Genomic DNA, 66,257 nt, shown 5'->3' with positions numbered 1-66,257 from the left:
GGCGGAGGGGCGGGGCGGGGCAGCTGAGGGCGGCCCCCGGCTTCGGGGAGGGGCACGATGGAGAAGCAGGAGGCTGTGGGGGCCACAGGAGGGGGTGGTGGCCTGCACGTGACGGCGCCCGACACTCAGGAGGGGCCTGCCGCTAGCCTGCATTTGTCCGAATCCAGCTTGCACTCCGGGGAGCTCAGCCCATGTTCAGTCTCCAGCTCCACTGATGAGCGGCCCCGGGGCATCCTGAAGAACACCAGCACCATTATGGTGCAGAGAGTCCCCATTGGGGAGAAGTAAGGGGGCAGACGGGAGGAGCGGAGAGATGGGGAAGAGAAAGGGATAAAAAGAGGTTGGGATGAGATGGGAGAGGAGGGATTCCTTAAGAACTGTGCGTGCCACGTGGGAGAGGGAATAGGCAGAGAGGGAAGAGGGTGACTCCCTGAGGACTCCTGGAAGATGAGGTCCAAAAAAGGAGTGAGGGAAATTGAAGGATCAAGGGATTTGAAGCTGAAGGGAATGGACCAACTTCAGTTGAGAAAGCTGAGATAAAAGAGTTTAACTTGCCCAGGTTGTCTGTTTTGGACTTGGAATCCTTCATACTAGAAACCAACTCCCAGCTTAGTGTTCTCAAGATCTCTTGGGCTGGGGGCTGACAAGAGAAAGGAAGCACTAGAGTTCTGGAGGGGAACTCAGGACACTCCTCTCCATGATTCTCCCAATCCAGGAAGAAGTCCCAACACTGGGATGAGATGAATATCTTGGCCACATACCACCCATTGGGCAAGGACTACGGACTCATGAAGGTGGATGAGCCCAGCACACCCTACCGCAGGTCACATGCCAAACACAGGTCCCCATTCACCAAGTACATGGAAAACGGGACACAGACCTTGGCTGTGACAAGCCTCATACTACTCTTCTCCCCAGGGTCCCATCCTGCCCCTAGGGCTTCAGACTTAAGATCTTAGCTAGTCACCAGAAGTTGGGGGGGGAGGGGATCAGTCTGGATGGATAGATGCTTGTTTTTTTCCCAAGGCACTCACCTTTCTTCCCTGCCACACCCCACATTCTTAGGCTGGAAGACAGTGAAGAGGATCTGAGAGCAGGGACCTCACAGGCAGTGTCACCTGAAGCGCTTGCTGAGAGGTGGGGGCTCCTTGGCCTCAGCTCTCCTTGATGAAGGACCCAGGCGAGTCTGGCCAGCACCCAACCCTTGGGTCCATTGGGACTCCCTTCAGGGACCCATGTAATGGAAGAAACTACAGCTCCCATTAGGCTCTGATATAAAGGCGCAGTTGGTGGTAGAGTCATCTGCCCTTGAGAGATATTGGGAGTTGTAGCTTTCTCTCCCCATTGGGAGGCCCTCTGCCACCACTACCCCCATCCCCACTTCCCTCTCTCCAGGGCCTACCCCCATCCCCACTTCCCTCTCTCCAGGGCCCTCAGTGCTCTCTTCCCCCCACTCCCCTTCCCCCAGGCTTGCATCATTGGACAGTTTTTACCCCAAAGTTCTTCAGTTTGGAGATAACAACACAGGTTCCAAGGACAAGTTAACATCTAAAAAAAGTGAGACTTTCAGCCAAGGGGTAGGGCAGGGGTGGTGAGGCTCAACTACTGGTCCCAAGGGCTTAGTTCTCTCCCATCCCACAGTGCAAAATGATTTTGAGCGGCATCGTAAGGCTCACTATGATGAGGGGAAGTTCCTCAAAGCTCAGAAATTAGCTGTACAGGATGATGAAGAGGAGCCCCCAGGTGAGTTAGTTCTCTCTAGGTTTCCCAAGAAAATATCTGGCTCATTTAACCTCTATGGAAGGGTCCCAGATCCCAACTGGATTTCCCAACTAGAGAAGGAAGGAAAGACAGAAAGTGGTGGTGGTCCCAGATCCCAACTGGATTTCCCAACTAGAGAAGGAAGGAAAGACAGAAAGTGGTGGTTAAGAGTAGGGGGACAGGAGGGAAAGGGATGGACGAAAGAGATTGATTAAGAACTGCATTAGTAGCAGTCTTAGAGGCTAGTCAGCCTTGCTATTAGTATCAGGGACTCATGGGAATTATGAATTCATCATTCCTCTTTTTGTCTTACTTCCTGATGACCTCCCGAATTCCACCCCAGGAGAAAAGACAAAGCAGGATCTTTATTTAAGGCACAAATTCTAGGGTTGGCTGATATACTACAAGTCCTGAGTCTAAGCCCCAGTCTCTAATTGGAGGGTGGGGTAGGGAAGAATGAGAACATCCCAAATGAGATAGAGGAAATGAGGGTGGGAAGTGAGGAAGGCAGAGAGTTGGAATATGCATGGGATGAAGCTATAGGATCCATTCTTAAGGATACTCCAACCCCTTGCTACATTGGAATTGATTGAGCATATATGTATTGAGCATCATGGTTCTTCCCCCTTCTTCCCACTCCCCCTCTCACAGAGATTAGATTCTCCTATAAAGCTCTGTGGGGAAGAGATTCTGGGCAGAGAAGGGGGCCTAATGTTCCTGATCCCCTTTAGAGTAGAGGATCCAAGAGTGAGAGGGAATAAAGACCTCAGAGGGTACTTCCCAATGAAGAGGGACAGTTAATTAAGGTGTTGGTGTAAACATAAAAAATTAGAGAAGCAAATGAGACTAGACAAGGGATTTTAAGTTAAATGCCTTAAGACTTAGGACCTGCCAAGGTAGAAAAAGGGTAGGGAGTAGAATGTATCTGACAAAGGAAGAGATGTTCAGGAGATCCTGGTTAATCTAAGAATCATCAGATACCTCTGAATGGGGGTTGGAGAGAGACACCTTGCCCCAGCCCCTACCAGAGCAGGACTATTACAGCAAAGGGACATACCTGAAGTTGGCAAAACCCACAGATCTAGAAAAGGATACAAGAAGCTGAGAGATGGTGAGGCAGCCCTAAATTGTGAGAGAAGCAGTGGATTAGGAGTCAGGAAGACCAAGAATTTTTAGTACCAGCTCTGGCACTGACTTGCTTTGTGTGTGACCTTCAAGAGTCTATTCTGTAATCTGGGCTGATTTATTTTGTCATGAGTTAAATAAAGGAGTTAGACTTAATGTGACTTAAGGTCTCTTCTAGCTGTAATACTTTATAGTGTTAGGGCTCAGGGTGGGAGCTGGGGTCCTTTCACTAAATGTATAGATGGGGGAAGTAGATTTGCAGACCAGGTAATGACTAACTGGAGTGGAAGGTGGAGATATTGGCTTAGGGGGTCAGATGCCTGCCTTCCAATATCTGAACCCCAGGGTCCTTACAGGCACCTCTGGATTGACCTGGGTAATAGAGAAGCCCCTGACCTCCCAGGGAGTCCACCTGCTTGGTCTTACTGGACAGGCATCCAATGGAGAACAGAAGGCTACAGAGAAGCCTCTGACTATCACTATAGCACAGTCTCAGCCTGGTGAGGGGCCCATGACACTACCCTTCCCTAGAAGATCCTTAAGTGACTCCCTATGTTCTCCAAACCCCTCCACTTTCCCAGCTTTCCCCAGATATACCCATCACTGCTTTCCACCCCAGTCCTCTTCCTGGTAGGTTCCTTCCTGATATCCATTTAAGGAATGTTTCCCATTAACTCCTCCCACACTCACATACATATACATGCATTTATAGGTGGTACAGTGAGTGGACAGAGAAGTGCCTGGAATCAGAAATACCTGATGTAAAATTTAGTGTCAGTCAGGAGCTGTGTGACCATGGACTCTCTTTTCTCAACTGTAAAATTGGAACAATAGCTTTCAGGGTTGTTGAGAGGATCGAATGAGATAATATGTGAAAGAGACACAGCACAGTTTCTGGCACTTAGTAGGTATTAATGCTTATTCCTTTTCCCCTTGTCAAGATTCATCAATGCCCTTAGTGAGTGTATTTGGGAGGCTTTGAGTCTTCCCTTTAACACAAATATTTAGTGATGCAAAATAAGTATCTAAGGAACAGTAGACTGGTGTTTCCTGCCATTAAAAATGTAGACATTTATAAAAAAAAATTTTTAATGCCCCTTGTTGCACATCCCCCACCCCTATTTCCCCACAGAGATATGTATTGGGTTTTTTTTTTTGTTTGTTTGTTTTAAAGACTTTTCCATTATTTAAAGCCATAATGTTGTTTAGTCATTTCAGGCATGTCAGACTCTTTGTGATCTCATTTGGAATTTTCTTGGCAAAGATACCAGAGTGATTTGCCATTCCCTTCTCCAGCTCATTTTATAGATGAAGAAACCCAGACAAACAGGACTAAGTGATTTGCCCAGGATCACATAGCTAATAAATGTTAGAGGCTGCATTTGAACTCAGGTCTTCCTGACTCCAGGTCCATGCACTTTATCCATTGTGCCAACTAGCAGCTCATTTAAACCCAACAGAAATATTAATGATAAATGGAAGCATAAATATCAGTTGTGTTTTAATCCTAAAAAATGGAAATCACATGATGCATTCCATTCCCTACTCCATTCTTCATGCTATAGGCAGTTGTTGGCTGATTATTTTGCCTACTTCTAGTTCCAACTCTATCCCTTCTACTTTTTTCCCACCCAACCAAGAACCCCTTCTCAAACTTTCCCCCAATTACCCTATTCTAGATCCCCCTAGGGTCTGCCTCCTCTTTTCCTTCTGACAGCCCAGAGAACTCATGGTCTGATTCCTACCCTCCCCACCCAACTTCCCAGGCACAGCCCTACCCCAGAAGCGCAGTGGGTCCCCTGTGATGTCTGGCTGGTGTCACTGGCTGATAACCAAGGAACTGAGCTGGAAGAGCTCGGGGATTCCAGACAGAGATGCTGGGGAAAGTCAGAGGGCCTCGGGAGGGCCCGAACGAAGGCGTGAGTCACAGAGCAGGGTTGGACCTGAGATATGCTGGGAGGGAGAAGGGGAACTAATGCTGCAATTGCAAGGTCACAGTTAAACTGGGTTGGGGGGCAGCAATGACTTCCTTTCTCATTGCATGAGAGAACTTCTGCCACCCCAATGTTTATATCATGTGCAAATCAGCCTTATAAAACAGTAAACAGAAGAAAGGTTTTCTTTACTGTAAATATTACTATGGGTTGGTGGAAAGAACCCTGGACTTGGAGATAGAAAAACCCAAGTTCAAATCCCAGGATGGTCTCTTCCTAGTTTTGGATCTTGGATAAGTTCCTTTACCTCTCTGGGCCTCAATTTTTCTGTGACCAAAACAGATAATATATGTAAAAGTGCCTTAAGAGTGTAATGGGGCTTTCTAAAAGTAACATCATTAAGAATAACAATAGTAAGAGATGAAGATGGGAGCCTCCTTTTCATTCTTTGGGAGTTATTCTGTTCAGTAATAAATGAACTCCCATTCCCTTGCATTCTACGCCCCTGCCCCATCCCCAATAACTCTCCCTAACCCTAACCCCCCATAAATTCCCCCCATCACCCAGATGAGACACTTCGTCTACGCTGGAGTCAGGAGGAGGACGCTGTTCAGTGGAAGATGTAGCCGACTTAGGAAACTGGGGAAGAGAGGGAGGGGGAGACACTACAGATACCCCCACTTCTCCAGTCTGTGACCACCCAGAGATGGACAATAAAGGACAACAAAAAAAAGGAGTCGAGTCCAGGTGCATGGGATTCAATGGATGGATGGGTCCTAGGCAATAAGGAAATGAGTAGGAAAAGAGAGAAGTAGGGGAAGGGAAAGCATGGGTTGATACAAAAGAATCCAGGAAGTGAAATAATAAGGCACATTCATATTCTACTGGATGTGAATCTGGGATGTAAAGTAAGAACATGAAGTTGGAAATTCTGGAAACAAAACAGACTCGTAGGAGAAATTATGGGAGTAGTAGAAAACAAGGGATGGGAATGAAGGACATAGAGGCCTAGGGACTTGAGGAAGGAAGCATCATGATGGGGCAGACACCCAAGAAGGGGAGGGATCATTACTCTGATCTCAGACCTCCTCCACCAGTCTCAGGCCCCACCTTCTGCCACTCCCAGTCAGTCCTGACAACGGAGGGTGTCTTTCATTTGCCACCCCTTTCCCCTGGGGTGAGAAGACCTCCCGTAGAAATAAACGCTTTTTCTCCTTAAACTCTTATATCATCCCCTTCCTCCTCTCTGGGGGTGAGCCTTCTTTACATTTCCACTTCCACCCCAGAGAGAATTAGCTCTCTTCTCCACAGCACCCAAGATGACTGTCAAACTTGACTTTGAGGAGTGTCTAAAGGATTCCCCCCGATTCCGGTAAGTGCATATGGTTGTAGGGTGGTGCTTAGGGTGAAGAGGATGCTGGAAGTTGGGGGCAAAAATAGCAAGTGATCTCCTGCATCCTTTTCTGGACATCTTAGTTCATGTAAACAGGGCTGAAAACGGAAGAGGATGGAGGTCAAAATGGGGGCTTCCTCAACTCTGACAGTACACCCAATGGGCCCCATGTGTCTGTCCCTGCCTACCCAATCTCCATAACAGTCATTCTTCTTTCTTCTCTCTGACTCCCCCTCCCCCTATCACCTGCTTTCCGGGGAGGTTATGAATTTCCTGTCCTTACCACATCCACCACCCTCTTGATCCTTCCGGCTAATAGCCTTACCCACTGTCTGCTAAAACACCAGAGGTTTCTCTTTAGCCTTCTTCAGACTCTACTACAGAGTACAAAAACTTCTTCCAGATCACTAAGCCCATAATTCCAATTTTTACAAAGAGGGAAAGTGATTCACTTAAAAGTCACACAGAGAGGAAATAGCAGAGATCTCAAGTTATAGGATGTCAAATCTAGGCCTCTTTCCTTGTCCATCCTTTCTTAACTCCCCATAGCACATCTGTGATGGTTGGTAGAATGTGAAGCCAGGCCTTAAATTTCACGACCTCTTCCTTCCTAGGGCTTCCGTTGAGTCTGTGGAATCTGCTGTATCAGAATTGGAAAATCGTCTGGAGAAGGTGATCTCGGAGTCAGAAGATAGGAAATTGAGACATAGGAAGCAGAATAGAAGATAGAGGGAGGGAAGATCTAGGGAAGAAGGGAAGGCAGTGCAACAAGTGTTTACTGAGCACTTTGTACTTAGTGCCAAGCTAAGACAGGGATCTCCCCCTCCCCCAAAGCTCACATTTCTGAAACTCTTTAAAATTTATAAAATGCTTCCCTTTTCAACACTGTGAAATAGTCTGGCATAATTGTTATCCTTGTTTTACAAATGGGGAAAACGAGGTCTAAAGAGGTTAAGCCATTTGCTAAGTAATCCAGAGACTAGAAACCCTTGGCTTCCAACTCTTTTTTTTTTTTTAAACCCTTACTTGTTGTCTTAGTATCAATTAGTATCAATTCTAAGATAGAGGAATAGCAAGAGCTAGGCAATTGGGGGTAAGTGGCTTGCCCAGGGTCACACAGCTAGGAAATATTTGAGGCCAAATTTGGGTTTCTAACTCATATATCCAGTGTTCTTCAATTAAAAAAAAATAGTCAGTGCAGCTAGGGGATAAAACTCCAGACCTGGAGTCAAGAAGACCCAAGTTCAAATATGGCTTCAGATACTTCTTAACTGTGTGACACTTGGCAAGTCATAACCATAACCTTCCATCTTGGAGTTGTTATTAAGACAGAAAATAAGGGTTTTGGTTTGTTTGTTTTTGAGTCTCTGCTTTCTGAGAAACTTATTGCTTTTTTTAGGGAGATATGAGATCTTAATCATGAAACTTAGAAAATAATAAGATAGTATCAGTGCTCTCTAGAAGTTCAGAGGAGAGAGATCCTTGTAGACCAAGAGTAGGCTGGGAAGGCTTCTTGTTGGGAATCAAAGCTGTGCTTTGAAAAGAAGATAGAATTTTGGTGAGGGAAGACAGAATGGGAAGAAAGTTGAAAATGATGTAAACAAAAGCCAAGCTCTCAGTGAATATGCAAAGTTAAAATATGCAAGGAGCTTGGCCTAGTTGCCAAATCATGGGATAAATAAGAGTGAGTGGTGGTGAGATCTGAGGGAAAATGGGGAGGTGAAGAAGCATAGCCTAAAGGTGTCTCTTAAGTTAGAAAACAGATTTGGGGGGCCCTGAGTTATGACCCATTTTTCCCTTGTTCCCCAGCTCCTCAAGCTCAGTTCTAGCCTACTGGAAAGCGGTCGACATTATCTTACTTCTTTTCGAGCCTTCATCAGTGGCATCCAGGAACTCTCAAACCTGGGTCCCCCAGAGCCTATGATGACTGTAAGTCCCACAGGCTAGGCATTAGAAGGGAAGGAGAAATGGAAAGCCTAGAACTCTAGCTCACATTTTCTTTTCAGAGAACAGTTTTCATGGGAGCAAAAGAGGTGGGGAAGGGGAAGGAAAAGCCAAAGAAGTGGGCAGTAGAGGCTTTTGAAAATGGGAGGAAAGGAAGAACAGTCAAGGAGTAGTTAAAGGAGGAAGACTTAGAAAAGGAGAGAAGTCAGAGAGAAGAGGGTTTTAATCAATGCAGAGTTTATTTAAGGAATGAGGTTTTAGGAAATGATGAACACAGTGAACATAATCCCAGAATTGTAAATATTGTTGAAAGACACCTCAGAGATCTAGGACAAAGTTTTCTATATTAACTTGAACACACATCACTTTGGAATTTAGAAGTATACTATAAATGGTAGATAACCTTACCTTGGAGTCAAATGGAAATTTGGGGCCAAAATAGAAAAAAAATTGCCAGTCATATTTGTTTCAAATTTTTCATATTTAGCAATTTTAATGAGAGATATTGCTAGGAATAGCACTTCCTTAAGGAGGAACTCTAGTGTTCTGCAGAACTCAATTTTAAAAATGCTAATCTAATTCTAGGGCATCTAAGTGGTGCATTGGATAGAGCACCAGGCCTTGAGTCAGGAAGATTTGAATTTAAATCTTCACTCAGATACTAGCTATATGACTCTGGGCAAGTCATTTAATACTGTTTGCCTCAGTTTCCTCATCTGAAAAATGAGCTAGAAGTGGCAATGGCAAGCCACACTAATATCTTTGCCAAGAAAACTCCAAACTGGGATCATAAAGAGTTGGACATGACTGAACAAATCTAATTCTATTCCTCCCCTGTTTAAATACAAATTTATTAGATTTGGAAAGGAAGGGCAAGGGGCAGGGGCAGAGTGGTATGGTGACAAGTACTAGGGATGTACCTCACTGGGGTCTCATTTTATTCCCTTTTAGGAGTGCCTGGACAAATTTACTGAGAGCCTGAGTCACAAAATCAACTGCCATGAAGTGAGTCGGATTGATGAAGGTGGAATGGGGGATCTTTTTTCTTTTTAAAATAGCATTTCAGGTCCTAATCATCTGCTCTCTACCAGGATCTCTTGAATGCCACCCAACAGACCCTAAAACAACAGATCCAGAGTTTTGTGAAGGAGTAAGGTTTTTTGTTTTTTTGTTGTTTTTTTTGTTTTGTTTTTTAAACATCTAAGTCTTCTCTTTCCTTTATCTCCTTTTCCCCCAACTCCTCAGGGAAGTCTTCTACTCTTTGAAAGGAAGATCAAGAACACCCCCAAATTCAAGGAAGTGGGGCATAGTCTCATATTCTCTCCATTCTTTAGCCTCCAAAGCTAGATATCATTTATCTCATAGCCTCCACACCCAGCCCCAAATTTTGAAGGAGAGATAAGGCTTCCATCTCTCATTCACATCCCAGAAGTCTCAGGTTTGGAATCTTATTGTATAAGTTTGGGAGTGTATGAAGAAGGCTCTTCTAACCTTAATTACACTATGATTTCTTTTGAGAGGATATGGTAAGAATTTTAGATCCCTCATTTCTCTCTTAGGAGTCTCCGTGGTTTCTGGGAAGCCCGAAGAGAATTTTGGAAAGGAGCAGAATACCTGGAAGCAGCTCTCAACCACAATGCTGAAGTCCCTCGTCGACGGGCACACGAGGCAGAAGAAGCAATGGCTGCACTGAAGATAGCCAGAGCAGGCTACCAAGGGCGGGCACTGGACTATGTGCTGCAGGTGACACCCCTTCCTCCCACCAGTCTGATTTTGGGGATCAGCAATGCTGCAGTCCTTCCCAATATTCTAGAGCAGGAGCTTGAGAATGTGAGAGGCATGAAAGATATTGAAGATATGAGGACTAAGGGGAAATCCTGGGAGAGTCACACAGTCTTCAGTAGCTAGGTGGGGTGACTCTTGGTCAAGCCATATCCCATCTATGGGCCTCAGTTTCTTCAATTGAGGAGAAGGTTGAATTTTCCAAAGCCATTCTGGCCATGACACTCTATGATTCTGTGTTTGTGGGATGGTTCTGGGGATTAGAAAATCTACAATCTTCCCCTCCTCCCCACCCCCTGACCAAATACTCTTGAGTTGTCAGGAGGATTGGCCTTGTCTTCCTTAGATCAATGTGATCCAGGACAAGAGGAAGTTTGACATCATGGAGTTTGTAAGTTCGGGCAATAGGGCTTTGGGAGTATGGTAGTGGGAGAGATAGGGAACAGATAGGTGAAAGATGGAGGAAAACTCTTTGTGTGAGAACAAACATCCTCCTGATAGAGAATAGCAACAGAACAATAAAAAAAAAACAGACAGAAGAAAAGCAAAGAGCTGTCAACTCATACCAAGCTCTTCTCTCCTGGCCCCCTTGCATCCCTGTATCAGGGACCTAGTGATACAAATATCTTTTGCTGATCTTGTGATTCAGAGTTCTCATTGCCCAGACCTTCAGTCTTCTTTCTCTGACATCTTGGGCAACTTCCCCCCCCAAAAAAAAAACCAACAAACCAAAATGTTCCCAGAGGCAGGGAATACCCATCCAAGTAAATAAAATCCACAAAGCTATACTGTTCCATTAAAAGTTTCTCTTTAGCTCTCTAGCTCTTCTCAATCTGCTTAGGGAACATCAACTCAAGATGTTTTGACTCCATATTTTATTTTATTTTATTTTATTTTTTAAAAACCTTTACCTTCCTTCTTATTGGTTCCAGTGGTAAGGGCTAGGCAATGGGGGTCAAGTGACTTGCCCAGGAAGCAAGCTAGGAAGTATCTGAGGCCAGATTTGAACCTAGTACCTCCCGCTCTAAACCTGGCTCTCAATCCACTGAGCCTCCCAGCTGCCCCCTGACTCCATGTTTTATAAGCCATCCACCAACAACATCAGGATAGGAAAAAGGATAGTGTCTTGATTAGGGCTATTGGTAGGAAGCCATTGCCATGATTCCTTAATTGTGCATTTTTTCCTCTTCCCCGCCCCCCCCACTCCCCACCCCCAAGGTACTTCGATTGGTAGAAGCTCAGGCAATATACTTCCAGCTGGGTCATGAAGAACTGAGTGGGCTAGGAGTCTACCACAAAGAGCTGGGGGCCCAGGTGAGGAATACCTGGGGTGGTGGGTAAGGTAGGGTTAAAAAGATGAGGGTAGGGGCAGCTGGATGACTCCATGATAGAGAGCCAGGCCTGGAGATGGGAGGTCCTGGGTTCAAGTTTTACCTCAGACACTTCCTATCTGTGTGGCCCTAGACAAGTCACTTAACCCCATTTGCTTAGTTTTTACCTCTCTTTTGCCTTAGTGTTGATTTGAAGACAGAAGGCATGGGTTTAAAAAAAAAAAGATTATGGTAGAGGAAAGTTTCTTTTTTGGGGAGGTGTAGAGGAGAAGTTTCAAGAGTGAATATAAGAGACTTGGATGTAACTGGGGCAGGGGGACATGTACAAAAGTAACTGAAACTAGAGAAATGTGTGTTAGATATTTTTATGGGGCTGCAATGGCAAAAGTCCTCTTTCCAACCTTTCTTCCCTCTCCATCCTCATTTTTACCCCCCATCCCCAGGGATGATGGGAATTGGTGGCTCTAACTGTGATACTTCTCTCCCCCACTACTTACAGTTGCACAAGCTTGTCCTGGAGTCTGCACGGGAAAAAAGAGACATGGAGCAGAGACACGTGTTGCTGAAGGAGCAAGTGAGTCCCTAAGGGAAACGAGCAAGAATCAAGTTGGAGATCCAGGTGGAATGGGGTGGGGAATGTTTCTAGTCCTGGCCAGACATCCTGTTTTATGTTTGGTTTCTCCAGGAGCTAAGTGGAGAAGAACCAGAACCAGGCCTAAGGGAAGGACCAGGGGGGTTGGTGATGGAAGGACACCTCTTTAAAAGGGCCAGTAATGCCTTCAAGACATGGAGCAGGTAAGGTCACAGCTACCACTTTCCTTCCCCCAATTCCCATCCTTTTACACATGCATTGAACTCCCCAAATTCTTTTCCCACTGACTCCTGGTCCCTCTTTAGCCCTCCCCCTAGAATAAGGAATATTGGTGATCTTTAAAGGCCTCTCCAATTCTGACTTTCAATGATTCTTTGATATTAACTTTGTCAGAGTGATTTTACCCATGCCATGCTTAATTCTTCCCCTTATACAGGTAAGTGGGTTGTCTCCAGCCCCTCTTCTCCTGCTTCCAGTATTTCCCCATTGTTCAGGTGTATTAAATTGAAAAAAAAAACAAGCTTATATTTTTCCACTTCTTAGTCCTCCCCCAGTTTTCTCCTCACCCTTCCCATTTTTCTCCATCATATACTCACCCCAGCTCACTCAAAGTTCCCCATCCTAGGCGCTGGTTCACCATTCAGAAGAACCAGCTGGTTTATCAAAAGAGATACAAAGTGAGTAGTGGTGATTGGGGACCTAAAATACACAGGGGTTCCTGAAAGGGAGGGGTAGAGATGTGAAGGGTAGGGATTGGCTTGATTCATGTGTCCTTGGTGTCAGGATGAGTAGAAGGGGTGCTAAAGTTGGCTGGCAGGCCAAATACCTACCTCTACATCCCTTAGGACCCCATGACTGTGGTTGTGGATGACCTTCGTCTGTGTACAGTGAAACTCTGCCCTGACTCTGAGAGAAGATTCTGCTTTGAAGTTGTCTCTCCCACCAAGTAAAGGGGATAGGGAATATGGGGTGTGTGTGTGTGTGTGTGTGTGTGTGTATAGGGTGTGGAGGAAAACTTAAGGAAGAGGGTTTGTCCTGAAGTGTCCCCCCCCTTCAGACTCCCAGGTCTCTTAAATACACCCACTCATCAGGGTTACTTGTGTACCTGCCCTGTCCCAACCTTCCCTCCCCATTAGCCTGAGTTTGGGCTCTTACTAGTGATGTCACCTTACTCAGCTTCCTTTAAAGGAAAAAGGAGATAATATTTGTATTGTTCAATTCACTGAAATATCACGTGGAGAGGCCTTTGTAAACTAAATATGAGGTGGCATGCTCATGAGCAGCTAGGTGGTGCAGTGGATAAAACACTGGACTTAGAATCAGGAAGACTCATCTTCCCAAGTTCAGAGCTGGCCTCGGAGACTTTTATTAGCTGGGTGATCCTGGGCAAGTCATTTAACTCTGTTTGCTCTCTCAGTTTCTTCATCTTCAAAATAAGCTGGAGAAAATGGCAAACTTCCAGTATCTTTGCTCCAAAAAATCCTAATTGGGGTCCGGAAGAGTCAGACATGACTGAATGACAATCATCCCCAGTTCTGTTTCTACTTCTACATACTGCCTCTGTAATCTTTTTCTTTGTTCACTCCCCAACCCCCCAGGTCCTGCTTCCTCCAGGCTGACTCAGAGCAGCTTCTACAGCTTTGGGTTAGTGCTGTTCAAAGCAGCATCGCCACTGCCTTCAGCCAGGCACAGGAGGAAAGAGACTCTCTGGGCCAGGTAGGTAGCCAGGGGCATGACAGTGAGGAGAAACATGATATTATGCATTAGAAAAAAACTCTGGATTCCAAGTTAAAGGATCTAGGTTTGAATCCTTGCTCATTTCACTTAATAGCTGTGTGACATTCAGCAAGTTAATTCCTCTTCTATCTCATCTATAAAATGGAAATTGTCCTGTTGGCAGATAGTACCCCCCCACCCCCACCCCCAGAAGCTACACCAGGTTACAGGCAGTCTGTGGGTATGGCATCACCTCAAGCTCATTACCATTGAAACTCATGGATCTTTAGCAATGTGTTTCCTTTTACCAGGCCAAACAGAAGGTACATGTTATTTCAAAGCAAAAAACATTGAATCTAAAAGCTAGGTGGCACAGTGGTTAGTGCTGGGCCTGGAGTCAGCAAAGACTCATCTTCTTGAGGTCAAATGTGGCCACAGATACTTACAAGCTGTGTAACTCTGGTGGTTGTTGTTCAGTTGCTTCAGTTGTACCTGACTCTTTGTGACTCCATTGGGTTTTTCTTGACAAAGATACTAAAGTAGTTTGCCATTTCCTTCTCTGGCTCCTTTTACAGATAAGGAAACTGAGGCAAACAGGATTAAGTGACTTGCCATGGGGCACACAAGCTAGTAAGTGTCTGAATCCAGATTTTTTTTTCTGGTCCAGCAGCTATTCCTAGGGCTCCATTTTATCCAACTGAAAATACTGGGGAGATTACCTTCACCTATCCCTTCCCCAAGTCATGCCCATGATGTTTTATGCAATTCATTGGGTCTATGATCATTGTCCTTTGTTGATCATTACTTTTCTATCCTGAATTCTGGTCAGCACATGAAAAACCTTTGGTCTCTAGGTAGGCCATAGATTTCTAACCTCCAATTGTTCTGTCTCACCTGAAGGCTTTTTGTAAGCCTTAAAAGTCTACATAAATGTGAGTCACTGTTATTCATCTAGGGCGAGGAGAGTCTGGGAAGGAAGTGGGGGAGTCTAACTAGTCTTAATCTATCAATTAGTCATAAACCCCCTTTGGGTTTGGTGGGGTGACTCCTAAGGTATCTTTTTCCTGCAGGGCCCCTCTCACTCAGCCCCAGGCTTTGCCTCCACCCTGGCTTGTGGAGGAGCATCCAGAGGGATAGGCCGAGCATCTGGTGTGGCAGGACAAGTGGCAGCCCAGGTGCAGAGTGTGGAGGGGAATGCCCAGTGCTGTGATTGCCGGGAACCTGCACCAGAATGGGCGAGCATCAATCTTGGCGTGACCCTCTGTATCCAGTGCTCTGGAATTCACAGGTTTCAACCCTTAGTGCCTCAAAATTTCTCTCTAGAATATCTTCCAAAGATTCCCTTCCTCTCAGTATCCCCTCCCTACCCTCAACAAATTTCTTGGTTCTCTAGACTATGGAAGATCCTGTTTACTAAGCCCTCAAATTCTTTATATGAATCCTTTGGAACCTCTACCCCAGCTCCTTGGTCTCTTGGGCCAATGACCGACCTACAGCACTCCCTAGGATCATAAAGCCATAGGATGTCAAATATGGAAAGAACTTTGAGGTCATTTAGCCTATAATTACCCTAACCAGTTTGGCTTCACAGCAACTGGAAACTTGAAATCTGTAGACAATTCAAAAATGCTGTTCTGGTTGGAAGAATTTGAAAGTTTGGACTATAGCAGGGCTGAAGAGGGAGAGGTCAGGGAAATGGTAAAATAAAATAGAGGCCATTGAGCCCAGTTTTTGTTTTTGTACAAAAAATGGCTACATGTAAAAAATGTGTTAGATACAAGAATTTCACATTTAATATTTTAGAGGGAAAAGATCACTGGCATAGACATATTTTTACAGAGCTCCCATTCACATCACAGAGAACACCAGCATTCCAAAGAACACAAGGAAATGCTGATCTTGTCCAACCCCCTCATTTTACAGAGGAAGAAATTGAGGCCCAGAGATGCCCTACCCCTATTCATTTTCCCTCTAGGGCTTAATGCTTCCCTTACTCCCCACCTCATTTCCCCATCCTCAGTCTCTCCATCTTCTCCATCTGTTTTTCTTTATTTGCCTATCTACCTCTTCTCCAGAGTGAGAGCTGGGGGCAGGAAAATTCTTCCTAAACAAGGTCATTAGGTAAACAGGAACTTCACCCCACAGGTTATGAGTCAGAGCCAAGAAAGAAAGGAACATGGTGATTGGAAAAGAGCCTAATTCTCCTAAAGAGAAGAGGAGAAAAAGAATAATGTGAAATGAAATAATAGCAGCATTTGATGAGGGTTAACTTAAATCTGAGTTTGGCTATCACTGTCCTGTCTCAATTTCAGAACAATTCACCAGACTTTGGTTATGGACCTACTATGTGCAAAAAGCTCAATGCTAGGGGCTAAGGGGAGACTCAAAGAGGAGAAAAATAGAGGCTCTATCTCTGAGGATATTAGAGTTTATCTAGCAAGGAAGATCATAAAAGGGTACATAGTATGATTTTCCCTGGTTTCCAAAGTTATAGTGGCCTTTTCCAAATAATTTCTTAGCACAAGGCACTGGTGCCAAGGCTTGAAGGAGGCTTAATCTTCATAGCTGGTCATATCCCAAGAGGCTCAGATTTAGAAATGTATAATAAAAGTTTAGCAGTGTCTAGACACACAGCTCAGTGGGCTGTCAGTCTAACCCTATTTTTAAGGCAGAAAAAACTCAATGGCTCTACTCTGATCTCTGTCTCTCCTATACAGGAGCCTAGGGGTTCATTTCTCCAAAGTCCGATCTCTGACCCTTGATTCCTGGGAGCCTGAACTGGTGAAGGTGATTTCAACTAGAAGAAATTTGGAGTGGTAGTGGGGTGACAAGCAGAGGGCCAAGGAAGCCTTCAGGAACTTGGGGAAATGTGTGTGTGTGTGTGTGGGGGGCGTTGGTCATACCAGTTATTTCATGCCTATATTCTCCATTGCCTCCACCATTTCATGAAGCTAATGTGTGAATTGGGGAATGTTGTCATCAACCAGATCTATGAAGCTCGAATACAGGATATGTCTGTGAAGAAACCTGGACCAACCTGTTCCCGGTAAAGGGGTTGGTGGGTGTGAAGACAAAAAAGGGAGTAAACAGATATAGGAAATAGAGTTTTAGTTGCCTGGGACTGAGTGACCCTGGTAAGTGAGAATTGATGTACTAAAGATTTGGATAAGAATAGGGATCCTTAGAAAGGAAGATATTTGAGATTAGGAGCCCTAGGATTAGAAGGAAAAATTACCCTGTTTGCCAGCCTTCCTTCATCCATTATACTATCCCCTACTCTCCCAATTAGGCAGGAGAAGGAGGCATGGATTCATGCCAAATATGTGGAGAAGAAATTTTTGACCAAGCTGCCTGTGGTCAAAGGACGAAAAGTGGGACGAGGCTACCCCCGAGGGCAGCCTCCATTGCCGCCCCCTAAACCCCAGCTTCAACCCCGACCAGGGAACATAGGGGCCAAACCAGGTATGTACACAAATCAAACCAGAAGGAAATTTCTAGATATTCTTGGAGAAGGTGGGTTTCAATCTGTTGCTGTGGATACTATAAAGAGACTAATATTAGTAATGTTCAGTGTTGATTATCTAAATAGGGGCAATGAAATTATAATGCCAAAACAATGGGAGAAAAGTTCAGAACTGTATAACTGAGTTACATTGTACATCCTATTTAGACTGTAAAGACTAGAAACTACTAGGAGGAGGGAGGTACCATACTATAGACCAGGGTGAGATGGGAGCACTTGTGGAAAAGACTGTGTTTGCTTGAGTTTGAGAGAATGGATCAAGCATAAAAAGTTTGAGCAAAGACAGAGGAGTGAACATGGTCATTGACTTCTGAAAGAATGAGGCTAGCCTCACAGGATCAGAAGAAGATAAGGTTAGAGAGATCCTCAGAGCTCAGAAGATCCTTAAAACTAGATTCTGGAGTTGCGGTAGGGTCATGCAATCTAGGCCCTTGCCTCTATACCCAACATTTGGTGCATCCTATAAACGCGAGTTTGGTGTAATCTATAAACATGAATTTAGGAATTTTTTTTGAACTTTGAACATCCTCTCTCCTACTACCTTAAGGGGCTCTCCTCCTTTCCCCATAATTTAGCCAGGATCTTCCTTCATACACTGTTATTTCCAGGTCAGGGCATGGAGGGCCAGGGGCAAGGGATATATCCCTTACACTAATGGTTAAACCCCCAACAGCACTTCCTTCTGGTGAATCGGGGTGCTTACACCCAGGAGCCTTGCTATTCTGGGCTGCTGGGCCATCCCCATCTCTTCCCACCATGGCTGATGCCCTTGCCCATGGAGCCGATGTCAACTGGGTAAATGGGGCACAAGAAAATGCAACCCCTCTCATCCAGGCCACATCTGCGGTGAGAAGATCCTTGATTCCTTCCCTTCTGCCTGAACTCTCATTTTCTTTTATTCCACCCAACTCCATCTCTATTTTGATCCCATCTCCCTTTGCCTCCTGTTTGGCTCTGTTTCGCCCAGACATTTTTTGCCTTCCTGCCTCCAGCTCAGCTCCTCCCTTATCTCCTTTGAAAAGAGAAAGGAGAGATCTAGATGAAGTGTTCTGTAAATAGAAGTAGGGGGGAGGAAGGAATAAGTCTTTATATAATATAGCACCTACTATGTACCAGGCACTGTGCTAAGCACTTTGTAAATATTATCTCATTTTATTCCCACAAGAACCCTGGGAGGTAGGTGCTATTATTATGCCCATTTTATAGAAGAGGAAACTAAAGCAGACAGAAGTAAAGTGATTTGCCCAGGGTCACACAGCCAGGAAGTATCTGAAGCTGGATTTGAACCCAGTACAGACTCTATCCACTGGACTACCTAGAACTGGAACCAAATTGTTCAAGACCTGAAATGCCAAGCTGAGAAGTTTGTGTTTTGACCTTAAAATAATAGGGAACCCCTATAAATTTTTGAACACAAAAGCCTTAGTCAGATCTGTGTTTTAGGAAGATTATTTTGGTAACTGTGAAGGGTGGATTGGAGGGAGGAGAAATTGGAAAGAGGGACCACCAGGTAGTTAGCAGCCTAATACAATAGTCCAGGTGAGAGATCATGAAGGCTTGAACCAGGATGGTTGCAATGAAGACAAAAAAAAGAATTTATGGAAGTGGGGGTGGGGAAGAAAATAATAATAATAATAATAGCTAAGAGTTGTGTAGCATATACTATATACCAGACACTGTGCTAAATGCTTTATAGTTGTTATCTTATTTGATCCTGACAACTATCCTGGGAGATAGATGCTATTAAAATATCCCATTTTACAGATGAGGAAATTGAAGCAAAGAGAGTGACTTGCCTAGGTCACAGAGCTAGTAAGACTAAGAGTTAAACTCAGGTCTTCCTGTCTCCAAGCCTGGCACTCTCTCCACTTCACCCACCTTGCCTGCCTTAGGAAAGGGGAACAAACATTTATTAAATGCCTCCTATGTGCCAGGCACTGCACCAAATTGTTACATCTCATTTGGTCCTCCCATCAATCCTGGGGAGGAGGTAGGCATGTGAGGAACATCAAAGATGACTAAGGTTTTGAGCCTGGCTAACTGTGAAAGATACTGGTACTATCTATAGTAATGGAAAAGTTTGAAGAAGGATTAGATTTAGGGAGGAAATGCTAAGCTCAGTTTCAAAATGCTGAGTTTGAGGTGTTCCTGGGACAGCCAGGTGAATTGTCCCATAGTCAGACAGCTGTTGATGAATGCATGAGTTGCAAATGGAAAGGAGAAATGATGGTTGGCTGGATTCCTTTGGGAGTGTCTCCCACATAGAGGCTATCCTTAAACCTTTGATGTAACATAGAGAAAAAAGAGGCAGAACTTTGGGGAACACCCAAGGGAGCAGCAGGAGGAGAAAGTTAAACCAGTGAGGAAGGCCAAGAAGGTGTGGTCAAAGAGGAGAAGCCAATGTTTTGGAAACCCAGGGTGGGGAAGAGAGTATCCAGGAGGAGAGGGGACCATTAAGTGTTGCCTGCTACAGAAAGGTCAAGGCAGATGAAAACTGAGAAAAGACAGAGTTTTAGCAAGTAAGAAGGTACTGAGAACTTCAGAGAGTAATTTGAAAGTTATGGTTAGAAGCCAGGCTGAAGAGAGGAAATAAAGTCAGGAAATACAGCCTGCTGGTTTTTTGTTTTTTTTTTTTTTGCTTTTGACAAGTTTTGTTTCAATACATGGTATACTACATTACCCCACGGAGCTTATAATGTAAGATTCCTGAAAACAATTTTTTTAAAGGTTCAAATGAAATGCTCCTGCCCTACATATGCATTTAATAATTTTCCCTATGTTACAACAAAGAGGTGAATACATTATAAATTAGTTCCAATATTGTCATCTAGTGTTTTTGAATTTTTTTTTTTAATTTTAAACCCTTAACTTCTGTGTATTGACTTATAGGTGGAAGATTGGTAAGGGTAGGCAATGGGGGTCAAGTGACTTGCCCAGGGTCACACAGCTGGGAAGTGTCTGAGGCCAGATTTGAACCTAGGACCTCTGGTCTCTAGGCCTGACTCTCAATCCACTGAGCTACCCAGCTGCCCCCTTTTTAAAATAGTTTTAAATATTTCATTTCAATAGTAATGATATCTATGGTTCTTTTGTTTCTTTTGCCTACTTTGCCTACTCTGTGTCACCTCATTTGTTTTTAGATTTGCCATATTCAGTTTTCCTTACGATTCAGTAACGTTAATACCATTGTATTCAAATATCTTGATATGTTCAACTCTTCCCTATTTCCCCATGTTTTGTTTCTAATCAATGCTATCACAAATAGTGCTACTCTGAATTTTTTCATAGAGATTTGTCCATAATCTCCTTAAGGTAATTGACCCAATGGTGAAATCACAGAATCAAAGAATTTGAACAATCCTTTTAACTTTTCTTGTTTTCGCTAAGTTGTGTTCCAAAATAGTTGAACTAATTTTTATGATCATCATTTGTTTTGACCATTTTTACCACCAGCCAATCAGGTGATGTTCTTGCTTTCCCATGTCCCTACAAATTCTGAATTTTTCCATCTCTGAAATCTTTGTTCAATGCGTATGTAGTGATACCTCAGGATATCATGTCAGGGTGCTACCTCCAGGTAATACAATCTGTTTTAATATATATGTGCCTATTATCAATGTTGAGAACATTTTAAAATTAAAATTTTTAAATTAAAAATTTATTTTCTTTCCCTCTCACCACTGCCCCTATTAATAGAAAAAGAAAATTAAAATCCTTGTAATAAATATGTATAAATCAAAAAACCCAAATTCCTGAATTGGTCATGTCAAAAAATATGTCTCAATCTGCATCCTGAATCTATCTCCTCTTTTAGGAGGTAAGGGGTCATGTTTCATCATCTAGCATCATAGTTAGTCAGAATTCTTAAGCTTTTTAAAGTTTTGTCTTTATGAGGTTTTTATAGAAGTTATTCTTCTGGTACTGCTAATTTCACATTGCAATCTGTTCGTACAAGTCTTCTTAAGTGTCTCTGAAGCCATGCCCTTCATTTTCTTACAGCACAAAAATATTGTATTACATTTTATATCATAATCTGTTCAGCCATTTCCTAATTGAAAGGGTACCCCTTCAGTTTCAAGTTCCTTGCTACCACAAGAAAATAGCTGCTAGGAAGATTTTTTTCATATATTCGAGTCTTTTTCCTCTTCTCATGATCTCTTTGAATTAGATGGTCATTGATTGCTTCTTCTTTTAACCCTTAACCTTCTGTCTTAGTAAACTGACAGAAAGGGCAAAGGGTAGGCAATCAGAGTTGTGATTTGTCCAGGACCATGCAGCTAGGAAGTGTCTGAAGCCAAAACACAGGTCCTCTCAACTCCAGCCTTGTCTTCTATCCATTGTACTCCCTCACTGCTCCTGCATTTCTTCTTTTAAGAGCTGCATGTTAATATTCTTTGACCACTTAATGAATGGCTTTTGTAGATTTGTGTCAATTTCCATTTAGATTTTGGATCTTAGATTTTGTCAGAAATGTTTGTACAAAGATTTTTTTTCCAATTTATACGTTTTCTTATTTTAGCTGGATATATTTAATTTGTGCAAAAGCCATTTTTATATAAGCCAAGTAATTTCTATAAATCTGTTGAAGGAATAAACAAAAAAGAGAAAAGAGGGTGCATGATAATTGTCTTCAAGTATTTAAAAGGCATTTGAGAATGGAATTAGAAGGAGTGTGCATAAATTATGAGATCAATTTAAGCTTGATAGCTAGAAAAACTTTCTAATGGTTAGAGCTATCCCAAAGTTGAAAAGATAGCCCTTATCTTGAGAAAAGGTGTTGGTTATCCACACTTAACAGATCTTCAAGCGGAAGGCTAGGTGATCTTTTATTATCAAAGAGTAAGGATTATATTCATATATGGGTTGGACTATATTGCCACTGAGATCTCTTTCAACTCTCTGTGATTATGATATATACCTTTGGAGGGAAGGCCAGTGTTACTAAACTTTATTGAAGTGAAGAATGAAGTTTCTTTTTTTTCTTTTCTTATTATTTTAAATTTCATTTAAAATTTTTTCCAAGGTTACGTGATTAATGTTTTTTCTTTCCCCACCTTCCTGGAGTTGACAAGCAATTCCACTGGGATATATATATATAAAATCACTCAAGACCTATTTCCATGTTCATTTTTATAATAGAGTAATCCTTTAAAACCAAAATCCAAAACAAGTGATAAATCTTATGTTTTCTTCTGGATTTCTACTCCCACAGTTCTTTCTCTAGATGTGGATAGCATTCTTTCTCATAAGTCTCTCAGAATTGTCCTGGATCATTGTATTATTAGTAGCAAAGTCAATTACATTTGATCATCCCGAAGTGTTTCAGTTACTATGTATAATATTCTCTTGGTTCTGCTTATTTTACTCTGTATTGTTTCATATAGGTCTTTCCCCCTTATAGAAATCAATCAATTCATCATTCCTTATAGCACAGTAGTATTCCATCACAATCATATACCACAATTTGTTCAGCAATTGCTCATTCAAGGGACATCCCCTCATTTTCCAATTTTTTTATCACCACAAAAAGTGCAGCTATAAATATTTTTGTACAAACATATCCTTTCCCATTAAAAAAAATCTCTTTGGGATATAAACCTAGTAGTGGATTGCTGGATCAAAGAGCATGCATTCTTTTAAAGCCCTTTGGGCATAATTCCAAATTGCCTTCCAGGCTCAATTCAGGAGCAATGCTTTAGTGTCCCAATTTTGCCACATATCCTCCAACATTTATTATTTTCCTTTACTGTCATATTGGCCACTCTGCTAGTTGTAAAGTATTACCTCAGAATTGTTTTGATTTGCACTTCTGTAATCAGGAGGGATTTAGAACATTTTTTTCATATGATTATTGATGGTTTTGATATTGAAAGAAGTTTCTGATCAATGTGATAAGTTCCTTAAATCACTCGTTAAAATTCCCAGAGAACTCTTCTGGTTCCCTTTGACTTGAGACTAATTTCAAGATAGTTGAACTGAGAGTCTCAGAATGAGTCACTTATAGTAATAACTGCCCCTCTCTCTGGTCCAGCTCATATCTGTTTTCATTCTCTGTTTCTTTTTTTCTTTCATCTGGTCTATATGAACCCAGAGTCATGGGGGTCTGGGGATTATATATGCTTTTGGTCCTCTCTTTTTTTCATTTGCTTAATACAAGTGCTATAGGATAAATTTTTTCTTTTAAGAATTCCTTTAGCTATATCCTATACATTTTGAAATATAATCTCAAAAATTTTTTTTGTTGTTTCTGTGACTGTCTTTGACCCCCACTGTTTAGAGTGTCAGATGTAAAAAAAATCTCCATTTAAGTCTGTTAATTTTGTTCATATTTCCTTTAGTTGATCACATCTTATTGTGCTGTGCTCTATAAAAGAAGTGTTTAAGATTTCTTTCTGCATTTATTTGAGATTTTTGTGCCCCAGCCCATACTCAGTTTTTTATATGTTGCCTGAAATATATGTATATTTTCTAAGATTCCCATTCAGAAGTCTCCATCATTGTACTATTTTAATTTTTCCAACATTTTATTTAACTTTTTACTATCTGTTTCCCTTGTTGTTATAGTTGCCATATCCAAAATTATGATCACAATTCCTCTCCTATTTGAATTCAACTTTAACATAATAGATTTTGCTTTAGTCTTTCATTTTGAATATACATGGATCTTTCTGCTTTAAGTTTATTTCTTGGAAGTAGGAAATTGTGGGATTTGTTTTCTAATCAATTCTCCTTCTCTCTATTAATACATTCAGCTCATTTAAGGTTATAAATATTTTGTTTTCCCTTCATTAAATTGTATTTTTCTCCTTTTATTAGTAACAAGGTACAATAATACTTTTTTTAAAGTGTACAACCAGCATAAATAATAAAATTTATCTTAATATTGTATAACATATATAGTAATACAGTAACAATGCATATGTACAGCAGTTTAGCAACAATGTACAGTAATCTTTATACTTACAGGAGCATTACCTATCTTCCACCTACAGCAGAACTAAGGAGTATATATAATCTTTTTTTTCTCTTTCTTCTGATAAGGTTGTTTTAGGAATTTCTCTCTCTGTCTCTCTCCTCTCTCTCTCTCTCCCTCTCTGTCTCTCCTCTCTCTCTCTCTCTCACACACACACACATCTTTTTGTTCAATTAAGATTAATTTGTTGTGTACTATTATAAAAATATTTCACTTATTTCACAAGCTAGGGAATATGATAGCTGAGAACTCTCAATAACATAACACAAAGCCATTATTATAACTTTGTTTATAGGAATGGACCAATTTCAATATTGAAAATTATTTGCTTTATTCCCACATACAGAATTTCCACTGGGAATATGAGAATTTGGATTATATAGGTCACCAGATGAAAAGGAAAAGCACCTTCTATTTGCTATGCAAGTATTTAGGCTAACAACAAAACATCAAATATATGACTGGTTTTAATTTATCTGATAAATAAATCCAAGGAATTCATACCTGAACCCTTAAATTATCAAGACAACTCTTCTTTCCCCCTACTTGGCTCTCTACCTTGCCCCCAGGAACTTTTGACCTATAAAACAGATTAGATAGGAGCAAGGAGAAAATGGATTACTGGACAAATACTGCTCCCTGCTTTGATGGGCCTCTACTTTCCCAGAGATTTATTCAATACTTTAGACTTCTAAGGTCAAAGCCCCTGCAGTCCACATGACTCATAGTAAAAGACAAGGTCAAGAGTCTGCTTGTATTTGATGTGGTTTGTTGTTGCTCCAACTTTCCACAGTTGTGGCAAAAAGCAGGTCTTCAGTTTAGTCAAGGCAAGTAAAAAGAACAATGGATTTTAAGTCAGAGGACCAGATTCAAATTTTACTCCAGTTACCTAATTCCTGTATGATCCTAAGAAACTTACTTAACATATCTGGGCTTGTATCCTCATTTGTCCATGAGAAAGTTGAACCAAAAGACCTGATAAGATCACTTCTAGCTCTAAATCTATGCTCTTATGAAGTCTTGTCATTCTACCTCTGCTTCTTGTTCATGTTCCTAAAACTCCTGGTTTGGTTTAGGAACAAGATTTTCTCCATTTTACCTGTTGTCATGCCTGTAGCCATAGAATTGTAAAGGACCTTGGCCAGAGAGTCAAGGTTCTCTACATTTGTGGAACCCCTTGGTTCTCACAGCTTGTCAGGGAAACACAAAAGAGAAAAAAGGGAAGAAACGTTTGAGACAGCCTTTATTTATAACTTGTACTCAAGCCTAGGCTTTGTTATTAAGTGTCACCTGCATGGTCAATTTGCATTTCAAAGGCCCTTCCCAGTTCTGGATTTCTCAGCAGGAAAGAATTACATTTTCTGACCTCTCTGAAGAGCATTTCTTCTCATTATGAGTATACTCCATTTTGTAAGCTGTAATTTTTGGTGTATAGATCAATTTCCTTTATATTTCAGTATATCATTCAATATTTAAAAAAAAATCAAGATTCTAGATCTAAAATTGAGTAGGACTTCAGAAGCCATTGAGTCCAGCCTCCTTCATTTTATAGATAAACTGAGGCCCAGAAAGATTAATTGACTTGTCCAAGGTCTCACATGTAATAAGCATAAGAGAAGCAGGCAGGTTTTGAACCCAGGCCCTCTGACTCCAGAGTTAACACTCTTTATTCTATACTACTCCATTCTCTTGTCTTCAGGACTTCAGGGCATCTCTTTTACGTGAAAGGTTCCTAGACAACAGTTTTTGTTGTCTCCCCAAGCTCTGTCCTCTAGTTCTGTTACTTTTGTTTACACGGATATCTGGTTATCCTCTGGTGTTTTCAAGTGTAGCTTCCTTTCCTCCAGCATCAGTCCTCTCTTTTCTCCTCAAGAACCTTCTCTGTCTCCACCAATGTCTCCTTTACAATACAAAGCATAATATAGAAATGTCTACTAGGTAGTGATCAGGACAAATGATATATTCCCTGCCTTCCCACCCGCCAAGTTCCCAGAAGTTTATATTCACCTAGGAAGATACCACATATACATGGGTAAATACAAAGCTGGGGTGAGAAAAGGCATTAAAAACTGGAAGGAGCAGGAAGAGTCATGAAGGAGGTGACAAATGAGCTGATCCTTAAAGGGAAAGGGGAGGATTTGAGAGAGAAAGAATTAGTGTTTAGTAGGGAGAGCATGGAAGGCATGGAAGATGAACTGGTAGAATTGCACGGAGGAGGGACAGTTAAGTGGCTCAGTGGATTGAGAGCCAGGCCTGGAGACAGGTAGACCCCGAGTTCAAATCTGACCACAGATACTTCTTAGCTGTGTTGACTCTGGGTAAGTCACTTAACTCTCATTGCCTTGGGAGCGCTCTTATGCCTTGCAACAAATACTTAGTATTGATTCTAAGATGGAAGGTAAGGGTTTGAAAAAGAGAAACGTATGGAGGCAAGAAATGCCATAACAAATTCTGAATACACTGGCAGTCCAACCTTTCCCCAGCTTCTCCTCCTCTGCCCCCTTCCCCAGACCCTACTTCATCTGTTCCTTCTCTAATGTCATTCTTTTTTACTCTTTGACTTTTCTTTTTTCAGAACTCCCTACTTGCCTGTGAATTTCTCCTACAGAATGGAGCCAGTGTGAACCAGGCAGATAGCATGGGGAGGAGCCCCCTCCACCATGCCACTATCCTCGGCCATACTGGGTATAAACTAGGATGCCTGGGTCCCCAAGGGAGGAAAGAAAAGATGGAAGGGAGGGGACAGCCAAGAAATGGCTGGGGTGGGAGGTTAAGAGTAGGGCAAAGGATGATCCCACATCCATTGTTTCCTTTCTTTAAGCTTGGCTTGTCTGTTCCTGAAGCGGGGGGCAGATCTGGGAGCTCTGGACTCTGAAGGGAAAGACCCTCTGACCATTGCCATGGACACAGCCAATGCAGATATCGTCACTCTGTGAGTCCTATGAAGAGGAGGATGAGTATCTGGGAAGGGGCTTGGGAAACAGGAGCAAAAGGAAGATTACTGGGATGGAGCCTGAAAAGGAGTAGAATTAAAGTTTAAAGATGCTGAGAACCCAGGAAGGCAGAGTTTTGTTGTTTTTTTTGTTTTGTTTTGTTTTAATTTTAAACCCTTAACTTCTGTGTATTGGCTCCTAGGTGGAAGAGTGGTAAGGGCGGACAATGGGGGTCAAGTGACTTGCCCAGGGTCACACAGCTGGGAAGTGGCTGAGGCTGGATTCGAACCTAGGACCTCCCGTCTCTAGGCCTGGCTCCCAATCCACTGAGCTATCCAGCTGCCCCGAAGGCAGAGTTTTGAAGAAAGGGGGAACCATTAAGAGGGAAAGATGGAACGGAGGGGCATAGTGTTGTTCAGTAAACAAGCAAGAGCCTCCTATAACATCAGAAATGCTACAGTATACAAAGCCCTTCAGGGAGAAGTTTGGGGGCATGGTGGTAAAAATGGAGCAAAGCTAGGAGGAGGCAGCTTAAAGATCATCATGTACCCCCCTACCTAACAGCTGAAGAAATGGGCCCAAAACTGTTCAGTGGGGCCCAGGTCCTTTCACCCAATTCTAGTTTTTTCTGTGATGAGGAAGGCATTATCTCTGTATTCACAGAGCTGTTTGGGTTACTGAGAATAGGTGACATTATCCTTAGTCTCATAGGTAAGGAACTCGGAAAACTGAAATGATTTACCCAACCAGGACTAAGAACCCAGGTCTCCTGACTCCAAAGTATAGTTTCCCACATACAAAACTGGAAGGAAAATAAATGCTCTAGGGTTTCAAAAGAGGGATAAATCACTCCTAGTTTTGGAGAGAGGGAAGACTTCTGAAGAATATAATATTTACAGTAAATCTTGAGGGACAGCTTAGTAGCCAGGCCTGGAGTCAGGAAGACCTGGGTTCAAACCTGGCCTCAGAAACTTCCTAGCTATGTGATCTTCTGTCCTAGGACTTCCATCTAGGACTTTTGTCCTAGAATTGATACTAAGACTGAAGGTAAGGGTTTAAAAAAATAATGTGGGCCTTGGATGGTGACTAGGAGTTCAATTAATAGAAACATAAGAGAAGAAAACATCAGGCAAATGAGAGCCTGGGCACAGAGATAGGAAGGATTTGTGAGAGAAATGAATTTATGTGCAATAGATTATAAAGCTGGAAAGGTAGTTTAGGGACTGATTATTAGGGGCCTAGAATGCCAGGCTGTGCAGCTGAGAATTTATTCATGAAACTGGGAAGCTATTGCAAGTTTTGGGGTAGAGCAGTGACTTCTTTTTTTTTTTTTTTTTTTTTTTTTTTTTTTTTTTTTTTACCCTTGTACTTCGGTGTATTGTCTCATAGGTGGAAGATTGGTAAGGGTGGGCAATGGGGGTCAAGTGACTTGCCCAGGGTCACACAGCTGGGAAGTGGCTGAGGCCGGGTTTGAACCTAGGACCTCCTGTCTCTAGGCCTGACTCTCACTCCACTGAGCTACCCAGCTGCCCCGAGCAGTGACTTCTTTCTCTCTTGGCTTTAGGAAACTTATTCTGAACCCAGTGTGGAAGATAAAGAGGCTTGAGAAAGGAGTTAGGAGATTATTATAGTAGCTCAGGCCCAAGCTAAGTAGATCAAGAACTAAGGGGTGCCAATAAACTTGTAAAGACAGTTAACTGGAGGCAGCTACAGGACTTAGCAATTTATTGGTTGGGGGGGAGGGTAGGGAGGGGTAGAAAGGAAGATATTGAAATAATACAGGGGTTACTAAATGGAAAGGTTGTTTCAGAAGGAGCTGCTTTCAGGAATAATTCAATTTTGGACCTGTTATCTTTTGGGTGGAGGGGGGATTGTTCAAACAGCTGAAAGGACAGGAATGCAGGTATATAAGACAGGCAATGGATGTGGGGGAGTCAAGAACATTGGATGGGACAGAACCCAGCTCAGGGAAGGGAGCAGGTACTGAGGAAGGCAAAGGAGTATGGGACCGCTTGGGCATGTGGTCTGAGTGATGAATAGAACAGGAGATAAGGCCGGGATGAACACAAATTCCTTCCCTTCTTGCCTCAGGTTACGTTTGGCAAAGATGAGAGAGGTTGAAGTGGCCCAAGGGCAGGCAGGTGAGCGGTCTAACCCCCAGAACTATGTGTCCTTCTCCTTTGGATCCTATTCCCTTTATGAATCTAGGCTCACAGCTGCCTAGCCCCTGAATGTCCCCAACTCTTCTCCTCAGAAAACCCAAAGCCCTTCAGCTTCCAACTTCTCTCTTCCCTCCCATTTCCCTTAGGAGATGAGACATATCTGGACATTTTCCGAGACTTCTCCCTCATGGCTTCTGATGATCCAGAGAAGCTGAGCCGAAGAAGCCATGATCTCCACACCCTCTGAACTGGAGCACTTAGACCCCCAATCTTCCCTTGGAATCATTCACTTAAAAATGATTTCTCAGCTACCAATATGTCTCCACTGTACTGGTGTAGAGGTGTGGATTGAGAGAGAGATAGAAGTGGAGGGGGGGAAAAACCTACAAAAAGCTAAGGGATTTGGGGCAGATTTCAGGGACTCTAGGCATAGCTAGCTCAGGATGTTTCAGAAGACCCTTAGTTCTGGGGTGAAACATGTAAGAGTATTTTTAAAAAATAAAAGCCTCATCCTTCCATCTTAGAATCAATACTGTGTGGTTCCAAGGCAGAAGACAGGTAAGTGCTAGGCAATGGTCAAGTGATTTGCTTCAGGGTCACCAATTAGGAAGTATCTGAGATAGAACTTGAACCCAGGATCTCTGGTCTCTAGGCCTAGCTCTTAATCCACTGAGCCACCTAGCTGCCCCCAAGCATATAGACTTGATGAAAGGTTAGCCAGAAGAGCAGTCAATCCTTCCCTCCTGTATGGGTGAGCCTTCCCTACCTCTTAGGGGTAGAGGGGAACCCAACTGACCCAGGAATCTGGCCCCAGCTTTCTTTTTCCATAGGTTGGGACATTTTTCCTATTCCTCTCAAATCTTGACCCCCCCCCCCCCAAAGGGGGCCACGGAAAGGAGGCCAATTATTTCCAGGGAGAGTTTCAAGGCTGAGGTTCCCTGTCTCTCTGACCCCACCCTCCCAAGATACCCGGAATGTGATGTCTCAGCGACTCTGTCTGCAGGAATTCCGAGTTCTTTTCCTCCCCCCCCCCCCCCCCGGAATTTTCCCGGAGCCCAGGCTATTAGCTTCAGTCCACTGCAATCTAAAACCTCTGGCTCTTTAGAACCTTAGGAGTAGGGGACGTCTGGGCGCCTTGGACTCAGGTGTCCCTAGGCAGCCCGAGATGCTTTCAGTGTTAGTGGCCCAAGCCCCAGGCTCAAAGTAGGAAGGAATCACTGTCGGGGCCATTCAGGCATCCATCCTAAGCAACCCTTAGTAAGAGTAATAGTCCCCTTGCACAACTTCGGAGCGAGCTAATCCTCTTTGTTGGAAGACCCTCTAATGTCGGGAAACCTCCACCCCCAGAAAGTCATTGCCTCCCTTGGAGAGAGTTAAGGAAGTCTTCCCTGACTGCCCTCTCCCCTCCCCTGGGGTACCCAGGCATGGGGAAGGAGTAGGGAGGGCGTTGGATCTACCCCGCACCCTCCTCTCCAGCCTCCAGGGAATTCCGCATCCCATATTCAGCTCTTCCCCCTCGGTCTTTCCCTCTCTCCTCCCCTCCCCATCCCGGGGGCGGGAGATGACCGTCCAGCTCAGCCCTTGTCCCCAAAAGGGAGAACAAGCCGACGCAGCAGGGGGTGGGGAGGGAGGGGTAGGGCTCCGAGGGGGCGGGCCTGTCTCTTAAAGGGCCCATCACGTCTGCGTTGTTACTTCTACTTCCTGAAGAGCAGAGGATCCATTCTGCTGCCGACGCCGGCGGATCCTATCCTGGGCGCGGCCCCCGAAATCCCGGGTCCAGATCGGCTCTCTGAGACCATTCCCACCCCTGCCGAATTTGGAGCGAGCCCCGAAACCTACTGAAGGGACGGCTTGGCTACCCCACCCCATCCCTGAAGTCACAACCCCTTCCAGCCTCCCTTTGGCTCCCCACTCCCTGACTTGGGAACTGGAAACGCTAGACGTTTGGATCTGCTCCCCAAAATATCGGCGCCAGCTCTAGGATATCTTCTGCTGGGAACTGTGAAGAAACTGCGACCAAGTGACTCCTCCTCCCCTCCAAAAGACTGCATTGCTATTTCCCCTCTCCGATCACCCAGAAATCAGCCTCTGTCCCGCCCATCTGTCGGCTGGAACCCTGAAACGAAATCTTCAGGTACCTCAGAAAAAGTTCTTCACACACATCTTGGAGTACTCCGAATTCAGCATTTCTGAACCAACAGGCCAGCTGTTTATCTCACACAAGCTGGTCTCTGCCACTAATTTGGTTCAACATCCCTAACCAGCTGAGACGCACTCCCAAACTGCTTTTTGTCTTTGGAACCAGCCACAGGACAATCCCAGGACTGTACTGTATCCCCAAATTTTTCTATACCCTGAAAATATTCTCTACTGCTAATTTTGCTGAGGTGTGCCAGAGAGGTAGCTGCTGGGTACCCCTAAACTATTCCCTACCTCAAAGCCATCTGGTGTGAATCTACAAATCAGTTTCTCTACCATACCCCAGAAACCCAGACTCTTCTTTCCCATCAGTATATCTCCTGTGCTCCTCAAAATTCCCCCTCCTCCGATGCCTTCCCAGGCACCCTCTTTTGGGGGGCCTGTGACACTGAATGTGGGGGGAACACTGTATGCTACCACCCTGGAAACTCTGACTCGATTCCCAGATTCAATGTTAGGGGCCATGTTCAGAGAGGGTGCAGCACTACCATCCAACTCTGGTCCCCTGGGTAGCAGCTACTATTTTATCGACAGGGATGGTAAAGCCTTCCGTCACATCCTCAATTTCCTGCGCCTGGGCTGCCTGGACTTACCTAGGGGGTATGGGGAGACAGCTCTCCTGAGAGCCGAGGCTGATTTCTACCAGATCCAGCCCCTACTAGATGCACTCAGGGAACTGGAAGTAACTCAGGGAACTGAGGTGGTCACAGCTGCCTTATTCCATGCAGATGTGGATGCCACCCCCCGACTGGTCCACTTCTCAGCTCGTCGAGGCCCCCACCACTATGAACTCAGTGCTGCCAGAGTTGACACCTTTAGGGCCAATATTTTCTGCACAGATCCCACCTGTCTTGGGGTGCTCCGGACCCGGTTTGGAGTTGCTGAAGGGGAAGGAGGAGAAGGAAGTCCCCATTTCCATTTGGAATGGGCTCCCTGCCCAGAAGGGCTCCCGGAGGTTGAGTATCGACGTCTAGGATTGAAACAACTGTGGGTAGTAGGAGAGGCAGGTGAGAGGCGGGAGGTATTGGGAACACCTGGATTCCTGGAGGAAGTGCTCCAGGTGGCTCTGGAACATGGCTTTCGACTTGACTCTGTCTTCCCTGACCCTGAGGACCTGCTCAACTCTCGATCACTGCGTTTTGTCCGACATTGAAGGATAGTGACTTGGTTTGGGGGAAAAAAAGAAGAGTCAATAAAGTTGGGGGGTGCAATCTCTACTCCTCTTAGATCTGTAAGAGATTTAGGACTTTCTGGAATGACTTGGAAGAGGTAGGAGCTGTGAGAGTTAAGGGGGACTCCCTGTCTATCTCTTGACTGGAGCTTCAATCTAGGGAGGGATAGAAAATTGGAAAACCAACCCTCCCCTCTCTTCTAACCTAAGGATTCTGATCAGCCCCCTAAAGGGCTATGAAATTTGGAGGGCACCTTATGGCCCTCTACTGAAGCTCAGACTTGAAGAGAAGAGAAAATATCAAAAGGGATTCCAAATTGGGGGGGGGGGTGTGAATTGTGAGAATCCAAGTATTATCCATAAACTTGGTATAATAAATGCTTATTGAAGGACTGATCCCATACCCTGTCCCTATGTTTCATGCTGACAGGGAGTGAGGGGTGGGGCAGGGAGTCTTCCTCTGTGATTAGTAGTGCTATATGTCTCTGGATGACAATAGAATCTGTCATTTGCCTTTTGATCTCTGACTTTACTTCTTTCCCAGACTCAGGGCTTGTCCAGGTCTGTTTTGGAGAGTATCTATTACAGTGTTGTTCCTTGTTGTGGAATGACTGGATTGGCACAGGGTGTGTGCATTTATGTGCATCCAATGGATGGGTAGATTTTTTTATTGAACAATAGGGTGTATATATGAATGTATCCACAGCCCTCTGTCAACAGGGGTAAACCTGTCTTTGTGCATCTCTGTCTCTGAGAGAGCCTGGAGACAAAAGCTCTGGGCCTATTTGGGCTTCTGAGGCAATTATTGTGTAGCTATAGGTTGCTCTAATAACGATGGTTCTGATGCTAGGTTTCACTATAGTGTATATAGTATTGCCCTGGGCTGAAAGAGAAATTCAATACAACAAATTTATGAAGAAGATTGGAAAGGAGGAAAAGGAAATGGAATATTTACTCTTCTATTTTGCACAGATCTTTTTTTCAGAAAAAGTTACTATTTATTGTTCATATCTAATAAGAAATGTCTAAGAAACAATAAAAGTAAAACCTTTTTATACTGTAAACTTGTGAAATCTGTGGGAGAAGGGGAGAGGGTCAGGGTGGGTATATGAAGAGATGTGTTGGAAATTGAATATGCAACAGAGTTGGAAGTAGGAATCTTTTCACCTTGGGGAAAAAATCTTTGGAGAAAAGATAGTAGTGACAGAGGACAGGATGACCATGTATACAGTTGTATCAGGAGAGGGAGTGACCCAACTCTCTTTGGGACTAGGGAGGAAGAGAAAGATACCACAGTGATGGAATGTCTGAACATATTGGATGGTACTAGGTGAGAGAGTAGTATTTTTCCCTGAGGAAAATAGATGGTAGTCTCTGAACCACTACCAGGGGGAAGAATATCCTTCTAACTATATCCATGTCTTGAGATAAAGTTCCACTTGCCCTTCCCTAGGTACAACTCTATACACAAAAGTAGAGGTGGGCTGCTCTGAAACTATATGTATCACCTGTGTCCTTGCTTGCTCTTTTTCTCTCCTTGAATTGTTTTCCCCTAGACCTGGGGACATGACTCATAGAGAAAGCAACTGATAGAGCAATTTCTGATTATTCTTGCATGAGAAATTCATTACCTTTCTCTCTCTTCATTCAAGCCCAAGATCAGAAATCTAGCTAGAATAATGGAATATGATGTCCCATCATTTCTCACCCTTGCCCCCATTCCATTCTACTAAGGCCTTTGCTTTGGTTGGTTGGTTCTATCTTTGTATATTCTCCCTTCTGTCGTCTGATACTGTCACCCACTTGGTGTAGGCCCTCATCACCTCAAGCCTGCACCATTTAGATAGCCTGCTAGAGGGTCTACCAGCCTCACAAACTCTGCTCAGCTATAAAATTGATCATCCTAAAGGGCAAATCTGACAGTATCACCTCCCCTTGAACCCTCCAGGGTCTAAATTCAGTTAGCTTTTTTTTTTTTTTTTTTTTTAAACCCTTACCTTCCGTCTTGGAGTCAGTACTGTGTATTGGCTCCAGGGCAGAAGAGTGGTAAGGGTAGGCAATGGGAGTCAAGTGACTTGCCCAGGGTCACACAGCTGGGAAGTGGCTGAGGCTAGATTTGAACCTAGGACCTCCCGTCTCTAGGCTTGGCTCTCAATCCACTGAGCTACCCAGCTGCCCCCGTCTAGTTAGCTTTTAAAGCCATTTATAACTTGGCCCCTTCCTACCTTTCCAGTTTTCTTATACCACTTCTTTCTTTGATTCAAAGATACTAGACTTCTTGCTGTTCCCTGAAAGATATCCCACCTCCCAACTTTGTACATTTTCCACTGGGTTATTCCCTTTGCCTGGAGTTCTCTCCCTCCTCATCTCTGCCTCCTGGCTTCTTTCAGGTCCGATCTCAAATCTCATCTTCCATAAACAGGCTTTTCCCATTGCTATGGGCCTCTCTGAGAAGCTGCAAAACAAATTCTTATCTGTATTTGGTAGAATTCCTTCCCTGGAAGATCTCTATACCAATGAAATCACAAGTCAAAACAATAACAGTGAAAAGTGTAATAGTGAAAGATATATAAATGCCATTTCCCCCAATAGATCTTAAGGTTTTTGAAGGTCAGAGATGCTATTTTGATTTCTTTTTGTATCTCGATCACCTAGTAGAGCTCTTGGCATTTAGTTGTCATTTAATAAATGCATGTTGATTGACTAATATTTTGAGTTTCTCTATGGATCCATCAAAATTGCTGCTGCTGGAAGATTTCTGCATGTACCTCCAAGGGTTGTTGTGAGGATCAGATGGGATATCTGTGAAGTGCCTAAACTGCTTATTCCCTTCCCTTCCCCTACTTGGCAGTGGAAGATCAGAGCAGGATTTTCTGTGCTGTGCCCCCTCTGGTGGCCAGCAATTATTCTGCAGTCTCCTAAAAAGGCAGCTTTTTTCATGAACCACAGAGTAATTTACACAGCTGGGCTCTTGTTCCAAATAGATGGACACCTGCTGGCCAGTTCAGTCAATCCATCAGTCAACAAGAATTTATTAAGTGTTTACTATATGCCAGGCACTGTGTTAAAATATTACACTCCCTCACTGGAAAATTAATAGTGACCTTGCCCTTATAGGCTTATAGAAAGCATCACTGACCAACAACCCCAAAGGATATCAGTGTTATGTAAGGTGCTGGGTTTATAGAAATCTAGACTTCTATACTGTAATATATTTCCACCCCTACCCCGCCCCTGTATTCTGAGACCCTACCCACTCACCTGCTATCCTTCAAGTTGGAATATTCTTGGGGTTCTAGAACCCAGTAATAAAGAGCCCCATAGTCAAAGTGGACGGAATCAGTATCCTATATCTTATTTCAACCAAAGTCCTCATTCCGGTTCTCATGTGGGTCCTAATGCTTGGCTATCTTTGCCTGGGCACCTCCCAAGCCTGTATCTTCTGCCGCCTCCCCTCTAGAGACCTTTCTGGACGCGTGGCTCATCTCTGCGATCAGATAAGTTCAGAGTGGGAAAACTGTAAAAGCAGCTGGAATTTCTCAGCCTTTGCCTTAGGTGGGAACTAGGAATCTTCTCCTCTAGTCTTAGTTCTAGCTTCTCCTCCAGGCCTCTTAGGGATCTAGTTCTTCATGCTTCTCCTCAAGCTCCTAATTTTCTTCACACCTCCATATAATAGTCCTTTCCAGTAAATCTCTTCCTAAGATCTCCCCTGGATCTTATTATTCTGGATCTACTTTCAATGTGGGTCCAGAGGATCCATGAAGGAAAATTATATATCATTTGGAGGGGGACTTTACTCTCCAGGATCTCTAAAACTTTCTCTATCCCTTTCCTATCTTCCCTTCTTCCCCAGATGATGTGTCCATGAATAGAATCACAGAGAAGACACACAGAGTATTGAGTATCTTTGGTGAGGAGAAAGGAGGAGGCATCTTAGGTGGATGAAGAATGGAGAATGAACCATTGGGAAAGATAATGGGTAGAAGGCATGGAATAGAAGAAGTGATAATCAGAGAAGAGGAAAAGAAGTATGGTGAAAAGAGAGGGAAGGGGAATAAGAAAGTGGGTACTAGGGATGGGGGACCAGGAGGGCTATGGGAATTGGAGGAGCATGGGGAGAAAAATAGGAAGCCTAGGGGGAAAGGAGTGGTTTGGAATCACTGATAAAAAATGGAAATGATGATTTGGAGTAGGGACCAAACAGAAGATTCATGAACAAACCATTTGCTGCCCTCTTTCCCAGAAATCAAAGGTTCCCTGTTCTCCCTTTCCTCCTATTGGCAATGGCTTCAAGAGACTAAACTTCCTGAATCTGTGAGGCAAGGTATCAGGCATAGGGGAAGGGCAGAGGGAGATCCTGGGGAACCCTGAAGGTTATGAAGCATTGGAGTGGGAGAGGGAGGGTGTTGGATTGGAGACAAAAAGTTTTCTTCTTGATTTTTCTCAGCTCTGTGCCCTCCTGCCTGCCGTGAGTATACAGCAAATGAGTTGAGAGGAAAGGGGTAGTCTGATCACTTGGATCTCCGAGGAGAACTAAGATTGGTGGAGAGGGATGAATAGCGAGTACCCAATAGGAATCCCTGTTCCTGGGAGGCTGCTCCTACGCTGCTATCACCACTCTGACCCTAGGAGAGAGGGGGCAGGGCTCTCCCCAAGCTATCTCCACTAGCCGACGTTGCAGCCCCCACTGTGGCCTGCAGGTGGAATAACTACTCTCTACAACTGCTCCACGTGCAAAGCTGTTGAAGTTCAATGCTGGGCTCTCAAGCGTTGCTTTCCAGGTCAGCCCAAGTATCTAAGTCCCTTGTCTGCCCCTTTCTGGAAGCTCCCCTTGGGTACCCAATCATGTAGCCCTCCAACTCTCATCTGGGATTCAATTCCTACTCCAATAGAGTTCTAACCATCCTCTCTTTAGGTCTCCCTTTCAAAAGTGGGCAGGAAAGGACCTGCTGCATCCTGACAACCTTCTTACTCCACCTTCTTTCCCACAGGACACCAGGATCTGAGGGAAACCAGGATCCTGCTCCTTTCCCTCTCAGCTGCCTCTTTATTTCTAGGTTTCATTAGCTGTATAATAGAGTGAGCTGGGGGAATGGGACTGGGGTTGGGAGTGTGGGGCAAATGCTCTTCTAATCACTATACTATCTTCTATTGCATCGCAAACATGTCTTGATTTCCTCCTGTTTCCTTTTATCTCTTCCCTCCAGGTCCAGATCCCTCCTAATAGAGTGACCCCCATGAGAAGATTCCAAGACTTTTCCTGTTTCCACCTTCAAGGGCTCTCTGTTGACTCAGTCTGGTCACTCACAATCAAGCATCTAGTGATCCCACGCACACACCCAACATCCTACCCACTCACATACCACCACCACTACTCTATTCAGTGACTCAAATGAACAAAGATAGAAAGAACCCCCATACTATCCCTCCAAGAAGCCCTTTTAGTAGTCCCTGAAAAAAATCACCTGGGAACACTGGCCCCAGAGTCATCTCTAGCTTTCCTCTTCCCAGCTACCCCAGATTTTGCTGGTTTTGCAGATTCTGGGAATCAACTTTCTTTGGAAAATTCTCCCCATGGCATTAGAAAATCCATGTTGGGGTGACATTATTTTGTTTTAAAGCAATCAAGGTGTGTGTGGATGTGGGTAGATGTATATTCATGTATATCCCTACCACACAGATACCTCTCACCTTCCCTGGTATTTTTTTCTCCTGTCGTCACTAAATATCCTTATTTTCATCCCTTCATGTGTTCTAGTCTTTAATCTAAAATAATGGGGAAAGATAGCTCTGGAGAGCTCCCACTTTCAGTGGAGAGATAAAGTTGCCACCTATGGGTAAACCCCAGTTATAAGAAGAAAATTGAGTCTTCACTCCTGAGGTGTGTAAGTGAGAAATGGAACAGGATGTCTGAATATGAAACCATGGGGTTTCTCAAAATGACAGTAGTTATCCTTCTTGGGTTCCCATCATTTGACTGTGGCACCTTCATCCCTCTTAGTTGAGCTTCCTTTCCCTTCTCTACTGATCTAATCATGAAGTTCTATTTATTCTTCCCGATGTTTCTCAAGTCCAGTTGAGCCCTTTCTCCCATAGTTATACATGATTATTGCCACCGGTAGCAGTTTCTTTAGCAGATGTAGTTTTTACAGGGTGGGGTTGCTAGCCCCACACCCAACCCTCCTCCTTTTTCATCCCAGGAGTGGTAAGGGTGGGCGATAGGGGTCAAGTGACTTGCCCAAGGTCACACAGCTGGAAATGTCCGAGGCCGGACTGGAACCTAGGACCTCCAGTCTCTAGGCCTGGCTCTCAATCCACTGAGCCACCCAGCTGTTTTTTTTCCAAACCCTTGTACTTCAGTGCATTGTCTCATAGGTGGAAGATTGGTAAGGGTGGGCAATGGGGGTGAGAGTCAGTGGAGTGAGAGTCAGGCCTAGAGACAGGAGGTCCTAGGTTCCAGTCCGGCCTCGGACATTTCCAGCTGTGTGACCCTGGGCAAGTCACTTGACCCCTATCGCCCACCCTTACCACTCCTGGGCTAAGGACGGTCCCTAGCCCGGATGAAAAAAGGAGGAGGGTTAGGCGTGGGGCTAGCAACCCCACCCTGTAAAAACTACATCTGCTAAAGAAACTGCAACCTAAAGTAGGGGCAGCTGGGCTAGCTCAGTGGATTGAGAGCCAGGCCTAGAGACGAAAGGTCCTAGGTTCAAATCCGGACTCAGACACTTCCCAGCTGGGTGACCCTGAGCGACCCATTGCCTACTGGTTGTGGCCCTATGCTCCTAGAATGGAGTCCCAGGATAAAAAAAAAATTGCCACCAGACTAGACTACATTACTTTTTTATCTGGATAATTACATTTGGTCTCATCTCCTTGCCTTGAGTTTCTTTCTTCTCTAATCCATCTTGTACCCCATTGCCAGAGTAATCTTCCTAATCAAGATTTAATCAAGACACTTGTCTTCCTGCTCAAAATCTTTGGCCTCCATAGTTTATAGAAAAAAATACAAATCTTGCCTAGTATTTGAGGGCTCTGCAATCATTTCCCATCTATGTTTCTAGACTTAGTCACACTACACCCATTCATTTCATTTCCCTAATTTTATTTAGTCCTTTTCCTCCTGCATACATTATACATGCTAGAATAGTAAACCCTACATTTGTACCAGCTAAAATTTTTCTGGTGAATCATTTCTTCCATGAAACCTTCCCTTATCTCCTCCTCCATCCATAAGTAATCTCTCTCTCCAAGCATCACACCATTTTTTGGGATCTTTTCCACCATTCCCTTTGTAAATATGTCTGCCTTCCTAAGTTTACCTAGAAGACAGAGAACTAAGTCATTTTTAATATCTGTAGGCCCCTAATATTTCTTTAAAAAAACAAACAAAAACATCTTTTATCTCTATCTTATTGTCAATTGTAGGACAGAAGAATGGCAAGGTCTAGGCAATCAGGGTTAAGTGATTTGCCCAGGGTCACACAGCAAGGAAGTGTCTGAGGCCAGATTTGAACCCAAATCCTCCCCACTATAGGCCTGGTGCTCTATCTACTGTGATACCTTGCTGCCCCAGCCCCTAATATTTCTTGATCTAAATATTTGAATTGAATTCAAGATCTTCTACCATCTGACTCTCCCATTTTTTCAGTCCTTATCTCCCAGACACCAACCTTCCATATCTACTGAAATGGTTTAATTTCTTTTTCTATTACCACATTTAGGCCTTTGCTCTTACCATTCCATTTCTATGCTTGTGCTCATATTTGGACCTCTTCCCCATCCCTCCATGTTGCTAAATCTTTTTTTTTTTTAAACCCTTACCTTCCATCTTAGAATTATTACTCTGATTAGCTGCCTCTTATGTTGCTAAATCTTAATCTTCCTATTAACCCTATCTTGGGTATCTTCCTTTTCATTCTCTTCCCCTGACATAAGCTCCTGGTCTCTAATTCTACTGCCCTTCTTGTCTCCTATAGTAAGGCAGCTAGATGACAGTGGAGTCAGGGAGACTCATCCTCCTGAGTTTCAATCTAGTCTCAGACCCTTCCTAACAAGTCATTTAATTCCTATTACCTAGCTCTTATGGTAACAATAACACAGTATTGAGTCTAAGACAGAAGGTAAGAGTTTAAAACAAAATGAGCTGGAGAAGGAAATGGTAAACTACTCTAGTATCTTTGCCAAGAAAACCCCAAATGGGGCCACCAAGAGTCATATACAACTGACTAAGCAAAGCTGAATTGTCCCAATCTCTTAAATGGCTCTTAAACAATACAGCCTATGCTCTCCCTTATGTGTCTATTCCTTCCGCTCCCCATTTTCCCACCTCCACTAAACTGTAAGTCCTTTTAGGCCAAGTGAGAAGAGCTCAGCATCTTTTCTTTGTACTTCATTGCATTCCCAGTACTAAGTACCCCATCCTCAAATGGCTACTTATACCATAGGCAGCTAGATGGCTCAGTGGATAGACTGCTAGGCCTTAATTCAAAAATATCTGGCCTCAGACACTTACTAGTTTGATGATCCTGAGCAAATGACAACTTCTGTCTCCCTTAATTCTTTTTTTTATTCAAAGATTTTATTTTCCCAATTACATAAAAAACAAATTTCCACATAGATTTTCTGAAATTGTAAGATACAAATTGTCTCCTTCCCTTCTCAGAGAGGGTAATTTGATCTGGATTATACATGTATTATTATTGTCTGTCTTAATTCACTGGAGAAGGAAATGGAAAGCCACTCCAGTATCTTTGCCAAGAAAACCTCATGGATGGTACTGGCTTGCAAAGTAATGTCCAAAGGGTCACAGAATTGGACATGAAAGAACAACATCCAATCTGGAGATGCTCAGGCCTTGGCTGAACACACCATTCCCTCTCCCCAAGTAATATGTCTGATTTCAAATCAACAGATTTTTTTTGAAGTACATGTGCAGGATATTAGATGCTGAGGATATAAAAACAAAGAGAAAAATAGTCCTTGCCCTCAAGGAGTTTACTTAACAAAGGCACAGTCATATCTGGATCCCTCTCTTAGTCAACTTTTTTCTCTTCTTTCCTGTTCTCATCACCAAGTTCTATTGATTCTTCCTATGTCCCTCAAGTCCAGTTCAGTCCTTCCTTCCCAATTCTACTGCCACCAGAATTGTATAAGCCTACATTATTTTTGATCTGAGATGTGTGTGTGAAGATTCAACATTTACATAGATGAGTAAATACAACATAATTTGAGAGGTATCAGAACTCCAACTAGGAGGACCAAGACAGAATTCACAGACAAGGGGACCTACCTTCAAGACTGAGCCTTGAAGGAACCGAAGGATCTTAAAAGGGGTGTGATACGGAGGGAATGCATTTTCCAGGCCTGGAAAACTACCTGTGTAAAAACTTGGAGGTAGAAGTTAGAATGTGCAGGTAAGGACACTTTGCTTGACAAAAAATGTTCTGAAGTCAGTCTGGAAGGGTACATGGGAACCAGATGGTGAGGGGCTTTAAATGTTGGCTCCACCTTTGACATGTGTCATCTATCAAGACCTATTTCCATATTATTGATATGGTGTGGTCCTTTCGAGTCTACATCCCCAATCATGTCTGCATCAACCCATGTGTTCAAGCAGTTGTTTTTCTTCTATGTTTCCACTCCTGTAGTTCTTCCTCTGAATGTGGGTATCGTTCTTTTCCATAAATCCCTCATAACTGTCCTAGGTCATTGCATTGCTGCTAGTACAGAAGTCCATTACATTTTATTTTACCATAGCGTATCAGTCTCTGTGTACAATGTTTTCCTGGTTCTACTCCTTTCACTCTTCATCAATTCCTGGAGGTTATTCCAGTTTACATGGAATTCCTCCATTTCATTATTCCTTTGTGGCTCCACCTTTGAGTGCTGTCATGTGGATCACTCCAAAGTTCAATGCTTCTCAAGTTTGACAGTTCCAGGATTAGACCTTTGAAAGAGATAAGAGGATTTATTCCCACACTGTGGTTCTTGGATAAAAATTAGAATATTCCAAATATTTCCAGAGCACTATTCTACTTGGAGAGCAAAGTCAGTGACATTTGGAAGTTGTAGGTTCAATGGGAAAGAAGTCGCTCATTCAGCAATCCCAAAGTATGTTTGCTTTATGAGGGGAATTCCAAACCACAGAATGACACTATGAGAGAAGGAGGGTTAGGGATTCAAGGAATGTCAAACAGTTGCCTTAATGCCAGTTCCAAGTTCATTTCCCTTCTTAGAGGACTGAACAGGCTATTTGAAAGCTCTATCTATATTCATATCTAGTTGCTGACTTCCATAAGTTCTCTGAGTGCTTCATATGTGTATAGGGGGATGTATGTGTTGGCCATGTAGGATATGTGTGTCCTTATGGGTCTATTTAGAAGTGAATAGATATCTCTGGAGTCCCCATCCACCCTTTTCCAAGAGAGGTTTTGATTATTGCCAGAATGGGAAGCAGAATGTTGGGGCCAGAGGTTGGCTACTCTGTTATCATCTGAAAGACAAAACTATACACCGAGATGGAATTATATCTGCTCCCTTAAATATTATTAGTCTACAATAAGTGATTTTTAGGTTCAGGCTGAGCTACTTATTTCTTTATGGAGAAGGAATACTCCAAGCTATATATCCAAGGCTTGATACCTTTCCCAAATCCCAGTTCCACCAAGAATATTTGTGAGGTAGGGGACTTTGAGCCCATGCACTCCAGTGGCAAGACATAGGAGTCACAGATCATGTGTCCTGTCTGATGGCCTGAATCCAAGGGGACCCTCAGCATCCCAACTTCAGCTTCCCAGTCTAGCCAGAATCAGCACAATGTTGCCACAGAAGGAGGAGTTACAGGTTTAAAAAATCAGCCCAAGAAGCAGCTTCTGGACTTCAACTAACTCTGACCCTGGACTGGCATATCTCTCTCTCCCTTTCTCCCTCTCTCTCTCATCTCACTCCACGGTCTCTGACAGGTGGTAGCATGGAGGCGGGCTGCAATGGAGGACCAGATTTTGGCCTAAAGTTAGAAAGGCTTAAAGATTTTTTTTCTATCTTTCTCTCTCTTTACTAATAAATGCTTATAAATCTGGTAATAAGCTTCCAGTTTTATTTTTATTTATAACAATTACATGTAACAAATAGCAAATAAACTCCTTTATCTAAGTCGATAATACTTTCATAGTAATCTAAGGAAGATACAAAGATACATACCAGACAATAGAGTAAATTAGCTCTTCCTTTGATAATGAGGTATCTAGGTTCATCCAAAAGGAAATTTCCTGGAAATAGCTAGGATAGCAAGCTCAGATTAGGGAAATATTTAAGGTGCTGGATCCTCTACATATTGGTTTCTTCCCAGAGTCTTTTTCACCCTTATGAGATCTGAAGAGAATTTAGAACTGTGTATGTTCTTTCTCAAAGCTAGAAGTCAGAAAACCAATATTTTACTTTTCCCAAGCTTTCACCAACTTGTCCCCTTAGGCAGTCATGGAGCATTTAGTATTCAGTCTCTGCCTTATCTTGGCCTATATTTTTTTGTGTGTGGTTTTTTTTTTTTCCTGTTTGGCATTCCCTCTGGAGAGCTACCCATTCCAACTCACACAAATTGAATGAATGAATGAATGAAAAAAATATTTTCTCAGCAAGGCACAGATGAGTATGCCTTCACTCCACAAGAAAGTACTCCTCAGATGCCTCCAAATAAATGTGTCCTATAAATGCGAATTGTTTGGAAAGCATATTAAACTCATCAATGATTCTCTTTATCAACTCCTTTCAATCATCTTAACACAGTTGCCTAAATAATCTTCCTAACTTGGCACAAAAACCTTAAGAAGCACTCTAACATCTGTAAGAGAAAATGCTATCTCTTTGACTGGCTTTGCATTATTTCATACTACTATTTTCATAACTAACTTTATAATCCAGGAAAATTGAACAATTTGCTAGTTCCTGCCTTTGTGAACTCTCCTAGACTATCTCCTATGCCTATAATGCATTCCTTCTGTACTCCTATCTGTCTGTAATTTTGGTTTCTTTAAAATGTCCAGTGCAGGTGCCACCTCTTCCATAAAGTGTTGTTTAATCACTCATATTTTTTTAAACCCTTATCTTCCATTTTGGAATCAATACTGTGTATTAGTTGTAGAAAGGGCTAGACAATGGAGGAGTGTCTAGTAAGTGTTGTAGGAAAATATAAGTGAGGTAATGGGGTCACCAGGGATATTACAATAAAACTAAGTGGTTTGTGGGAACACACTCTAGGATTTATGAGAGACTGGACCAGGATGAAGAGACCAGAGTTTTACCGGATCTCCACAGGAATGGCAGTTGATCTTAACTGTCACCCAGCTTCCACTAGACCAGAGTATAGTAACAGGCTAACAAGGTAAAAGGGACTTAACAGCTTTAATTATGTTAGACTAAAAGGTGGGAAAGGATTTCTATACTTAAAATCTAAGGGATAAAACCACAGGGCAATGGGAGGACTTATTCTACTCTTGCTTAGTGATCTAAACTAACAGGGCCCAAGGAACTATAAATGGAGTCTCTGGGTTTCTGCCTCAAACCTGGAACCTGCCAGGCTTGAGTACAGTTAGGGCTTTGTGACTTTGGGATTCTCACTGCAATCCACTGATGGTCTCTGGATGCCAGGAGTCAAGATGATCTCAGGTACCAAGTAGAGAGAGTTCTGCTTGAAGCACTGTCCTCCAGTTTTTAAACTACTCCTCCTCTCTTGGCTCTGTAGATCTTTTCCTTTTCTTAGATGCCACACCACACAGGATCCCAGGGGAAATCAGGAAGCAGGGTGTCCTTTGCTCTGAGGTCTCCCAGGCTGGCAACAGTTTTGCCCACCACTAATGGAGTCCACACCCACAGGGCACAGACAGACTTCCTCCTCCTTCATTCCAACCTGGAATTCCCAGCTCCAGCTCCTTCCTGCTAGGTACTTCCTAATCAATATATAATCAATACCTAATAATCAGCTAATCTAATCTTACTCATAACAGTGTCGAAGGTCATATTTGAATCCAGGACCTCCTATCTCTAAGCATGGCTCTCTATCCATTGAGCCATCTAGCTGCCCCATCCCTTATTTCTTTAATTTTTATTTTTTACCAATTACATGTAACAAATCTCCACTCAAGTTTTCCTAAGTTATATGATCAAACTGATCTCTCTCACCCCTTTCCCTTCCCTCTTTCAGTGCTGGCAGGAGATTTGATCTGGGTTATACATGTATTATCATGCAAAACATTTCCACATTTTTCACTTTTGTAAGTGAGTGATCTTATAAAATCGAAACTCCAAAACATAAACACAAATAAACAATTGAAAAATTCCATACTTTCATCTGCATTCTGACTCCAACAGTTCTTCCTCTGGAGGTGGATAGCATTCTTTGTTATAAGTCCCTCAGAATTGTCCTGGATCCAATTCTGAGGGACTTAGGAGAAAGAACGCTATCCACACTCAGAGAAAGAACTGTGGGAATAGAAACACAGAAGAAAAACAACTGCTTGATTACATGGTTCAATGGGGATATGATTGGGGATGTAGACTCTAAGTGATCACCTTAATGCAAATATTAATAATATGGAAATAGGTCCTCATCAATGATACATGTAAAACCCAGTGGAATTGCTCTTTGACTACAGGAGGGGGGTGGTAGGAGGGGAAGGAAAGAACATGAATCATGAAACCATGGGACAATATTCTAAATGAATTAATTAAATAAACTTTAATAATAAAAAAAGAGAATTGTCCTGGATCTTTGTATTGCTGAGAGTAGCTAAGTCTATCCCAGTTGATCATTCCACAATATTGCTGTTAAAATGTTTTCCTAGTTCTGCTTATTTCACTCTGCATCAGTCCATGAAGGTCTTTTTGGCTTGTTCTGAAATCATTCTCTTCATCATTCCTTATAGTACAATAGTATTCCATTGCCATCTTGTATCATGTTCAGCCATTCCCCGATTGATGAATATCCTTTCAATTTCCAATTCTTGGCAGACACAAAAAGAGCAGCTATAAATATTTTTGTACAAATAGGTATTCACACACACACACACACACACACACACACACACACCCCATTTTTTTTTTAATCTCTTTGGGATACAGGCTTAGTAGTGGTATTACTAGATCAAAGGTTATGCATTGTTTTATAGCCCTGTGGACAAAGTTCCAAATTGCCCTCCAGTGGTTGGATTAGTTCACAGTTCTACCAGCAATGCATCAGTGTCCTAATTCCTCCCTTATATTTCTAATAGCACTTTGTATGAATCCTCCTTTGCCTTTATAGTACCATAAAATAGAGAGAAGAAGAAAGCAGAAAACAAAAGCATTCTGTCATCCATTCTCATTCTCTCTGCCTCTCTCCAGCTCTAGAATTCTCTGTTCCAACTCTCCTGCACAAAAAAGAAAGTAGAATTTTAACATCCGTAATTAAACAACACAAATTCTAACATTGGCTGAATTTGAAAAGTAGTTTGTTTTTTTCTGTTTACAAATACAATCATACACAAATATGGGTATCTGTACATAAACATATACATACATATTCTCTAACTATTGATCTATCTCCCACATGTAACAGGCTTTCAGGACATGTCCCTTCTCTTTCCACATATGTATATACATGTGTGGTCTATTACCTTATTCTCTTCTAGAGTTCTAAGACAATAAAGATGTATGTTCATACACCTTCATACATTAATTAAAAAGTACAGTCTCATTAGTTAGCTCTAAGATTCCACCCCAGGTTATAAAAATAAGTCAGGGAAACCTCTTTTCCAGTAAGCTTTCTCTCCTCATGTCCCTCATTCTCCAGGAAGGTTACATCTATTTTAATGACTGTAAAGTTTATTAACAGTGTAACAGGTAATTTGTAACACTGACTTCGATAGGCTCTTCTACAGAGATACTAAATACTGTTATTTGTTTCTTTAGGAAGTACTGGGGTGGGGCAGCTGGGTAGCTCAGTGGATTGAGAGCCAGGCTATCCAGCCTGGCAAATGGGAGGTCCTTAATTCAAATCTGACTGCAGATGCTCACAACTGTGCAACCTTGGGGAAGTCATTTCACCTCTCTTGCCTGGCCCTTACTGTTCTCCCTTGGAACCAATTCACAGTATTGATTCTAAGATGGAAGCTAAGGGCTTAAAAAAAAAACAAACAACGAATAGAGGGACAAATAGGTGATTCAGTGGATAGAGTCAGGCCTGGAAACAAGAGATCCTGGGTTCAAATTTGAACTTAAATAATTCCTAGCTCTGTACCCTAGGCAAGCCATTTATACTTAGTATAGATTCCAAGACAAAAGGTCAGGGGTTTTTAACAAGTAATAGAAAACAGGCTATCAATAACCATATGAAAAATGTTATAAATTGTCAATAATTAGAGAAATTCAAACTAAAGCAACTTTAAGGCTTTACCTCATACCTATAAGACTGGCAAGATGACAAAAGGGGAAAATGGCAGGTGGTAGAGGGGCTGTAGAAAAGTGGTGTCAAACTGAAATAGAACTGTATATAAGAATCCTTGTGGGATACATATTGACTTAGAAAACCACACATTAATATTATCTATATTCTGTTATTTTGTTTGCTTGTCAAATATTTCCCAATTACATTTATTTTATTTTTGGCTTTTTTTTTTAGAAAAATTTTCCATGGTTACACAACTCATGTTCTTACTTTGCCCTTCAACCCTCTACTAACTCCCTCCCCATATCTGACGCACATTTCCACTGTTTTTTTTTTTAAACCCTTAACTTCTGTGTATTGAGGAAGAGTGGTAAGGGTAGGCAATGGGGGTCAAGTGACTTGCCCAGGGTCACACAGCTGGGAAGTGTCTGAGGCCGGATTTGAACCCAGGACCTCCCGTCTCTAGGCCTGGCTCTTAATCCACTGAGCTACCCAGCTGCCCCCTCCACTGGTTTTAACTTGTGTCATGGATCAAGACCTATTTCCGTATTATTGATAGTTGTCCCAATTGCATTAAAAAAAAAACAACAACCTTACTTGGGGGTAGCCTGTGGCTCAGTGGATTGAGAGCTAGACCCAGAGTCGGGAGGTTCTGGGTTCAAATCTAGCCTCAGACACTTCCTAGCTATGTGACCCTGGGCAAGTCACTTAACTCCCATTGCCTAGCTCTTACCACTCTTCTGCCTAGGAACCAATACACAGTATTGGTTCTAAGACAGAAGGTAAGGGTTTAATACAAAACATAACAAAACAAAACAAAAAAACCCAAACCCTTACTTTCTGTCTTAGAATCTATACTAAGTATTGATTCCAAGGCAGAAGAGCAGGAATGCAATGGAGGTCAAGGGTCTTGCCCAAGGTCACAAATTCCACATCTAGGAAGTGTCTGAGGTCAAATTTGAACCCAGGACTACTCTTATTTATTCCTGGTATTCTATCAGCTGAGCTACCTAGCTGCCCCTCCTCATTACATTTTAATCTTGTTCAGTGGTGCCCTTGGCTAGGACAGTATTTGGCATCTTTGCCCCTGAGCACTTTTGGTGGAGCTGTGAAGTGGTCCAGTGGATCTAGAAAACAATTTGGAACTCTGCCTAGAAAGTGACTGAACCAATACCCTTTGACCTAATGCTAATAGGCTTATACCCTCAAAAGAACCAAGAAAGGAAAAAAAAAAAGACTTTTCCTCCTAAGACTTCAAATGCCTGATTCAGATCAAAATTAGAAAAACAATGTACATAATGAATGAAAACAACATCAGAGAAAAATTACTTCTGAAAGACTTTCAGCACAGGAAACTAAGTGTTGAAGTGGATAGAGTGTCAGGAAGGATTATTTTCCTGAGTTCAGATCTGACCCCAGAGACACTGGCTGTGTGACCTAGGCAAGTCATTTAACCCTCTCTACCTCAGTCTCCTTATTTGTAAGACCATCACCTACTTGTGGGAGATTTTGGTAGAGACTGCTAATCCCAGCCCAAATTGACCTGCAACTCAGTATCTTTCCACAGGATCTCTGGCAATCTGGTGTCTCCTAAAGTCAGTTGCAACTTGCCCCAACCACCATGGAGTCTCTCCTTCAGAGAACAAGAGCCACTTTCTACTTCCCCATTCCATCTTGGAATTCTCCAGCCCTTCCTGCTAGGTCTAATACTAATACTAAACTAATAACTAAGTAATAATCTTCCTCACAACATTGGAAGTAAAGCCAGTCATCTATTGCTATGTATTTATAGGTTTACAGTTTTATGGGTTTATTAGGTTTAAGATGATTCTGACTTTGGACTAGGCAAAATATAAATAATTATGTTATTTGTTCCATTATGAATGTGTTATTTAGTCACTAATTGTATTTATTTAATCATAAGAGAGTTAAGAATTTAATAGAGATATGTGAATAACTATTTTGGGGAAAGATTTGTTCAGTTTATTCAAGTAAAAATTTCTTTTGAACTAGGGTGTGACTTTGAGTCAACTAATTAAAGAGAAAGATTTGAATTTTATTAATAAGAAAAAATCTGCACATGGTCCCCTGAATTATCCTAGAGGTTGGCATAAGAATGAATCAAATAGCTAGCCCAAGGGTGACTCATGAGTCAGGATGGAAGATTTTATAATCCTGTTTCATGAAGAAATTTATAAGAAAAGTGAATCCTTGAGAAGAGATTTTAATTAGTATCCTGAGAGAACCAAATGTTGCAGCTATATTTTCAGAATTGAGAAGTCTGATAATTAATGGAAAATGGTATGCTGGAGCCAACTTGTTCATGTTCATGAAAGCTGATTGTTAAATTTTCAGTGAGTATACCTCAAAAATTAGTGAATGCTAAAAAGTCAGGGTTTGATTTATTGTTCTGTTGATTCTCACTCTACACTTAAGAAGGTAATAGAGAAAAATGTTATTCAAGGTAGATTAATTTAAAAGTGTATCATGGGGTAGGGAGGCTGGGAAGCTAGATGGCTCAATGGATTGAGAACCAGGCCTAGAAACATGGAGCTACCCAGTTGCTCCCCCCCACCCCCCATTTATATGTTTTTAATAAATAGCATGAAGAGGTGTTGGTTTTTTTGGGGGAAGAGTATTGACACCATTCCCTCAGCACCCCAAATTTGTCCCTTCTCTTCAATTGCTTAAAGCTCTAAGAAAATTCCAGTCAAAAGCAAACCCCTAAGATTACTCTATTACAAAAATGAACAATATAGAAATAGGTTCCACCCAGTGGAATGCTTGTCAACTCTGGGAGGGGGGAGGGAGGAGGGGAGGGAGACAACAAGAATCATGTAATCATGGGGAAAAAATTTAAAAATTAAAAAAAGCCAACTCTTATGAATAAGGAAAATCTACCTGTATAGATTCCTCAATGATTAACAAATTTCCCCTGGACATTCTCTCCCCAAACCAGTGATCATTACCAACTGTTCTCATTCCAATTCCACTCTTTGTACCCTGCTGCCCAGATCACTATTCTCATTCCCCTCAAAACCTGTCCCCCACATCCCATACTAAATCTACCTATTCTTTCCACTATACTCTCTGGAATATCTGCTCCTAGGTGACAAATTTGCTTTCAATTTATTTTTATTTTTTTAATTTTAAACCCTTAACTTCTGTGTATTGACTTATAGGCTTCTGTGTATTGACTTATAGGTGGAAGACTTGGTAAGGGTAGGCAATGGGGGTCAAGTGACTTGCCCAGGGTCACACAGCTGGGAAGTGTCTGAGGCTGGATTTGAACCTAGGACCTCCCGTCTCTAGGCCTAGCTCTCAATCCACTGAGCTACCCAGCTGCCCCCTTGCTTTCAATTTAAATCCTTTCCTTTCTCACTTCTCCCATTCTCTCATAAAGACTGATGACACCACCTTCTTGACCTCCCTTTCTAGAACTGGCTGTACTTTCATTCTCCCTCATCCCATCTTAACTGCCCTCCCCACCCCCCACCCCCAACTTACTGATTGAGGAAGAGAAGTTGAAATATTTTTTGTTCCCCACTGCAATTTCTAGATTTTCCATCTACAACCATCACTCCATAACCTCTTTTCCTTTGAGGTTCATCCTATTCCTATCTACCTCCTAATCAAAATCCTGGTATATGTTGTCTTCCAATTTCCAGAACACTCCTGGGCAATGAATTTAGTGCTTGGTTCATGGTCTTTCTTTCCTCCTCCAATTCCTACTCTCATACTAGGAAACTTCATCATCCATAGTGATACCCTCTCAAACCTTCTATCCTCATGTTTCCTCAATTTGCTTCTACTCCTTTACCCAAAGGTGGTCATACCCTGGATCTTGCCATTTCTCATTAATGCATCACTTCCATGTTCATGAATTCTGAAATTTTCTTATCTGATCACATTCTGTTGTCACTCTACCTCTCCTTCTGCTTTGCAACCTCAAACTCTATTCTACACCATGACCTCCAATCTCTTGACCCCTCAATTCTTTTATGGGTCATTACCTCAGCACTAGTTGTACTCTCAAGTGAAAAGGATAGTATAGAGTTGAACTGGTTCAACAAGGGGATCAAAATGAGGAAAGGAGGAACACTATTGTGCTAGTGCAGGGGTGATGGCCTGAGACAGAACTGGAGGAGTCCAGGGATTGAAAGTCAAAATGTGAATTAAGAGCAGAATTTGTGGTTGAAAGGCCACTCTGTCCTCCTGAGTTCCTTGCCAGTCATGCTCTGAAGAGCATCAGCCTTGATTACTCCTACCAGCCACCACCTTTCCACTCCTACACATGTACCCCTGAAAAATTCTGGAAAAAGTCAAAAAACCATCCTGCTTGAGTCAAATATATTTTAAATAACCTCAACTAGGCCCTCATTGCTTCAAGGCAATGATTTTTACATCATCTTAATTAACTTACTCTCTGACTCAATCTCCCTCCCACCCTCTCAATTGAGAGCCTTGTCATCATTTGCTGGAAAAATTGAGAACTTTGATCTTGAGCCTCCTCTTCACTTCTCATTTCATATCACTCAGCTGCCTTCTGTCACTATCTTGTCCTTCACCCCTTTCTAGCATAATGAGGTGATTCTTTCCAAGGCAAACCCCTACATGTACAAATGATCATATTCCATCCCATCTTCTATAGAATATTGCTTCCTTTTATTCCCTACTCTCATTTACCTCCAATCTCTCCTTTCTTGTCTACTAGCAACTTCTCTACTACCCACAAACATATTCATGTCTCCTCTATCCTCAAAAAACTCTCACTTGATTCATCCATCCCCATGAACTATCATTCCATATCTCTGTTTCCTTTTGTGGCTAACCCCCTTGAGAAGGCTGCCTACAATAGGTAGGCACTTCCTTCTCACTTCTTCATTCTCCACAGTCTGGTTTCCAACCTTATCATTCAACTAGAACTACTCTTGCCAAAATTACTAACAATTTCTTAATCACTTTCCTGATTCTCCTCCCTACTATCTCAGTCTCCTTTGCTGGATCTTCATCAGATTATTATGCCCACTAACTGTGGGAATCTTTCATGGCTTGTCCTGGGTCAACTTCTTGTTTCTTTCCACCCAATTTCATTTGCTGATTTCATCAGCTCTCATGAATTCAACTAACCTCTCTAGGCTAATGAAGCTCAAATCTACTTATCTAGCCCTAACCTCTCTATTCATCTCTGGTCTCTCATCACCAACTGCCTATTAGACATCTTGAACAAGATGTTCCATGGACATCTTAAACACAACTTGTCTAAAACTGAACTCATTATCTTTCCTCCACCAAATTCTGCCTTCTTTCTATTGTTCCTACTTCCTTTTTCTTTTACTCTTGAGGATACCATCACCCTCTTGGTTCACAACCCAACTGTTATACTGAATAAGTTTGTTGTTAATAATAAATAAATAAAAAGTAATAAAAACATATGTTTATTAGCTAACCTGTGTGGATAAAATTCAGTTCTCTCAGAAAATATCTCTTTATTCCTTCTCAAAGAGGACAATTACCAGTCTTTCAGAAAAGAATTTATTTTTAATTATTTCTCAATGCACTCAGTTTTTCTTCAGCCATGAGACCTAACAGTCTACAGATGACATTTAATTTGCCCTTTCTCTAGCAGTCTATTGTCTCTTGTTTTTGTCTCTTATTTTTTTTAAACTCTTATCTTCTGTCTGAGAATCATTACTAAGTATTAGTTCCAAGGCTGAAGAGCAGTAAGGGTTAAATGACTAGGGTTTAAGTGACTTGCCCAGTGCCACACAGGTAGGAAGTATCTAAGGCCAGATTCAAAACCTGTACCTCCCATCTCCAGGTCTGACTCTCGGTCCTAGGCTATTGTTACTTAAAGGAACAGAAGTCATGGTCTATGTGGAAAGAGGTATTAAAGTTGGTTAATACATGACAAATCTGGAATTCAAACCAATACCTTTTGGTTCCAGAACCAGGATATTTTCCATGACACTTCTGCTTTCAATGTTTTGTTTTGTTTTGTTTTGTTTTGTTTTGTATATCTGTCCAATTCCCTCTGCTCATTAGGTTGTAAACTGCTTGAGGTCAGGATTTTTGTCATATCTATCTTCATATTCTGAAGTTTGGATACTTCAAAGGCCTTCTAACCCACAGGCAACATATACTTTCTGTGTATTTTTCCTTTGGGTAGGCTATATGTAATACAATATTTTACATGCCAGGAGTGGTATAAAATACATTATCCATCACTGAATCATTTTATTTTCATAGAAACAATGAGGATAAAACACTTCTGTCCTTTGGTTAGAGACAATACTATATGATCAGTCAATAAGCATCTGTTAAGTTCATATTATATAAATACATGTTATGTGTATATGAGTGTGTTAATGGGAAGTGACTATGTTTTAAATGAAGCATAAATAAAACTTTAGAAAAACATCTTGGGGTTGGGGGCTGGGTGGCAGCTGGGTGGCTCAGTGGATTGAGACTCAGGCCCAGAGACAGGTCTTGGGTTCAGATCTGGCCTCAGACACTTCCCAGCTGTGTGACCCTGGGCAAGTGACTTAACCCCCATTGCCTAGCCCAGTGATGACAAACCTATGACACATGTGTCAACAGTGACATGTGTAGCCATTTTAGATGACACATGGCTGCATGTGGCTTCATACAGAGAAGTATGGGGCCACATGCCAAGGATGAAGCATTTGCTGAAGTGTAGTGTAGACACTCTGTGCACTAGAGATGACAATTCTAACTATATTAATTTACCTATTTTGGTTTATTAAATATAGTTATATATTACAATTATATATTTTTATTTAATACTATAAATATCGTGAAATTATGGTTTTTTTTTCTAGAAGTGACATACTACCCAAGTTATGCTCAGTTTTTTGGCAAATTTTGACACACCAAGCTCAAAAGGTTGCCCATCACTGGCCTAGCCCTTACCACTCTTCTGCCTTGGAACCAATACACAGTAGTGATTCTAACATGGAAGGTCAGGGTTTAAAAAAAAAATGAGGGGTAGCAGATGGCAGAGCCCAAATTAGTCCTACCATGGAGTGTAGTACATCCCCCAAAATGTCCATTTGGAGGTAGTCTTTCAGTGGAAGGCTGCCTTCAACTGAGGATAAAAGCTGGAAGCATTTCTACTGGGAATAAAGTCTTTCCCCTTCACCTTTATGTTGTTACCCTGTGGTTGAACCTCATTGGTCACATGCTGGTTACACCTCTGAAAAATAGGCAGTTCAATTTCTGTACTAATACACATGAAATTCATTTTTATTTTATTTTAATTATTTTGAACTCAACCAGAAATGAATACAAACATTTCTATATACAAAAATTTAGAAAAAAGAAAAAAGCATGTAATAAATTTAACATATTAGTCCCCAAATTGCCCTGCTTGTCTGTCTTCCCCTGAACTTCTTTCTGTTCTCTTGTATACATTTAGAATATTTTTTCATTGACACTTTTTCTTTTTTCCTTCTTTTTTTGAATCCTTACCATTAGCACTTCTTACTTCCTAATTCTACACACACACACACACACACACACACACAGAGTACCTCCCCTGGCCTCACACCACAACAAAATCTTAAACCCCCTTGTAACAAATAGCAGAGTAAAACAAGGCAAATCTGCATATTGGTCATGTCTCAAAATGTCTCATCCTCTGTGGACTCTAAATGATCACTTTAGTGCAAATATTAATAATATGGAAATAGGTCTTGATCAGTGATACTTGTAAAACCCAGTTGAATTACTTGTTGGCTATGGGAGAGGGGAAGGAGGAAGGGAGGGAAAGAATATGAACCATGAAACCATGGGAAAATATTCTAAATAATTAATTTAATTAATTAATTTTAAAAATGTCTCTTCCTATACCTCTGACCCTGTTCCTCTGACCCTTCTGGAGGTATACTTATGAAACATTAGTAGAAGCAGGGAAAGGTCTCTGGTGCATTAAATGGATTGTCTATAGAGAATTTATAGGAAAAAATTGGACAAGAATCATAGAATATGTGAAGGCCTGGGGGCTTGAAGTCTATACCAGAGTTTCACACCAAAAGGGCATATTTGTATCCAAAATGCATAGTGCCATGGCTATTTAGCAGAGGCTAAATAGAATAGGGGCCATTCCAATGAAGCATAAACCCAAAGCTCCTCTGGAAACTTTGAGACTCTGAGGATATGACTCATTGTTTGGGCTTTTGGGGGAGAATGAACTAACTGGCTGCTTCTGGCCCAATAGTGGTCCAGTATTGAAAGGAATTTGCATTTTAAAATGACTTGGAAAACTCGGCATAGTCCCTTGGTCCATCCAAAGCCCAGTGACCACTGCATAGGGATAGGCACTGGAGGTTAAAAGGAGAAGCAGTTCCTGGTTTGAACTTTTGGGCTATGATTCTCCAGGTGGCATGATATCATTCCAATGAGGGATGTTGAAAAAGGGGCCTTTCTCCACCCTGGTTCTATGTTGATCCCCACTGCGGATTGTTGTTGTTCAGTTGTTTCAGTTGTGTCTGACTCTTTGGGACCCCATATGAGGTTTTCTTGGCAAAGATACTAGAGTGGCTTGTCATTTCCTTCTCCTGCTCATTTTACAGATGAAGAACTAAGGCAGAGTAAAGTGACTTGCCCAGACACCTAAAAAGTGTCAGAGGTCAGATTTGAACTCATGAAGATGAGTCTTCTTGACTCTAGGCCTGGCCTTCTATTCACTGTGCCACCTTGCTGCACCCACCCCTTATACTCTATGTGAAAATGTATATTCAGCTAATTGGGCTTGTGCCTGGGGCACCTGGCTCTTTGCCTTTTTTGTATCTCTGCCCCCCCCCCCCCAATATTCAGTGAATTAGTATCTTAATAGTAGAGAAGTCCAAGATTGGGAATGAACTTGTGAAGCTGAAAAATCTGGAGGCCATGAATCCTATCTAGTTTGAGCTAGCTGGTGGCAGGGATTTGGAGAGGATGACCACTGACTAGTTGACTGATCCTGGCCTAGGCTATTTTATTGAGTGGTATGTACTGGGAATTGTTTGGTTGCTATTCAGTGGGGATAAATTATAAAATGTCTAATTAGCAGTTTGGCAAACTGCTTTATGTCTAGATGAGGTTTAAATATTCATATCCCATCAGATGATAACAGTAGTTATAAATTAAGTTTATGATTCCTTTTTAATTCATTCTGTTCATGTAATGCAGGGTCTCTGGACACCAAGGCCAGTCTTTATGATTATAGGTACCCTGCTGTGTTGATACAATCCATGTGAACTTTGTTTTTTTTTTTTTAAACCCTTACCTTCCATCTTAGACTCGATACTAAGTATGGGTTTCATGGCAGAGGAATGGTAAGGGTTAGACAATATAAAAATATGGTGCTGGGAGACTTTCTGGGTAAAGATCTGGCTTTATGCTGACAGAGAAATCACAGGGCTGGAGGTCTACAGGTTTCCCTTCAGTTCAAAACCTGACATCCTAACTATTGACATCCACAGGTTTTTAAAGGCAAAAAGAAGAACTTACAGGGTGAAGGTGAAGACTTACAGTGGTCACTCTTGACATGAGTAATAGTGACTCATTTCTGGACCAGGAAAGTCTGGAAGAGACTGGGAAGAGACCTGGCAGGTGTGCCAGGTTCCAGGCCACAGACCTCAGTGAACTTTGGGTAACCCTCAGGTTATTAATTATTATTAATTGCTTAAACTAAATCAATTAGGTTATTAACTATTGATTTCCTGGTTACAATAACAGGGATTAGGGAATTTGCCCAGGGTCATAGAACTAGGAAGTATCCCCATGTAAACTTTATTCTGATCTACTTATCATGTGAAGAAATGGAACCTTTCAATTAGTTGCTGAGCCAGAACTGAGAATACTTTCAAAAGGAACTAATCAATCAAAGGATTTTTCCCTTTCTGTTCTGGTTGTGTTCAAGTGATGAGGTAAGGACCATTATAAGCCTCCTGGTGGGGAGAAAAAGAGGCTTTAGACCTTTATTGGTTGTTGTCATGCATCCCTTGAAAGCATGTGTTAGGGTCCGAATAGATTGCCACCCAAGGAGCACACGGAGACAATGCAATCCAAGCAAAGGGAAGTCTTTATTTCTAGTGTGTGCTAGGGGAGCTCAGTAAAGGAGTTCTGGGGGGGGGCATAGTCAGAGCAAAGATTATATACATTGGGGGGGGCGGGAAACTTAGGGGGTGGCGGGAAAGGTGGCGGGTATCGGCAGACTCAGGGGCACCCTGTAGTTCTTGAGTAGCCTTTGTAGTTAGTGGTTTTTGGCTGTCTCCCCAAGAATGTAGGGTTTTTATGCTACATTTGGGAGCCTAATAACACCCTATTGTTAGTGACCGTGGATTTCTCTAAGACATCCTGACCTGTTAGTAACTTCCGGTTTCTCGGAGCCATCCTGATTAGGAAGTCCCTAGCTTGTGTTTGCTTGTGGTTGCTTAGTTTCTGTGTCATAACTTTGGGGTTCTACACATGACCCTGATATTGCTACTTATATATATATATTCTATATATTCTTTCCTGATCTTAGGTGAAAGTATCAGACTAGGCTCTGACCATCTGAAAACCTTAAACATTTGGGAAAGAGAGTCACTAGAAGTCTGGGAGCCAGAATTAAGGTCAGCATTTGTGGTCTGTCAGCAGAGCCATGAGGAATGACTAGGATCCAGCCCAATAATGAATTGATCCACAAAGCCAACATTCTGGGCCCTAAAAGATGGAGAGATTTATCCATAGCTTTGTTTCATCCAGAAGGGAACTTGGTGAGGCAAATGTATTTTAGAGACTGCTTTGAAGTCTGAACTTATTCTCCTTAGGGATGAAGTAGGATAGGGGACAGTATATCCTGTTGGGAAGATGGTAGTGTTTGAGGATCCCATATTCCCAGTAAACACTCTGTTGGAACTTAGAGATGCACCACTTTGGTAAGAAGGAGAATCAACTATTCCTTCCGCAACCTAGGAATCCACAAAGGAAACTCTCAAGAACTGTAGAAATCCTGGGAAAGATAGTCTAAGATTGAGGGGGAAGAGCAGAAGGCAGAGCCCAGCTGGACTCTGGGATTTTCAGGAAAATTCAATATTCTCTGCCTGAGCCCCAAAAAAATAAAACCTAGGATTTTCAGGTAAAGGAAAGAGAAAAGATGCAACAGAAAAGAAAGAGCCTGTTTCATTTATAGGATCATAAGCATCAGGCAAACTTTCTTCTGCCATCTTTTTTGTAAAGAGGGAGGTAGGAACACAGAATGGAAAAATTACAAGACTGGGAAGAGGGAAATGCATAATTAACAATCATAACTGGGAATGGGAATGGGAGAAATTCACCCATAAAGCAAAAGAGGCTAGCAGAATGAATTTGAAAGCAGAACCTGACAACGCTATTTATAAGGAACTTATTGAAACACAAAGACTCACATAAAGTTAAAATGAGGAGTTGGAGTATGCATCCACTGAACTGAAAACAAACAAACAAACCAGAAATCATGACTTCAGGTAAGTCTACATAGCAAATATAGATAGGGTAAAAAGAGATTGGCAAAGAAATTACATTTTGTTTAAAGGCAACTTAGGTAATGAATCAATAGAAGTACTTAATTTATATGAACATAATAGCACTTATACTTAAAGGAAAAGTTAATTTAATTGGAGAGAGAAATATAGTAAGATTGTAATAGAAGGCTTCCTCAATCTATAGTTTTCAGTCCGAGGCAGAGCTAACCAAAATTTAAACAAGAAAGAAGTTAGGAATCTGATTATAACTTTAGAAAGAAAAAAAGATGTTAAATATCTGCTTGTTTGTCTTTTGATTTTGAAAAGGACCAGTGATATGGGGGGTGGGGTGGGGATGGTCTTAACTTGCTCATGAATTGGTTTTAAATGAATCTGAATTTCATGAAGTTAGCCTCACTCACTTCCAGAGTCATCAAAGTCCAGGGGTCAAAAAAGCTGACCATGACCTGGGATGCAGTGAATGACTTTGGCATCTTTGATGTCTAACCAAGCTCTAGTCCACAGTGCCTGCTTCAGCCACTTTCAAGTCCTTTGGAACAAATTGTTCTCATCTGCCCATTCAGATGGGAGAAGTCTTCACATGTTTGAGGTATTCCTTAACTTCACCAATGGGTTTGAGCCTGTCAGTTACCTTCAACCTAATTTAGCCATCTGTTGAAATAGTTTTATTGGAGTAAGGCCAGCTTGTTGGAACCATAAGTAAGAGCTGAGGGACACTAAAGGTGGATGAGAAGCTGTGAAAGACCTCATACCAGAGGTGCTAGCCCTCTCTGAATATTCCCTATGTCCCTAGAGCCCTTTAGGGGAGTGGACAAAGAAGGAATTCAGTAGACTTTATATATATATATATATATATTTTTTTTTTTTAATTTTTAAACCCTTAACTTCTGTGTATTGACATAGGTGGAAAAGTAGTAAGGGTAGGCAATGGGGGTCAAGTGACTTGCCCAGTGTCACACAGCTGGGAAGTGTCTGAAATCAGATTTGAACTTAGGACCTCCCGTCTCTAGGCCTGGCTCTCAATCCACTGAGCTACCCAGCTGCCCCCTTCAGTAGACTTTTAAAATGACATGATTAGAAAAAAAAATGTATATTGTATATGAATCACAAAAAAAAAAAATGACATGATTAGATAAAGTAGAATGTTAACCTCAAACTTTTTTTCTGAGTTCAAGATTCCTATAAACTACCTCAAATTAGTTTGTGTCAGAGAGATGTCCACAAGTGTACCTGGGGAGTTAGTCTGGAAACTGTCAAATTGGGCATTTCACTACCAAATTAATAAAAGTTGTTTCTGTCACATTTGTGCCAAAATATCAAATGTGAATATTGTTTTCCTTCCACACAGAAGAAATACCAGAATAAGTGGTCTTGAGAAGAAAAAACCCCTTGATCAAGAGTGCTCTTGGAATTCCAAAAGGGGAAATCCAACCTTCCTCTAAGGTAGTGATGGCGAACCTATGGCATTTTGCCAAAAAGGGCATGAAGAGCCTCTCTATGGCCACTCCTGTAGTTGCCCTCCAAAATTTGTTACTAGAAAGCCAGAGGGACTGAGGTGGAGCTGTTCTCTTCCCCATCTCCAGCATTTGAGGACTTTTCTCACATGACCCTCCCCTTTGCCCAGCAGCCCAATGAGAGCTCTTCCTCTCTCCGCTATCTGGGTTAAGGTGCTAGGGTGGGACAGCTTACATGCTGCATAAGAGTGTGGCACAGACCAGATGGCAGCCAGTTGAATCTGTGGTGAAGGTGATTTCCAAGGTAGAGTTCCACAGTATGGCATTTAGCTGGAGGGAGTCAGAGCTGTAGGGGAGGGGAGTGCTGAGGCCACTCTCCTCCCTCTCTCCACACCAGCCTCTCATCACCTGCCCCTCTGCCCAGCAGCCCAATGGAAAAGCTTTCTCCATCCTCTTTCGGGTTGGAGCAAGGAGGCAAAGGGGGTGGAGGTGGGGCCTGACACTGTCTTTAAAAGGTTCCCCATCCCTGCTCTAAGGGACCTGATGCATTAGTATGGTGTGAATTAGAATGAAGATCTCCAGCATATATATACTGGCAGTTATTTGGGTAGAGCTAAGCTGAGGTGAAATTAAAAAATGCCTTATTTTTGTAGTTCTGCAACCTTCTTTAGGTACAGATGGGATTTAAATATTATCTTCCCAGTAGACCATTATAAATATGAAAAATGATAAAGGCTTGTATAAATATATAAATTAGTATTTTAATTAAAGCCATGTTGATAGATAAAATCATTAGACCACGCGCTTGTAAGCATTCAAAACTGCCGCCTCCATACTGTCTCCTAGCCAAGCGCTACTCGCCAAAAAAGAGCTTGCTGGCAAAAGAGAGCACTCCCTCCTAACCCACGAGATTTAAGCTCTCCCCTGCGTCAAGACGTCGGAAACGGAAATCAGTTGGACCATGTTGGATCACGGGAAATGTAGTTTTATACATTTCCCTTGTCCATAGAAATATATACATTTTTAGATGGTTTTTTCCAATTTCCTTTTTACACCATTAACAATAATTAGTTTAAATACTGAATCCTATTTAATTAATTTTGTTTACACATGCTTATGAGTATCCTATGTGTAGCATTTTTTGGGGAGGGCAATAGGAATAAGTTACCTGCATCATACTTTGGCTCATATTGTGCCTCTAATTATCCCTTTGGGGAGATTTGTCCACAATCAAATTTACTATAATTAAAAACCATTCCTGGGGTCACTGAGAAGGTGTTTAATGAGCCAATGAGGAAAAGAGGCAGAGATCTCCAAGACTAAATTGGATCCCAATTGTGTCTTTGGGTACAGGATAGGGAGGGTCAAAAGCCCTGAGCTCAGTGGGCTCAATCGAGTAATCATTCTATACTAGAGACTATACTCTACAGTTCGTTAGAACTAGGGGGAAAAGGATATAACCCCCACAGTTGGGTGCTTGATATTTGGCAAATTGAGATTTCAACTTTTGTATGTGTGTGTGAAATAGAGCAGTATAAGGGGGGCAAATATGCTACCCCAAAAAGCAATAAGCATTTATTAAGGGTCTATTATGTAATATTCCCTGTGCTAATCACTGGGGATTCAAGGATAAAAGTAAAATAATTACTGACCTTGAGGAGCTTATTGTTCCCTTTTTTTTTTAATCCATACCTTCTATCTTAGAATCATTACTAGGTATCTGTTCTAAAACAGAATGGTAAGGACCAGGCAACAGGGGTTAAGTGACTTGCCCACAATCATACAGTTAGGAAGTATCTGAGGTCAGTTTTGAACCCAAGTCTCCTTGACTCCAAGCCTGGATCTCTATCCATTGAGTTACTTAGCTGCCCTACTGCTCCCTTCTCAGTCCTGTGTCTTCCCTCTTTCAAAACTACATTCCAGGGCAGCTAGGTAGCTCAGTGGAGTGAGAGTCAGGCCTAGAGACAGGAGGTCCTAGGTTCAAACCCGGCCTCAGTCACTTCCCAGCTGTGTGACCCTGGGCAAGTCACTTGACCCCCATTGCCCACCCTTACCACTCTTCCACCTATGAGACAATACACTGAAGTTAAGGGTCTAAAAAAAAAAAACCAAAAAAAAAAAAACTACATTCCAAATTCTCGTCCTCCAGATGGGTTTTCTGGCATTGATTCACAATGCTTTTGTCTTCTCCACACCCAAACTGGGAATGTACCAGCATATCTGAAGAGGTGAGAGAGTTGTGACCATTACTGAACTGGTCAAGTAATGAATCTAAAACATGCTGGTACATTATGCAAGGGTTCCATTTCATTTTGTACAACTGCACTGGCCTTCTCAAAATACTTTGTTACTCAAGGAAAATACTTTTAAGATTTAGTTTCTACATCTCGCTTGAAAATTTGAAGTTTACTTTCAAAAGCTTTTATGTATCCAAACATAACGTCAATACTTTTGCCAAAAGCTTGTAACTTTAAATTCAGTTCATTAATATGAACAGAGAGATCTGTAAAAAACATCAGGATGTTAACCCACTTATCATCATTGAGCTGAGGAAAGTCTCCCAGATCCTTATCCTCAAGAAATACCTTAATTTCTTCAAAGCACTCCACAAAGCGCTCAAGAACTTTGCCTCAGCTCAGCCATTTTACATTATTGTACATCACCAGTCCACTGTAGATGGAATCAACCTTCAGTAAAAGTGCAGAAAATTCTTGCTTGTGAAGGGGACGAGCAACTATTAAATTAACTATTTTTGTAACAACTGACATTAAGTCGTTTAAGTCAGTGAATCCTGCCTTGGCACATAAAGCCTCCTGATGAATAATACAATGAAAAGGCACAATACGATGTCCAATAGCTTCCGTACACAATTTGACAAATCCAACTTTTTTCCCCACCACATTTGGTGCCCCATCTGTTGTCACTGACACAACTTTAAAGATATCAATGCTTAAGTCATGGAATGTTTATATAACAACTTTACATATTTTGCTTCCCAATGTACTTGTTGGCACTGATATTAACTTTATCAACTCTTTTCTCATTGTGAGACCATCAGAATATTGACTAATAATGGCCAACTGAGCATGGGATGTGACATCAATAGTTTCATCAAGAGAGATCGAAAAATATTTACAATTACTTATGTCTCTCTTTAATTGATGTTGTACGTTTGTGTCAGTCTCATTATTTGGTCTTTTATAATATTTCTACTGAGTGGTAACTCAGATATTCTCTTAATAATAGCATCTTTTTTTCGGTATATCATGAAATAGAACTGGTGCACATCTTAGGAGAGTTTCTTTAATAAATTCTCCCTCACTGAGTGCTTTTCCATGCTGAGCTATGGAGTGAGCAATGCTCAAACTTGCAGATGTTAAATTTGTAGAGCTTTTTACAAATTTAAGGATGGAATTAGATTGGCTCTTATAAAGGTGTAGCTGCCTAGAAATGTATTCCTTCCTTTCATCCTCACTTTTTTTCAAGAGCTGGGAATGATTAGTTTCAAAATGTCTATTTATATACCACATTCTGTTTACTGCCATTTCAGTACATAGAACGTAAAATTATTTTTGCCATTTTTTTCTATAATGCCATACATCTTGGTCCATATCTCTCAAAAGGGTTGACTACTGCTACTACCACTTCCTTTACTTAACCTTGTTTTTTTTATTTTTGGGGTTCTCCATCAAGTTGGCAGTGACAGAAGATAGAATTATAGATAGCCTGTTAGCCTTGCAGGCAATTAGGGGTTAACTAGCCTAACTGACCACAAGATAGCACATGTAAGCAGAAATAGGAGTTAATAAGGATGCACAACAGTAATAATGGTGAAATGGAGTCTGCACTATGCTGCAAGATCGCGTTCCTTATGTAAATTAAGATGGCTGCTGCTATTTCTAATGGTGGGAAATGGTACCCATAGCACAGGCCCTCACCAATCCTAGCTTCCCCCTCACTTATCTCAGTAATGATGGTCAATTAGAAATCCACAACACCCCAGAACAGTAGATTGGATGAATGATGGTTGCTGTGGTTATGTGGTTGCTGGCAATGGCGATCTCAGGGTCCCCAGAAATGTGTCCCCTGCAGCATTCTGCTGCTCCCTGCTCTGCTGACCGGAAGTGAGGTCAAAGGTCCCCTAACAGCCTGGAAGTCCCAGAACTAGATGCTCTGTGCCAGAGTTCTGTTGTTTTGGCCTACAGACCTCCAGCACAGAGTGTCTACACTACACTACAGCAAATATTTCATCCTTTGCATGTGGCCTCATACTTTCGATGACATGCGCGTGATGCGTGCCATAGTTTCACCATCAGGGGGTTAAGAGAAGCCTATTTTCAATTGGCAACAAGAGATGGAACTGGGCATACCTTGAAAAAGATCTAAATAGTCTAGACCAGTGATGGGCAAGCTTTTTAAAGAGGGGGCCAAAGGAAAGGAAATGCTCATCTGTCAGTTTGTTTCTAAGGCAACTCTTTAAAAGTTTTATTGTAGGGGGCAGCTGGGTAGCTCAGTGGAGTGAGAGTCAGGCCTAGAGACAGGAGGTCCTAGGTTCAAACCCGGCCTCAGCCACTTCCCAGCTGTGTGACCCTGGGCAAGTCACTTGACCCCCATTGCCCACCCTTACCAATCTTCCACCTATGAGACAATACACCGAAGTTCAAGGGTTTAAAAAAAAAAAGTTTTATTGTATTGTATCCTACTCATTGTATTTATCAGATTAGGAATAATGTCGCAGAGCTCAATAGAACATTTCAGGGGGCTGCATCTGGCCCACATGCTGTAGTTTGCCCATCACTGGTCTAGGCCATTTAAAAAAAATTATTCTAGTTTGATTTTTATGTGAATAACTTTTTCACTGATGTCTAATGTCTAGTGAGTGGTGTCTAGTGAAAGAGAATGCTCTTTGGGGACAGGACTTTCTTTATGTAGGGAGCAAGAGTGACTCAGAGAAGGTAAGTCTCCTTAATTGAGACTTTCATGGGTATTATAATTGCTAAATAATAATAATTTTTATTATCTTTGTCTGGCTTGGCATTTGTTCTTTTTTTTTTTTTTCTTAAACCCTTACCTTCCATCTTAGAATCAATACTATGTATTGGTTCTAAGACAGAAGAATATCAAGGCAATAGGAGTTAAGTGACTTACCCAGGATCACGTAAACACTAGTAAGTGTTTGAGGCCAGATTTAAACTCAGGAAAATAAGTCTACCTGATTTCAGGCCTGGCTCTCTATCCACTGCACTGTGTAGGGCCAGCCTACACATCAAAAGGAAGCTTGGATAGCCTGGTGGTATTGGCAAATAAGAAAGGAAACTGAGAACAATCTGGTACCAACA

General features: G+C 42.1%; 4 protein-coding genes across 4 annotated transcripts in view; 3 read left to right on the top strand and 1 right to left on the bottom strand.

Annotated features, from left to right (window-relative positions):
- The window catches only part of NEURL4 (neuralized E3 ubiquitin protein ligase 4), a 23,952-nt gene extending 23,698 nt beyond the window's left edge, over window positions 1-254 (bottom strand). The window contains exon 1 of the mRNA XM_044675232.1: window positions 137-254. Within this exon, the coding sequence (XP_044531167.1) occupies window positions 137-254 (118 nt within the window). The remainder of the gene's footprint in view (window positions 1-136) is intronic.
- Window positions 255-5,906: 5,652 nt separating this feature from the next.
- Window positions 5,907-29,687, top strand: ACAP1 (ArfGAP with coiled-coil, ankyrin repeat and PH domains 1). Its single transcript, XM_044672919.1, has 22 exons — window positions 5,907-6,192; window positions 6,828-6,885; window positions 8,023-8,142; window positions 9,109-9,162; window positions 9,249-9,307; window positions 9,717-9,900; window positions 10,286-10,330; window positions 11,158-11,253; window positions 11,770-11,844; window positions 11,956-12,065; window positions 12,488-12,539; window positions 12,708-12,808; window positions 13,461-13,578; window positions 14,649-14,866; window positions 16,296-16,365; window positions 16,530-16,624; window positions 16,868-17,040; window positions 17,775-17,947; window positions 26,650-26,759; window positions 26,896-27,006; window positions 29,099-29,148; window positions 29,316-29,687. Exons 1-22 carry the CDS (start codon window positions 6,140-6,142, stop codon window positions 29,414-29,416), a joined length of 2,226 nt encoding a protein of 741 aa, XP_044528854.1. The 5' UTR covers window positions 5,907-6,139; the 3' UTR covers window positions 29,417-29,687.
- A 1,898-nt stretch (window positions 29,688-31,585) lies between these two features.
- KCTD11 (potassium channel tetramerization domain containing 11) lies at window positions 31,586-33,559 on the top strand. The gene has a single exon (XM_044673883.1). It carries the CDS (start codon window positions 31,718-31,720, stop codon window positions 32,519-32,521), a length of 804 nt encoding a protein of 267 aa, XP_044529818.1. The 5' UTR covers window positions 31,586-31,717; the 3' UTR covers window positions 32,522-33,559.
- Window positions 33,560-35,925: 2,366 nt separating this feature from the next.
- TMEM95 (transmembrane protein 95) lies at window positions 35,926-37,771 on the top strand. Its single transcript, XM_044672193.1, has 7 exons — window positions 35,926-36,094; window positions 36,393-36,449; window positions 36,783-36,863; window positions 36,987-37,007; window positions 37,240-37,320; window positions 37,531-37,618; window positions 37,747-37,771. The coding sequence occupies exons 1-7, from the start codon at window positions 35,926-35,928 to the stop codon at window positions 37,769-37,771; spliced, it is 522 nt and encodes a 173-aa protein (XP_044528128.1).
- The last annotated feature ends 28,486 nt before the right edge of the window (window positions 37,772-66,257 follow it).

Source organism: Gracilinanus agilis, chromosome 4 (assembly GCF_016433145.1).
Source record: "Gracilinanus agilis isolate LMUSP501 chromosome 4, AgileGrace, whole genome shotgun sequence".
NCBI lineage: Eukaryota > Metazoa > Chordata > Mammalia > Didelphimorphia > Didelphidae > Gracilinanus > Gracilinanus agilis.
This window is presented reverse-complemented; position numbering and strand designations above follow the sequence as displayed.

Bases quoted from the DNA above. Each gene is read 5' to 3' on its own strand.
- ACAP1 (XM_044672919.1), top strand. From the start codon at position 6,140: ATGACTGTCAAACTTGACTTTGAGGAGTGTCTAAAGGATTCCCCCCGA. The intron at 9,901-10,285 runs GTGACACCCCTT...TGTCTTCCTTAG, and splicing joins CACTGGACTATGTGCTGCAG to ATCAATGTGATCCAGGACAA. The intron at 27,007-29,098 runs GTGAGTCCTATG...TTCTTGCCTCAG, and splicing joins AATGCAGATATCGTCACTCT to GTTACGTTTGGCAAAGATGA.
- KCTD11 (XM_044673883.1), top strand. From the start codon at position 31,718: ATGCCTTCCCAGGCACCCTCTTTTGGGGGGCCTGTGACACTGAATGTG.
- TMEM95 (XM_044672193.1), top strand. From the start codon at position 35,926: ATGTGGGTCCTAATGCTTGGCTATCTTTGCCTGGGCACCTCCCAAGCC. The intron at 36,864-36,986 runs GTATCAGGCATA...GATTTTTCTCAG, and splicing joins TCCTGAATCTGTGAGGCAAG to CTCTGTGCCCTCCTGCCTGC. The intron at 37,008-37,239 runs GTGAGTATACAG...TGTGGCCTGCAG, and splicing joins TCTGTGCCCTCCTGCCTGCC to GTGGAATAACTACTCTCTAC.